Source organism: Castor canadensis, chromosome 5 (assembly GCF_047511655.1).
Source record: "Castor canadensis chromosome 5, mCasCan1.hap1v2, whole genome shotgun sequence".
Taxonomy (NCBI): Eukaryota; Metazoa; Chordata; class Mammalia; order Rodentia; family Castoridae; genus Castor; species Castor canadensis.
The window spans coordinates 14,855,223-14,927,311 of record NC_133390.1 but is presented as its reverse complement, the minus strand read 5'-3'; the positions used below and the strand labels follow the sequence as shown (position 1 = coordinate 14,927,311).

The 72,089-nt window shown below is 37.8% G+C and overlaps 1 protein-coding gene and 1 non-coding gene across 4 annotated transcripts; both read left to right on the top strand.

Annotated features, from left to right (window-relative positions):
* The first annotated feature begins 17,318 nt into the window (after positions 1-17,318).
* Positions 17,319-17,486, top strand: LOC141423499 (U1 spliceosomal RNA). The gene has a single exon (XR_012448365.1). It is a non-coding gene; the product is annotated as a U1 spliceosomal RNA (small nuclear RNA).
* A 4,083-nt stretch (positions 17,487-21,569) lies between these two features.
* On the top strand, positions 21,570-59,557 carry Map3k7cl (MAP3K7 C-terminal like). 3 transcript variants are annotated; one of them, XM_074072351.1, is made up of 5 exons: positions 21,570-21,836; positions 23,803-23,911; positions 37,052-37,113; positions 47,133-47,248; positions 58,414-59,557. In XM_074072351.1, exons 2-5 carry the CDS (start codon positions 23,842-23,844, stop codon positions 58,592-58,594), a joined length of 429 nt encoding a protein of 142 aa, XP_073928452.1. In that variant the 5' UTR covers positions 21,570-21,836; positions 23,803-23,841; the 3' UTR covers positions 58,595-59,557. The 3 variants fall into 3 exon arrangements, with proteins under 3 accessions (XP_073928452.1, XP_073928453.1, XP_073928454.1); XM_074072352.1 differs by having other exon boundaries at positions 21,829-21,962; XM_074072353.1 differs by lacking the exons at positions 21,570-21,836; positions 23,803-23,911; positions 37,052-37,113 and adding an exon at positions 44,204-44,566.
* The last annotated feature ends 12,532 nt before the right edge of the window (positions 59,558-72,089 follow it).

The window sequence follows — 72,089 nt, the reverse complement described above, 5'->3', positions numbered from 1 at the left end:
GGGTTTTCCTTCTGTCATCTTGAAGGGTCATTTTACCCTCTCTGTGTTGGAGCTGTCTCCTGTGTTCTAGGCTTCCTCTTTCTTGGTTTATTCCAGTGGCTTTCCAAAAAAAAAAAAAAGGGGCACAAAGTATAAATTTTTTATTACCTTACTACTAAGATTGATTCATAGTTTGGTCAGGTTTGTAGTTTTAGGTTGGAAATAATCTTTTTCTATTAGAGTATTGAAGTTTGGTTCCATTTCCCTCTACTTTCCAAGTGTTGTTACTGAGAACTCCAAAAAATATTTCTGACTACTGATTCTCTTCATGAGATCTTATTTTTTTCTCTCTGGAAGCTTGATCTTTTGTTCTTAGTTTGGAGAATTTTTAATTATATGCCTCAATGTGTAGCTTAGCCACTTTGCTGAGCACTCAGGAAGCCCTTTCAATCTGGAAAATTTACGATCCTCAGTTCTGGAAAAATGTTTTTGAATCCTTTCTTTGCTCTCTATTTCAGTAGTCTCTCTTCTTTCTTCTGGAACTCCTGTTATTTGGGTGTTGAACTACTTGGACTGGTCTTTAATTTTCCTATTATTTTATTTCCTATTTCCAATTCCTGGGTGATTTTCTTAGTTCTACATCCCACTTTTGCTTTTGAGGTTTCTATTTCTGATTCATGGCTTTGATGTTTTGACCTTTTGCTTCTGTAAGATGTATTTTCATTACTATTTTGTGCCTTTTCAATCTGGGCCATTGTCTATTGGCAATTTGTTCTATGAATGTTCTCTGCTTTATATGGGCAACATTTGTGACAGCATTAGTGCTAGTTTGGTGATTATTTTCTTCTAATTAAGCTTCTGTTTCTTCCAAGTTATTTTTTGGTGATTACTCTCTATTTCTTATGGTAGAGACTTTCTTCACATGATGGGGTATCCTTGGTTATTTGCTCATGTATGGGATAAGGGGGGAGAAAGAAGAAGGGAAGGGGAGACAGAGAGAGGGAGTGAGAGAGAGTCCAAAAACTAGCAGTGTGATGAATGGGCTTGCCAATCATGAGTTCCACTCTGATATAGACTGGCTTGCCAATAGTTGTTGAATCACATTTTCAGTGTTCTTAGGGCTTTCCTCTTCTTTTAGGTTAGTCAGGCTCCCCAGAAAAGTCTCTTCTAATCTCCTGCCTGGAGTTTGGAGGTTTGGCTGTCAACAGTTTGGAAGCCAAGTGAGGAGTAGGGGCTGAGTGAAAGGAGGCTCTCAGGCTGAATAGAGTAGAGTAAGAGCTCTGAGAATCTGACCAGTCTTTTCCCCCATCTCTGCTATCTTATTAGGAACATTTTCAAACATATGTCAAGTTGAAAGTTTTATAGCAAATACCAGAATACTCACTACCTAAATTCTATCATTAACATTTAATTATCCTTGCAATATCACACAGTTATCTATCTGTTCATCACTTTATCCATCCATCCAAGTTTTTGATATGCTTTAAAATGCAGACGTCAGGAAGTTTCTCCCTAAATACTAATATATGTATATCACTAATTGGAATTCGGTATGTAAGTTTTTTGATATAAAATTTATATACAATGACATGTGCAGATCTGAGTCTTGACAAACACATAGCTCTGCATTCCCCCAAACCTTCATCATGAGACAGAACATTAACTTGACATGAGAAAATGCCCTAATGTTATTTTCCAGTCAGTCCTACCCTACTACTCCAAAGGCATCCATCTCTGATTTTCTTCCCATCATTCATTAGTTTTGCTTGTTTTAGAATTTCATGCAAATGAAATGATACAGTGTATGGTCTTTTTGAATTTTCCCAAAAGCAAACTGCTTTTGACATCCATCCATATTTTACATGTACCAGGAGTTTGTTCCTTCTTACTGTTGGACAGCATTCTGCTACATGAACATACCACACTTTTCTTACCTAATTTCCTTTTGATGAACACCTGTGGTGTTTCCTGTTTGGTACTGTTATGAATAAGCCTGCCATGGACATTTTGTGCATATCTTTTTTGTTTATTTGTTTGGAATTGCCAGGTCATTAAATTGGTACATGTTTAGTTTTACAACAAACTTGTTAGCGTGAACAAAAAGAAGTCACCTTGGGATTGGACCTCCCCCACCCTTGCAGATAGCTTACTGATATCCACCACCCTCTGGAAGGACTATATCTAGTCTTAAGGAAATGATAAGCCACCACCTCACCAGGAGGATTGGAGCTGAGCAACTTATTTACCTAGTTACCACTTATCTCCTCTAGGTTCCCTTAGCTATTGTTGACTCCACTCCTGAAGAATTTTCCCACCCAGTGGGGTTTCCCTTCCAGACTGCTCCCCTATATCTACTCCAAGTCTATAAGTGACTGGGGTCTCCAGCTATCTTGCTGGGGTCCCCCTCCTCAAGGCTCCTTCCCAAACAATAAATCCTGTGCTGGCGTTTTAGCCTCTCTCTGCCTCTTCCATACTTCTTTTATTCTAAAAGATGGTGCTGAAACCCAGACAGGTGTGTAGGTTGGACTCCCAGCTCTCCACTGTCACAACCTGGAAAGCAGGGGATAGCAACAGGTCTTCCTGGGTTCACTCTCATATCCTGAGAGGAGGCTGGAGTCTTCCTCCCTCATCCCTGCTGTCTATCCCCTTTTTTTGCTGCTCTCCTACCCTTTCCTTTCTCAGGGACCATCTTTCATTGCTGGACTTCCACCTAACACTGGCTTTCAAATTTGGTGGGTTTTCCCCGTCATCTGGGTTTCTCTCTATGTCCTACTGTCAAATAGGGACAAGGACACCAAAGCTTTTCAGGAAGCAATATTTATTAGCGTGCTGGCAGTGGCTCAGCAGATTCATATCCAAAGGCTGAGCCCCAAGACCAAAGGGGTCTCACCTTATATACCCTTGCAAGCAGATTGCAGGAGCAAAAAGCAAGGTTTCACCCATATATGGTTGTATGTAACTCTATGGCTACTTCACCCCCAGTGTTACATGTCCTTCTTCATGTTTGGATTCTTTAGGTTTCACCTCTCTGCTATGCCATCCTGCCTTCTCATATGCCTGTAGCAGGCAGGGCCATTGTAGGGATTGCTCACCACTTCTCAATCTCAGTCTAGGTTACACAGGAATTGTCTCAGTTTTGAACCTTAAGTCTCACTGAAATTGTCTGAATTTTGGACATTCAGTCCCACTGAAACTTTCTCGATTTCAAACTCTTGATCTCAGTCTAGGTTCCATGGGAATCATCTCAGCTTTGGACCTTAAGTCCCACTGAAATTGTCTCAGTTTCAGCCCCTCAGTCCTACTGGAACTGTCTCAATTTCTGACCCTCAATTTCCAATCCACAAAAATGGGTCAAAAGTGGTCCAAGCTGCTGAAGGACAGTCCACTGGCATGTCTCCTCCAAAACCTTCAGACTCTGGGGGTCACAAAGACCATTATTCCCAAATGGCTAATTTTCTATTGTAACACAATTTGGCCCCAATATAAACTGGACAATGATAACCACTGGCCTAAACAGGGCACTTTTGATTTCCAAATTCAGCGTGATTTTGGAAAATTTCTCCAACAGTACAGCAGATGGTCGGAGATCCTATACATATAGGCTTTTGCTTATTTCCACTAAAAACCTTCTCTCTGTCAATCTTGTAATTCCTTCCAGATCCTCCTTCTAAATGAAAAATCCTCCCAAAACTGTGTCTTCCTTACCTTTTGAAGCTGTGTCATCTTAAAAATCTCCTCTTCTGATTTCAACTCTGCTCTATGTCATTCTTTCCTCTTCCCTCATCTCACAAGGTATGAATAGTGTTTAACTTTGAAACTCTTTTCTTTAAATCTATCTAGGTCATGATGGAGGTTGCTTTCATCCCCACTCCTCCACAGCTGGCTCCTGTCTCCTCTCTTGGACTGGTAATCCAGGTGAGGACAACAGAGACAGAAATGGACAAGGAGAAAGGCAAAAAAAAAAAAAAAGTCCTGCTGTAGTCAAATTGTCAGTTCTCTCAGCATCCTGAGTGAGTCACATGATCCCAGGAATACAAACATAAAATCAACAGGAAATCTAAATGACATGCAACTAATAATTGGAGATACTGCTCTTTCCCAACCTCCTGATCTCCCACCTAAAACTAAGCCTCTAAGTCTGCCTAAACAGTCTACTAACATTTTCTCCTTTAAGTCTTGCTTTTGAGATGGACAGTTTTCCCACGGCAGACATGTCAAGACCAGGAAGGGGATCAGGTCATGTCCAGGTCTCTACAGGTGGTGACCTTGGGTTGGCCCATTCACTCTCCTACCAAGGCACCATGTGGTCAGGATTATGGACCCACACCCTCAGCCTCATGTGCACACAGCCTGGTGGGACCAAAGACAAAATTTCAATTCTCTGTCTAAGCTTTTCTTTATTTCCTACAAATGCCCCATGCACTTTAAATTAAAATCTCAGTTTTCTAGGTTATGGCATTAGCTAAAAAGCAAAAGGACAGCCTTCCTGAGTTCAGCTATGGATTCAATAAGGCATTTGGATTTTTTTCATTAGGTCCTTACCTAAAATTAACTCTTGAAGCACTAATTCGTTCTACCTTTTCTATGCTTACTATGACCAGTTTCAATGTAGATGTTATCCTTTTTACCACAGCAGTCTGTCCTTTTCCCAGCAGGTCATAAAATTCTAATTTAAAAACAAATTTTAAGGTTATTGTAAATGGAATTGTTTCCATATATTCTTTCTCAATTTGTTTGTTGTTGGTGTATAGAAAAGCTAATGATTTTTGTAAGTTAATTTGTATCCTGCCATCTTGCTGAAGCAGTTTATGTTGTCTAGGAGTTTTTGGGTGGAGTTGTTTGGGTCATTAAGATGTAGGAACATGGCATCTGCAAATACCTAGGAGTATATGTAACAAAGGATGTGAATGATGTTTACAAGGAGAACTACAAACCCCTGAAGAAAGATATCGAGGAAGACTACAGAAGGTGGAAAGATCTCCTGTGCTTATGTATTGGTAGAATCAATGTACTAAAAACGGCTATACTACCAAAAGCAATTTACATGTTCAGTGCAATTCCCATCAAAATCCCAATGGCATTCATCACAGAGATTGAAAAATCTACCCTAAAGTTCATTTGGAAACACAACAGACCACGAATAGCCAAGGCAATACTCAGCAATACCCAACTTCAAACTATATTACAAAGCAATAGCAATAAAAACAGCATGGTACTGGCACAAAACCAGATATGAAGACCAGTGGAGCAGAATAGAGGACCTAGATATGAATCCACACAGCTATGCCCACCTTATTTTTGGCAAAGGTGCCAAAAACATATGATGGAGAAAAGACAGCCTCTTCAACAAATGTTGCTGGGAAAAGTGGTTATCCATCTGCAAGAAACGGAAACTAGATCCATGTCTATCACCCTGTACTAGTATCAACTCAAAATGGATCAAGGACCTAAATATCAGACCCAAAACTCTGAAGTTAGTACAGGAAAGATCAGGGAATACTCTGGAAACAATAGGTATAGGCAAGGACTTCCTCAACAGAACCCCAGCAGCTCAGCAACAAAGAGAAAGGATGGACAAATGGGACTACATAAAATTAAATAGCTTCTGCACAACAAAAGAAATGGTCTTTAAACTGAAGAGATCACCCAGAGTGGGAAAAAATATTTGCTAGTTACACATCAGATAAAGGACTGATAACCAGAATATGCAGGGAGCTCAAAAAACTAAACTTTCCTAAAATCAACGAACCAATAAGTAAATGGGCGACTGAACTAAACTGAACTTTCTCAAAAGAAGAAATTCAAATGGCCAAAACACACATGAAAAAATGCTCACCATCTCTGGCCATAAAGGAAATGCAAATCAAAAGCACACTAAGATTCCACCTTACCCCTACTAGAATAGCTATCATCAAAAACACCACCAACAACAGGTGCTGGTGAGGATGTGGGGAAAAAGGAACCCTGGTACACTTGTGGTGGGAATGCAAGCTAGTGCAACCACTCTGGAAAAAAATATGGAGGCTTCTTAAAAAACTAAACATAGATCTGCCATATGATCCAGCAATCCCACTCTTAGGGATATACCCAAAGGAATGTGACACAGGTTACTCCAGAGGCACCTGCACACCCATGTTTATTGCAGCACTGTTCACAAAAGCCAAGTTATGGAAACAGCCAAGATGCCCCTCTATTGATGAATGGATTAAGAAAATGTGGGATTTATATACAATGGAATTTTATGCAGCCATGAAGAAGAATGAAATCTCATCATTCACAAGTAAGTGGATGGAACTGGAGAACATCATCTTGAGCAAGGTTAGCCAGGCTTAATAGCCCTCATATGCAGACTTTAGACCTAGGGAAAATGCAGTAATCTTGTTGGACTTGGGTCACATGAAAAGGAAGAGCACATATGGGAGGGATGGGGATAGGTGGGAAACCCAAAACTTAAAAGTGTTTGATGTCCCCTCTGCAGAGGAGCTAATACAGTAACCTTAAAACAATAGAAGTCAATATGGGAAGGTCACTGGGAAGTAGTGAAGAGGTTTGGTAGAGATGAATCAATTTGGGTTGTAATACATTTGTGAATGGAAGCAATGCTAGGAATCTCTCTGTATAGCTATCTTTATGTCAAACTAATAAAAATGCCATATCTTTCTTATTATTGCTCATGTCTACTCTTCAACAAAATTGGAGAAGAGGACAGAACAGGTTCTGCCTGGAAGCGAGGAGAGTGGGGGGAGAGGGTGGGGGTAGTGGGAAGGGGGGGAGAAATGGCCCAAACAATGTATGCACATATGAATAAATGAATAAAGAAAAAAAATAAAAACAAATTTTAGTATTGAATAAGAGGGTGGATTCGTGAACAGATTCCCTTGTGTATCCTGTATCCTTTGTCTGGATGAAGCTGTGAGATGCCAACACTACATCCAAGAGTAGGCTCCCTAACTTTACTTTAAAGATTTGGCTAATAACAAGTTACTGTAGCCAAGGTAAACTATCATTAGAGATTATTAAAAATAAGGCCTTCAATATCTAAGAGTGCACTTGGAATTAATGCAGTTGTTTTGTGCATCATTGTGTGAATTTTGTGTATGTCTATTGTGTGATTAACTTATTAGACAAAATATGATGGCTATGGCAACAGTCTTATTGGAGACTGAGACTGGCTCAAAACACTTTCCTAGAATTGACTCTTGCTTTAGTTATCAAGTTGCCCTAAATGAGTCCTAAAAGAACAGAATGGGACACATCTCAATCTACTCCTAAAAATTAAAAAAATGACCTATCAGTGTATTTGTGGCCACCTAGTTAATTTTTACATGTCTTGAGCTCTCGAGCATGCCTAATTGACGTTTATGGCATGCCTAATTTAAAACTTTTACATATGCATGTATTTGAACATAGTAGGATGATTCTTATTATAGAGTTAGTGTAAAGAAATAAAAGGCTTCTATTCTCTTCTCTCTCCCCACCTCTTCTGCTGCTACTTTTAAGACAAATCAGTTTTCAAAGTTTTATGTCAATCAGGTCTTACTAAAATGCAGGCATTATTTTATGGACAGTAACCTTAATCTGTTTCATTTGTTGTAAATGTAATTTATATTCAATTCTTTTATAATTAGATCTATTAACAAATGTGCTTTTAGTGTACAGAAAGAGAGTTTAAGATTGCCTTTCTTCATGGGTCTATAAAGGATACAAAAAGGTAATAGGTATACTTTTGGGAAAAAGTTAAAGGGAAAAAGAAAGTGCTAGTAAGTAAAAAAAAGATTTTGTAAAGAAAGGTTTGTCCTAAAGGAAGAGGGATAATGACAAATCATCAAAAAGTTCAGGACTTCATATAAAGGTCCTGAGTAGATCTTGAAAGTATATAATAGATGAAGCTTATAAAACCTAGGATGTTTGATTAAGTTGGCTGTAATCTAAGAGTTGCTTGAAAGATTTTCTAGGATCATGTTAAACTAGAACCTTATTCTCTAGGTCCATAAAATAACAAGGCTATTTTAATATTGTTCTGCTCTGAGTTAGATCTGTAAAAAAACTGTCATAAGAAAAGATTTTATCAAAATAATTGCTTGTGTTTTCTGTTGATCTTGTCAAGCTTTTAAATACTTAGAAAACTAAGCCTTAACTAAATCAGAGTTCATTTAAGTATCTGTTCATGTAAAAGTCTCTTAAATGACCACCTTATATCTGTGTAATAGAACAACTGTTGTTTTGGGTAATCTTAGCACAATTGGGGCACTATAGATTTGTGACTAAATCTATAGATTTATAGATTTGTGTCCATAGATTTGTGGCTATGTGTCTGGACTTTAAATATTGTACAAACATGTGAACAGTTAAAAGTGTGTCAGCTTAATATATGTAAAATGACCAGCTAAAGCTCTTTTATTCAAAAGTGTTATATTTAACCAACCAGCTAAAGCTCTCCAAAACCATTACATCTAAACCTTTGACATATAAAATGGTTAATAAAATTTTTGGCAGTTCTGTGGTTTGTAATTAGTAACATCCAGAAAAACCCTGCCATTTAGGCAATCTTGCTATTTAAAACCTGGCCTATATTTGTCTTAGCCAAATAAGTGGTAACATATGTATGAAATGTACTTGTGCATTAGGAAATAAGACAGGCACTGATCCCCTAACTTGTAAGAGGTCTAAAGTTTTGACTTTTGTCAGTGCTATACATCTTACTAGCCAAAAATTCTAAATTTTACTACAAAGAAGAAAAAAAAAGCTAAATTAATATGTATACCTAGCATCTTTGTAGCTGTAATGCTAATTGTTGTCAGCTCCTTTGTAATGTATTTATATTCCCCAAATATATAAGCCTTCTAAAATGCAAAGCTTAGGGGAAAAAAAAAAACTTTACCAAGTAGGTGTATTGTGTCCCTGTGTTCCTAATTGTAACAAAGAGCACTTAATGTTGCTGGCATAATTATAACTAGATATTCTGATAATTCCTAAACTATTTTTCAGTATTCTAACCATGGCTATTCTAAGTCTTGTCATTCACATTCTGGGTCCTTCTCTGGAGCATTTGTAATCAAACCCCCCAAAATGACTCTGACAAATACCTCTTTTTAAATTGAGTCAGTCTTTTAGATGCTTGCTTTTGTCAAAACTTTTAACGGTTGTCTGTTGACATTCTGCAGCATTTTTAAGTTATTGGGATATCATCTATAGTCCAGACAGAATTAAAAATGGATGCCAGATAAGCCCACTTCTTCTTAACCTCTTTTGTTGTTTATAATTTAGCCAAATGGGTCTTAAGTGGCACTGATTCCCAACCAACCTGTCCAACACTTCCTCTCCAATGTTGAAAGCGTCTGGGAAAAGCTATTCCTGGTGATAAGGGACTTTCATTAACCACATGGTTAATTGACAAAATCTTCAGAGGAGACTGTTCAGAGACAGTTTGTACATGAGAGGGGAAAAGCTGTCACAATCCAGATGGAGTCACCTGGGCCAGACTCCACAAAATTTATGAAAACCAAGAGGTTTCAAAGAAGTGATATTACTCAGGGTTACTAGACATCCAAGCCCTTGCAGACACCTCTGACAGAAGGCAAACTCATATTTTTGCTATTCAAGTAAAGACATACTCTTTTTGCTAGCTCCAAACTTATCTTTTTAGTAGTCCATGCTCATGGATTTATTTTCCCCTATTAACTGGGAGCATTCTGACTTTTACTCTGTATTCTGCTTGATAAAAGTGTTTCTAGTTTTAGACTTTAATAGCAAGTACTTTTGATTTAGCTGTCAGTTATCTGTCTCCTCCTGTATTTATCACTGACCCAAAACCCTAATTCCCTAATTCCCCAAGTATCTAAACTGCTTTTTATTTATTTATTTATTCATATGTGCATACATTGTTTGGGCCCTATCTCCCACCCTCTCCCCCCGCACGCTCCTCTTTCCCCCTCCCCCCTTGCTTCCAGGCAGAACCTGTTCTGCCCTCTTCTCCAATTTTGTTGAGAAGACATAAGCAATAATAAGAAAGACATAGCATTTTTACTAGTTTAACATAAGGATAGCTATACAGAGAGATTCCTAGCATTGCTTCCATGCACAAGTGTATTACAACCCGAATTGATTCATCTCTACCAGACCTTTTCACTATTTCCGGTCACCTTCCCATAATGACCTCTGTCAGTTTAAGGTTACTATATTAGCTTATCTACAGTGGGCACATCAAACACTTTCAAGTTTTGGGTTTCCTACCTTTCCCTATTCCTCCTGTGTGTATTCTCTCCTTACTGTGTGACCCATGTCCAATAGTATTACTGCATTTGTTTTAGGTCTAAAGTCCGCATATGAGGGAGAACATACGATTTTTGGCCTTCTGAGCCTGGCTAACTTGAGGTATTGGATCATGCCATCTGTAAATAGGGATATTTTGACAGTTTCTTTACCTATTTGTATTTCTTTGATTTCTTCTTCTTGCCTAATTGCTCTGGCTAGGAATTCCAGGACTATGTTGAATAGGAGTGGAGATAGTGGGCATCCTTGTCTGGTTCCTGATTTTAGAGGGAATTGTTTCAGTTTTTCTCCATTAAGTATAATGCTGGCTGTAGGTTTGTCATATATAGCTTTTATAATGTTGAGGTACTTTCCTTCTATTCCTAGTTTTCTTAGAGCTTTTATCATGAAGTGGTGTTGGATCTTGTTGAGGGCTTTTTCTGCACCTTTTGAGATGATCAAGTAGTTTTTGTCTTTGCTTCTGTTAATGTGCTGTATTACAGCTATAGATTTGTGTATTTTGAACCACCCCTGCATCCCTGGGATGAAGACAACTTGGTCATGGTGAATGATCTTTCTGATGTGTTGTTGGATTCTCTTTGCCATTATTTTATAGAGGATTTTTGCATCAATGTTCATTAAGGAGATTAGCCTATAGTTCTCCTTTTTGGAGGTGTCTTTGTCTGGTTTTGGATGAGTGTAATACTGGCTTCATAGAAGGAGTTAGGTGGTATTCCTTCCCTTTCTATTTCATGGAAAAGTTTAAGGAGGGTTGGTATCAGTTCTTCTTTAAAGGTCTGATAGAATTTAGCAGAGAATCCATCAGGTCCTGGACTTTTCTTTTTTGGGAGACTCTTTATTGCTGATTCAATTTCATTTCATGTTATAGACCTATTTAGGTGGTTAATATCCTCTTGATTCAATTTGAATTGTCATAAATATCTAGAATTTGTCTATTTTTCAAGATTTTCAAATTCATCAGAATATAGGTTCTCAAAGTAGTCTCTGATGATTTCCTGCATTTCCATGGTGTTTTTTGTTATCTCCCCTTTTGCATTTCTGATTTTATTTATTGGGGTTTTTTTCTCTCCTCATTTTAGTCAGATTTGCCTGGGGTCTATAAATCTTGTTTATTTTTTCAAAGAACAAGCTTTTTGTTTCGTTCATTCTTTGTATGGTTTTTTTGGTCTCTATTTCATTAATTTTGGCCCTTATTTTTATTATTTCTCTCCTTCTGTGTGTTTTGGGATTCACTTGTTTTTGTTTTTCTAGGAGTTTGAGATGTAGCATTAAGTCATTTATTTGAGATCTTTCTGTCCTTTTAATATATGCACTCATGGCTATAAACTTTCCTCTTAGGACTGCATTTGCTGTATCCCATAGGTTCTGGTTGGTCATGTTTTTATTTTCATTAACTTCTAGGAACCTTTTAATTTCTCTTTTATTTCATCAATGACCCACCGATCATTGAGAAATGTGTTGTTCAGCTTCCAATTATTTGCATATTTTCTGCTGCTGTTTTTGTTGTTGAGTTCTAGTTTTAATGCATTGTGATCAGATAGAAAACACAGGATTATTTCTATTTTCTTATATTTGCTGAGGCTTGCTTTGTGTCCTAATATATGATCAATTTTAGAGAAAGTTCCATGGGCTGCTGAGAAGAATGTATATTGTGCAGAAGTTGGATGAAATATTCTGTAGACATCAGCTAGGTCCATTTGATCTATGGTGTGATTTACTTCTAGAATTTCTCTATTGATTTTTTGTTTGGATAACCTATCTGTTGGTGATAGGGAGGTATTAAAGTCTCCCACTACCACTGATTCAGAGTCTATATGTGCTTTTAAGTCCTTTAAAGTATGTTTGATGAAATTGCATGCACTGAGATTGGGTGCATATAGGTTTCTCCTTTTATTAGTATTCAGTGTCCTTCTTTATCTTGTTTGATCAATGTAAGTTTGAAGTCTACTTTGTCTCAGATAAGTGTTGCTACTCCTGCCTGTTTTTGGAGGCCATTTGCTTGGAAAATCTTCCAGCCTTTCACCCTAAGCCAGCATTTGTTTCTGTCAATGAGGTGGGACTCCTGTAAATAACAGATTGTTGGATCTTCCTTTTTAATCCAGTTTGCTAGACAGTGTCTTTTGATGGGGGAATTGAGTCTGTTGACATTCAGGATTAATATTGATGGGTATGTGGTGATTCCTGCCATTTACATGTTTTTTTTGTTTAAGGGTTTGATTGTGTGCAGCTGAATCAATATTACTGTCTGATTATTTGTCTTTTCTTCTCCTGTGGTTTGATATTGCTTGTCCTCTTGAGGTTTTGTTTGCTTTCATTTTCTGTGTGTAGAACCCCTTGGAGAATCTTTTGTAGTGGTGGCTTGGTGGTCATATATTGTTTCTAATTTCTGCTAATCATGGAAGACTTTTATTGCTCCATATATTTTGATAGAGGATAGTTTTGCTGGGTAGAGTATCCTAGGGTTGAAGTTATTTTCATTCAGTCCCTGGAATACCTCACTCCATGCTCTTCTTGCTTTAAAGGTTTCTGTTGAGAAATTTGCTGTGATTTTGATGGGTTTACCTTTATATGTTATTGTTTTTTCTCTCTTACTGCCCTCAATATTCTTTCTCTGTTCTCTGTGCTTGTTGTTTTAATGATAATATGTCATGGGGTAGTTCTATTTTGGTCAAGTCTGTTTGGTGTACTGGAGGCTTCCTGTGCCTGAATGGGCATAACTTTTTCTAGATTTGGGAAATTTTCTGTTATTATTTTATTGAATATATTATGAATTCCTTTTGCTTGGAGCCATTCTCCTTCTTCAATGCCATGATTGGTCTTTTGATGGCGTTGGTGAGTTCTTGCATATTCCTTTCATAGGTCTTGAGTTGTTTGACTAACAGTTTTTCAGTTTTTCCTTTAATTTCTATTTTATCTTCAAGTTCTGAGATTGTGTCTTCCACTTTTTCTAGTCTGCTGGAGTGGCCATGCACTGTGTTTTGTTTTGCTGTTTCATTGTTTTTTTCTGAGGTTTTCCATATTATGGGTCACTTACTCTTTAATATTATCTATTTTCATCTTTAATTCATTTGTCTCTGTATTTATGGTGTTCTCTGTTTCACTTTGGTGTTTATTTAGGGCTCCTATAAGTTCATTTATTTATTTTTGTGTCTTCTCATAGTCTTTACTTTTGGTGTCTTGAAGTTTCTTGAGTACATCTTATACGTTTTGATTAACCATGTCTAGTGTCATCTCCATGAAATTCTCAGTGATTACTTGCAGGATTTCTTCTTTGAGGGTGTTTTGTGGATATCATTGGGTTCGTTGGTGTCATTTATCTTTGTTTTGTTGGAGTCCAGAGCTATGTATCCATTTTCTTCATTTGCCTCTGAATCCTGTATTAAATTATTTTTGGGGGGAGAATGGTTTCTATCCCTTTTTCTTCTTCCCATCACTCCACTTGGTACTGTGCAACTATGTTCTTGATAGGCTAGTTGGTGTTTTCAGTCACCCGTTTTCTTTCCCTTGATTTAGTTTTTGTTTTGTGGCTGTCTGGGGTTTTAGCTAAGCTGGTGTGCTATTTCTGACCCTGGTCTGGGTGTAATTTAATGATAACTAATTTACAGGTTTTATATCTGACCAGTAGTTTAAATTTTAAACAGGAGACCCCTTGGTGGTAATATCTATCTATAGTGGGAGTTGGGGAGTTAACATTTGTAAGGCTAACTATAGAAATTTGGGGAGTTGGGTAGGATGGCCCTAAAGGGAGAGGTGGGAAGTGGGGTGGGTGAGTGGGGGAAGCAGTGTGGGGGCTGCTGGTTTTTGTGGCCCTTGTGTGTGTTTGGGTATATTTCTGTTGTTGTAGTAGAGGGTGCTTGTGTTAGGGATTGCAGGGGTTTGGGGGTTGTGTAAAGTTGGTATAGTAGGTTGTTCAGTGGGTGATGAGGGTATAGGAAGGAGGGGTAGTCTGGTGACAAGTTGGTGGAGAATGGCAGAGGAAGATGAATGCTGGGGGAAGAGAGTGGGTGAGAAGGGGCAGAACAAGTTGTTGGGGAGGAGAGCAATGGATTTTAGCACAGGAGAAGGAGGGAGAGTGAAGGGGATGAGAGTAGGGATGAGAAGATGATGATGGTAAAGTTGATAGTATAGAAAGAGAAAGAAAAAAGATAATAGGAATAAAAATAAAAATAGAAAACCTACAACAGCAAAACAAACAAACAAACAAACAAACAAACCAAAAAGCCAAAGAAATCAACAGGAAGGTTTCCATGGGCTAAGGATTCAGGGTGTCAAAGGTCTGATTCTGGTTGGTGCTTTACTTCTGCCAAGTGTGGCTCCAGCATCTCAGTGAGGTTTTGGAGTCGGGGCTCAGGCTATCTGCTCCCATACCATAGTTGCCTTCTTGGATCTTCCCCTAAACTGATTTTTTTGAAAAGCACTGACCCCCTACTTGGGCCCACAGATTAACTATAAACAGGAAAAACATGGCATCTGTCCATTTTGTCTATTGTCTTTTTCTTTGAGCCACTCTCTCCTGCCGCCTTGGTATCAAGAAAGGATAGGAATAATCAATTACGTCTTTATGACACGGGACTGAAACTACCCCCAACAATAGACTCTGGTAAGGATGGAGCACCCTCCAGATAGCAACTCCAGAACCTCTCCAAAAACCAGAACTGATATAATGACCAACCCAGTCTCACCTGTGGTTGGGAGAGTTTATTATACATACCTTTGTCCCTGCTCCTAGTTCTTTTATCTACCTAAACCTATAGACAATGTCTATACCCCAAGATCCCTTGGTTTTCCTTTTCGTGAGGAAAACCAATTGGCCCATGTGTATTTAACTACATGTAACACTTTATCTCCCAAAGTCTACATTCCTTTGTATAGGTTGTCACTCAAAACCATGTTGTTTCTATAGGAAATGCTGCTATTATGTCAACTAGTCCAGAATTTTCTGTGATGCCTAAGAGACTTTGGAAATGTGTTGCCAATCTCCAACAACAAACAGCTCTTAACAATGGCCTTTGTGGGCTAAGTTGATGCCATTGGTCCTCCCTCTGCTGGAACCCTTTATTTTTCCCCTCCTTGTGACCTTGTCTTTTTCAAACACTTTCTGGTTTGTTTCCCGGAGATTCCAGGCTTTTGTCCAGTAAACAGATCAACTAAGTTCTATTCCATCAACGGGCCTGCTACAGTTGCCTAAAGCAAGAATACCCTGCCAAGACACCTCAATGCTCACCTTCAGCAGGAAGTAGATAGAGGAACATCGGCACCCCATTCATGTATATATCTCAAAAAGCAGGAATATTAGGATAGACAAAAAGAAGCCACCTTAGGATTAGACCCCCTACACTTGCAGACAGCTTTCTGACCCCACCACCCACTGGAAGGACTACATCTAGTCTCAAGGAAATGACAAGCCACCATCTCAGTAGGGGCTCTAGAACTGAGCAACTTATCTACCTAGTTACCACTTATCTCCTCTAGCTTCCCTTAGCTAAAGTTGACTCCACTCCTGAAGAATTTTCCCACCCAGTGGGGTTTCCCCTCTAGACTGCTCCCCTATATCTATTCCAAGTCTGTAAGTGTCTGGGGTCTCCATCTTTCTTACTGGGATCCCCCTCCACAGGGCTCCTTCCCAAATAATAAAGCCTGCGTTGGCATTTGAGCTGTCTCTCTGCCTCTTCCATGCCTCTTTTATTCTAACAAAACTATCAGATCTTTCTCCAAAGTGGTTGTAACTGTTTTACATCCTTCTCAATAATGTATGAGAGTTCCAGATGGTTAAAATTCTTGACAAACTATTGTTGATGCCAGTTGTTTTCATTGTAGTCATTCCGATGTGAGTGTGTGGTAGTATCCTGCTGTGAGTTCGATCCTCATTTGCATTTGTTTGCTCCTTAAACAAACTTTCAACCAATCTTTGTAATTTTACTTCCACTATCTTCACTTTTAGAGGCTCTTGAAACTGCTTATTCCTGAGCTTTGGGGGGTTAGTAGTGTAATCTGTTTTGATTAATTCTTAGCTTTCACTTGCTTTAAATTTGATTCGGCTCTCTTTGGTCTACTAAATCACTTCTTACCACTCTTCCACCTAATTTCCTGTAAAATTGTAAAATTTTGTTCCTATTGTCTCTTTTCCCTTTTTCTTTATTCTTGTGGGTTTATGCCTAAAAGTAAATAGCAGCCAATAAAACAAATAAACAAAACAAAAGCAACAACAACAACAACAACAAAAAACCATTTTATTTTAGTAGGATTTTGGAAGTAGAAAATGTTTAAGCTTCCATTTTTGCCTGAAGGTCCCTTTGGAATAGGGTGTGGATCTCAGCTTGTAGAGTCTGAAGCTGATAAAATATTATTTGAGATAAATTTTACAAAGTTATGAATGCCCTCTAGGACACATTAATACCATGAGGTGACTGATGACCCCACACCTTTATGTGTCATGCTAATGAATTGGGTCGATGGGGATAACTGGAAGACATTTCTACTCTGCATGACCAAAAATAACCTACTTTTTACTGTACTTTGAGGTAGAGACCTACATAAATGTATGGATAGTAAATGTATCTCCAAGTCAACTTCCCTTTAGTCAAATTCTACAAGTTCCCGCAGGTACTCCATTTCCACTAATGGAAGGGGAAGTGAATCAGAAGAGGATCAAGGTAGGGAATTGGATGATGAAAAGAGTCATTACTTGGGTGTTGTGAAGCCTTTCTGAGGAAGAATTCATGAGATTTGGTTGCTAATTCTGTCTTGAGAGGTAAAGGAGAGGAAATCTTATGTGAGAAAGATCAATGAGATTAGGAACTTTTCCCAATTGTCCCTTCAAAATTTAAAGGCTATACCTCCTTACCTTCTCAGAGTTCTATTCTACCTTCAAAAGTTGTATTCAGTTGGAATATCTACATATCTATGTAAATTAAGGTTAATGAAGATGGTGATACTGTTGGAAGTCTCTTTCAAAGTGTGGACATCTAGTGATAATTCTCTTTCTTTTTTGTTCTCCAGGCTGAAAACACAACTCTTTTCTTAGACCTCAGTTTTCACAAGAAGGAGTCAGATTAAGATCCTATTTTATACTTACCTGGCAGGGGAGATACCATGATCACGAAGGTGGTTTTCCCAGGGCAAGTTTTATCCATTGCACTCCGGATGTGCTGACTCCTGTGATTTCCCTAAATGTGGGAAACCTGACTGCATAATTTGTGGTAGTGAGGGACATTTATTTATTTTCATGGCCCATGTTTCTCTGATTGTTACTTATAGGTATTGTACAGTAAGTCCTTGCATGAGGAATAACTCATTCTGAGGGAGTGGCTCAAGTGGTAGAGTGCCTAGCTAGGAATAAATCATGGCTTTATTCACTGGATGAGGCAATTAGATTTGCATCTTCTAGTATTAGATTTTTTTAAAATTTTTTGGTGGCACTTAAGTTTGAACTCGGGGTTTCATGCTTGCTAGTAGTTAGATTTTTGAAATAAGCAAGCCACTTTGTATTTCTTGAGATTTTGAATATCTCTTTCACAAAGAAATGTCGTTTTTTTTTTGGTTTTTTTTTTTTGCATTTACAGGAGTTTGAACTCACACTTACTAGTCAGTCAGGCACTCAACCACAGGAGCCATGCCTGCCTCCAGCCCAAGAAATTTCTTCTTGAGACTCCAACCCTAGTGATAGGAAAAGGCATCTCCTTCAAAGGCAATTTTAGCTTTGGCCAGGATTTTGGTGTGTTCTTGAAGAGATTTATTTTTGGCAACAAATTGAATCTAATTTATGAGCTCTGGGACTTTGGGCAAACCACTGAAACTTTCTCTTTCTCTGTTCCTCTCTTAAATAGGAATGACAGTTGCTATGTTAGAAGGGTGTTTTCTACATTAAATACCAAGGGTATTGAAAAAGTTTAGCCAAATATCTGGCAGGTAGTATTTGCCTCATATATATTATTTCTCACCATCACCTTGAAACCAGAATGTTTCACAGGACTCTGACATACTCTACTCATGAAGGTCTGAACCTACAGCTTTTGAGTCTCTCTTTTCTGCCCCACCCAGTCCTCATACACTTCCTCTCCTTTCTTTCTTTCTACCCAACATCAACTTGCCAATCAGAGGAATGATTCTCTCCCTACTCAAATTTATGGCTGGACCTAGGCCTCACCTGATGTAGTGCCCTACCCATTATCCACAGTGAAGGAAATGGTCTTTAGGCTTGGCCAGTGATTATCTTACCCAGAATTACTGAGGAAAATGTCTTCCTTTCCATTGGGATTGGAAAGCTAGTAAGATTTGAGTAGGCAGTTAGTAGCCACCTCAAGGGGAAACTATCTGAGAATGGGGCAGAGAAAGTCAGCTTCACGATTAAATAAGTTTTGTTTTTTGATAAATACATTTATGAAACTACAATGTCCCTGGATTTCCTAGTTTTATGAGTCAAAAAATGCCCTTTGATATTCAAGCTAATATTAAATTGGTCAAGAAACATTTGAAACTAAAAGAATGGCTCCTTCTATACTTCTTTTCTCTTTCCCTTCGTTCACATGGTAGGTTTGGACTGTGTTTGGTCCTTTCTGGCAATAAGAGATTTTCAAAGTAAAGACATACACTTAAAAGGCAGTGGGCTGTTATATTTAATGAGCCATGCAGTTCAATGTTTGGGATTTCTAGAAAATAGTTCAATGAGTTTCCTTAGTAGTTTTAGTATAGATATGACCTTAAAACTAAAATCATTGGAGAAATGTCTGAAAGGCACTCAGAATGCAGCTGTTTAAGCCACAATTTTAAGAGATTTATGTTCATGGGTAAATATAGCTGAGGTTAGAAATATAGTTGTTTAAGCCACAATTTTAAGAGATTTATGTTCATGGGTGAATATAGCCTTGGGTTACTTGATCCCAAGGCTGTTGTGTTGTCACGATCGATGTTCCACCAGGGCTTGAGACCAAGCCTCCAACACATAGGCATGTAGGAAACATTTAAAATCAAGCCAAAGCAGGTATCTACTTCTCCATCTACTATACACATGATGCACAACTTTGATTCCCTTGGGGTTGAACTTAGGTGTCATGATTAAGGTGGCTAATGTCAGATCGATGCTGGACCATTAAAGAAAGTCATACCTTTGTCTCACTCAGCCAAATGCTGAGACTCAGGCTTCTTCTTAACTAAAAATTTCAAATGAACCTTTAACACTCAGTGCATTCTGATGAGTGGAAATCACATGATCTAAAAATTAGAAAACCTGGATACTATCTGAGTCATTTATTCTATCATGATCATTTGTCCTTTGGCTCTTAATGAAATTTTTCTGAGCCTCAATTTGCTCATCTGTCCAATAGGGCTGGCCATACTCACCAGGACAACACTATAGGATTGTCTGGAAGATGGAAATGACATAGTGGATAAGAAATGCATTTGATAAATTATGGTATCTTATATGAGGTTATACTAACCACAAAACAACACTGAAATAGTCATCATTATTCCTGAAAAGAATAGATTATATGTGAATGTCATACTTATCCAAATCTATACAACTTCATTGCTGTGCATTTCACAATAAATTAACCTTCCATTAATTCAGTCAAAGAAACTTGCTAAGTCTTTTTACTTTTTAAATACTTTTCAATATTTTTAGGGTTATAGAAAAAAATGAATGAAAATTACAGAATTCCCATACATTTATTCATCTTTCCATTCCTAATTTCCCCTGTTATTAACTTAATCTTGCACGAGTGTGGTACATTTGTTACAGTTGATGAGTCAATATTGATACATAGTTGATAAATGCCATAGTTTATATTAGGGGTCACTCTTTGTGTTGTACATTCTATGGGTTTTGGCAAATGTGTGATGACATTTTATCTTATCACTATAGCATCCACCCTTACGGATTAGCTTTTGTCACTTAGTAATATGCACTGAGGTGTCTTCATGTCTTTTTGTGGCTTGATAGCTCATTTTTTATCCCTTAATTTCCATTATCTGAATACACTACAGTTTGTGTATCTATTCACCTGCTGAATTACATATTGGTTGCTTCCAAGATTGGGCAATTCTGAATAAGGTAGCTATACACATTTGTATGCAGGTTTTTATATGGACATGTTTTCAGCTCATTTGGGCAAATACTTAGGAGTGTGATTGGTGGATCATAGGGTAAGAATATGTTTAGTTTTGTAATAAACTATAGTGACTGTACCATTTTGTATTCCCACTAGCAATAAATTAGAGTTCCTGTTTTTCCACATCCTTATCAATATTGATGTTGTCGGTGTTTTAGATGTTGGTCATTTGGATAGGGTGTGTAATGGTATGTCATTGTTTTTTTTTTAATTTTTTTGCAGTACTGGGGCTTGAACTCAGGGCCTATACCTTAAGCAACTCCACCAGTGAAGGGTTTTTTTTGAGACAGGGTCTCATAAACTATTTGCCTGGGCTGGCTTCAAACTGAAATACTGATCTCTGCCTCCTGAGTAGCTAGGATTACAGGCATGAGCCACTGGTACCCAGCATCATTGTTTTAATTTGCAATTCCCTAATGACATCTGAAGTTGATCATCTTTTCCTAGGTCTACCTGTCATCTGTCTATCTTCTTTGATGAAGTGCCTGTTCAGATCTTTTGCTCATTTGTTGAATGGGTTGTTTATTCTCCTACTGTTGAGTTTTAAGATTTCTTTGTATATTTTAGATACCAGTCCTTTATTTGATGTGTGTTTTGCAAAGCTTTTCTTCCAGTTTGTGGCTTGTCTTTGCATTCTCTTAATATTGCTTATTTTTAATTATTTAACCTTAACATCATGGTCCAACTATTTTTATATACTCATGACATTCAATTTTGCTTAAAATTTTTAAGTACATTTTTTTAAATCCAATTTTTCCTTAAAAAGGTTGAAAAAAATCCCAATGCTCCATTCCTATTTACCATCAAGTCCTTTTGTGGTCAGTTGCATTTGTAGAATGGATCAAGTCATCAAGCCCCAACAAGGTTCAACCTCAAAACTCATGTTCTTAACCGGGATCATCACTGCAATCATCTGAGAGGTGGTTTGTGGCCTGTCCAAGTTGGCTGTGTCTGGCTGAGCTGATCAGAGTGGCGGACATTTTTGCTGACTAGAGTCATGCTATCTTTGCCAGTTTGCGGGAATAGACACAGACACTGATTGGGTCATGCTGAAGACATTCCTGTCTTATGAAGCAAGACTGTTTGTATTTTAGGTTTGCCAGGACTAATGAATTAAAACGTTTGGACTCTCCACAACTTGCAGTTTATCAATGCCTCTGACAGGAGGAGGGTTTTCTTTTGCTTTTGCTTTTTCTAGAAACATGACAACATCCTGGCTGTTGCAGAGGCAAGGAAAGGAGAGAGGGGTTGTGGAGGGAAGCGGAAAAGGGAAGTCCCATGGGACACAGGGGTCTAGGGCAGAGCAGGTAGCAGTGTGCAGCCCTGACAGCTGTCTCTTCTCCTCAGCTTGTCAGTGGCTGCTATGCAGCAGGTGCAGCCTGGTCTCTCGCTGAGTCTTTACTACACAAAGGCAACGACTGGCCAAGGCAGAGGCTGGCCCTGGATTACACAAGTGCAGACACTCAACTAAGTGAGGTAAGGCAACAGGTGTGAAAACCCAACTAAGCGCTCGGAGCACCGGCAAGTTAACCAAAGCTCTGTTACAGCTTCAGCCGAGACAAGCAATCGGTGGCCTGTTTCCTCAGGCGGTGTGATGAAAAGGCAAGTTGGTTTAGGGGATCCATTCCATGGTCGATGCTGTGTGGATTTCACAATCCACCCAACCTTGACACCATCCTTTCTGAGGCAGGCAGATGTTTTCCATTGTGCTGAGGGGAGGGGTCGTAATTAACTGTGTCTATCAGATTCATTTCCCATAGTTGGAAACTGTGATAGAGATCTGTTTACAAATTCCTGGAGGCAGATTTCTACCTTTTGTGTTTTATTTATTGGTTTTGGAAAGTGTCGGGAGATTTACCTAAAGAGAAGTAAGCTTTCCAACCTTGATGTTATAATAAGGTGGTTTGGGGATTGTACAAAGCATCCAATAAGACTTTTCCTTTTAGCTATAACTTTTGGGGAACTTGATTGGTCATTTTGTTAGATTTGAGACAGTCTGATATTTCTCCAGGAACAGGTGGCTAATGATAACACTTAATTCTGAGCAGAAGAAGCTACACTAAAATGTGTCAGAGTTAAGAAAAAAAATTCTATGACAAGTAATAGCAAGTTTTCTTAAATGCGTCAGGTCAGCATTTGTTTTGTAACTTAGAATTACATGACATTGAGAGTAGAGTTCTTAAATGGTTTGTTGCTATTTGGAGTGTTAAATGAATGGCTCAACATGATCCAAACTGGGTGGTAAACAGTTGCTGTTTTTTCTCCAAAGCTACACTGGATGTTTAATATAAGCCTCTTCTCTTTTTACATGAAAGATGATTCCAAATATATGTATATCTAAATATACATGCATATATATGCATTGACTTTGGCTGTGTAAGTAATTATGAAAACAAAATTCAGTGTTCTGGATACTATTTTTAGTAAGTTATGGGAAAGGGTCAAAAACCTTGCTATGAGAAAATGTCCTGTTACAGCAGTTCCCAGAATCTTGCTAAGGACAGCTAAAGAGAGATTATTTATATTTTGCCATTTTTAGAGACATTTTCCTTAAAACATCAGCCGTGTTTTTTTTTTTTTTGTCTACATGAGATGGAGAATAGATGGTTTAAGGGAAGCGGGACCAAAAATAGAAAAGTTAAATAACAAAGATGTCATATATTTATTATAAAATCTTTTCCTGGTCCCATTGAACATCAAATTATCAAATATCTTGGTGAAAGTGTGTTTGGACTAAATCTTCTTATGACACAAAAACATTTGTGCATTTTTGTCTCCCTATCTTATGTAGATGGTTTCCCACTCATTCTAAGTTTATGAATTGAATGATAATTTAGTAAGTGGGATAGAACACCCATAGAATGTTTTACAGTTTTGTATTTTGCTTGTATCATATACTATTAAGAGCTGAAACTTTAGGTAGAAGTGTTGCAGGTAGTTATCAGATATTAAAGCTCATGATAGTCATAATACAAATGTAGGATACTCTTGTCTTCTGAATTCTCTAAACAACTACATTACATTCATTCTTACTACTTCTGAATCAAGCATTCAGATTTAGTTTAGGCTTTTGAGCATGAAAAAGTGGCCTAATCTGAAGCTGTCTTATACCCTATTAAGATTATATCTCTTCTTTATCACCCTCAATTAAAAATGAAACACTGTGTGTGACCTTGAAAACTAGGATTGATCTCCTCAGTGTGAATGGATACTGAAAACTTGAGGTAGATAGAGACTGTTGTCACATTTCATTCATTCTAGATGTAGACTGCCAAAGTAATTTTTGTAAAAGCCAGAAAAGAAATTAAACAATTAAAAATACTTTTGATGTACAAAAAGAAAACTTGCTAACTTTCCTTTCTAATTTCTGAGGGCCCCTGAGTGTTCTGAGAATGATATTGCATAAAATTGGGTAAAAAAGGTCTTTCTGTTGTCCTTGCAGCTGGAAGACCCAGGAGAAGACCGGGCCTCAGGTGCCCACATGATCAGCACAGCCAGTGTACCTGCGGATAAGCCAGTACGCATTGCCTTTAGCCTCAATGATGCCTCAGGTACACTCTGATTTGGGGAAAGGCATACTTTCCTCACTGCCTTGCCTTGCCTTCACTGTCTTTTCTGATTTCACAGAAAATGTTTAAGCTTGCATGTTTTTGTGAGCTGATGACAAAGTGTGTGATATTTCATCATGCATTATTAGATTGTGGCTTCCAGAAATGCTTCTTTTCCCACCTTGATTTGGCTGTTTTAGTTCATTGCTTTTTTTTTTTTCTTTTCTCATTTTAGACTTCTTTTAGGATAAGATTCATAGAGGTATAACAATTTCTAAGGATAGCAAAGTGTGTCATTGTTAAAACTGCATGAGGAAACATTTATTAAGAGCTGGCAGTTGGTTAGATGATATAAAAATATCCCTGTCCCAGTTCCAGCCACATTTGTTGAAACCTCAGTTAGGGTTGCTGGTTTTCTCACTGGTGCTCCCACACTTCCGGCTAAATAAACATTTGGCTGGAGTGATGAATGGGGCAGGTGAAGCTGGGCTTCTTGAAATAGTAAGGTCCGAGGTGAGGCTGCCATACTTAGAGCCCTTCGTCACAGCTCCCCTCAATGACCTCTTAACACACATATTGAATTGCCACCTTTGAACAAGGGACCTCATGTGGTGGGAGGTCACAGTGGCCAGGAAAGCAGGGCTTGGATTTCTTCCACTGGCCATTGCTCTTAGTTTAATATCATCTGTTAAAATCACATGCTCAAACAGCATTACCACTTAAACCTCAGATCTTTTTTGAGGTCTCTCTCTCTCTCTCCTCTCTCCCCGCAATGCCCAAGTAGGAGTGAGGCTTTAAAATTGATGATTAGGAAGAGAAAAGATCATTTCAAAATAATGTGAAGTAAGGATATGGGCTCTGTGACTTGTGACATGACACAGCCAATGCAGGTTTGGAGTTACTATACCTGTTGATAATGTAGTTGACATAGATACCCTGAAGTTTCCCAGACTGTGTGGCCACCAACGAAGGGTATGTTCCAGAGCAGAAAAAGGTGAAGCCTTGGTTCTTCATGTACTATTTTTCCAACAATCTTCCCAAGATCTGTTGTACTGTCTTCCCACTTGTAGGTTACTCTGTAAGACAATGGTAAGGAGATATCCTCCCAACAGGCAAATCAGTCTACCCCAACCTAAAAATGATAGCCACCATATCTGCCCTTCTTTTTTGCATTAGGAATTAACCTATATTATTTCTGATCATTAAAATAACCATGCCATTACCTATTCATAGAGAAAAATTGAGGCAGAGAGATCACACTGTTAGTAAGTGGTAGCGTTATTCTCTGAACTCAGGTCCTTAGACGTGGCAGTCCAAACTTTCTCAGTTATTCTGTTACTTCTCTAAAAGGAAAAAGAACACCCCTTCCAGCTTTTAATGCATTTCATAAATCCAAGATTTCAAGGAATAATCAGTACACAAGTGACTAGCTCTCAAGATACACATATAAACACACAATCCAGGGAGAAAGGAGATTTGTAATTTCCTTTCTTTTGTGTTCCATATAAGTAGAATGAATCTGTTATAATTGACAGCTTTACAGAGAAAAATGTCAATATGTAAAGCTTGCTTATCCCAAGCAAGCTTATGTATCCCCGTTATTACATAACGGCATGAATATACTATATTCAGGAAAGAGCCATAGAGAGGCTTGATATTTGGGCTGCATGAATAAAGTTCTCCTTGAAGTACAATATCTATGATTTATAATTCATTTGCCACCATTTTTGGAATCTCTTGGTTCCTGACTGGGGACTCTTCTATGGTTTTCATCAATGAATTTTGGTTGATTTCAGTCTCTCTTCCTTTTCAAATGTCTTAAGAATGCCCGCTTTTGAAATTCATGTTTCTTTATAGGTACCTTCAAAAAAGGGGTCCTAATTTATTTTAAAGGATTCTTACTCTCTGACCCCACAAAAAGGCTCTTATGAAGGTTTACAAAAAACATACCAAGATTAAATATTTTAATCTTATGATCAAAGGGTTTCCACTTCTCTGGAAAGGGCACCTTCCTAAAGAGTCTAAGGCAGAAGCTAGGTTTCAGTGTTTCTGAACCTTATCTGATTAAAACAATCACTTGAGAAAACTCATCAAAAACATGTGTTTTGGATTAGCAGAGTGACTCAAGTGGTACAGTGCCTGCCTAGCAAGCTCAAGGCCCTGTGTTCAAACCCCAGTACTGCCAAAAAATTTAAAAAAACAAATAAATGTGCTCTGAGATCTCATTTCTATTCCTCTAATTTAGGAGGTCCATTACTTCTTGCTGAGGAAAAAGAAAAGTCCATCCATGTTTATGCATCTCAGAAATATGATGTTTCAAGGACTAGTTAGGCCCAGGGCTCTGAACTTTTTCATGTGCATGAAGTAGTTAGTGTACAAAATGATGCTTTGCAGATATCTGGGGACACTGCCTCTGAATTCTTGAATAAGGAGCAAGTGGAGAGTCACACAGAGTAACACTTGCCATCCTGCAGGCTGTGCATGCCTTTTGAATTCCAGTGCATGTGGCCTGCAGATCACACATTTAGGCGGAAAACATCCGGCTTTCATAGTAGATGAGGGAAATTAAGGTGCACTTTTAGGGAGTCATTCCACAGTGCTGGACTTGTTGTTGTTGATGAATTTAGAGTCCAAGAGACATCTTTGCTTGTGAATATTGACTCATTGCTTTCTTATGAGCTCAGTCTAGTGCTTAGTCTCAGTAATTTTAGGAGTTTTCTTTTGCATTTATTTTGGAGATGATTTAGTGTAGATTTTAAGGATGTAAGGCTTTGGAGTTGGGGAAATATGATTTCTGGACTCCATCATTATTGTATGATTTTTGATAAGTCATTCAACCTTGCTGGAATTCAGTTTTCCACAAGATGTGCATAGTAGTAAATCACAGAGTGGTTATAAGAATGAAGTGCTGCCATAAAGATGAAGCATTTAGCAAAGTGCTTGACACAAATGAAGCACTCAACCTACCCTTATACTTAGGATATTTGTTTGTGTAGTGTTAAGGCAAATGTAAACTACTAAGCAGTTGTGCGCACTACCTACATTTCACACTTCTACTTGATACAGGTAGATTTCACAATGTAATTGGCTTACCTTTTAGGGATTAGCTAGGCAATTGGTGGATTGTGAATGTCTTGGGTGTCCTCTTCCTTGACTCATTAGCTGAATTTTATTTAGCTTCTGTTTTTCCATCACTTTGCCGGAGTGGTGCAAAAGAGGGGATGGCATGGTCCTCCCTTAAGCTCTCCAAGGCAGAGAGATTTGACTAAAAGTCTGTGTCACCCAGAGCAATTGCCAATAACTTCTTAGAAGAGATGATGACCAAATGGGTTTAAAGGTTATAATGGGTTTATAACCTATAAAGGCAGATTATAGAAAGGTGTCATTTCTAGGTACCAGCTACAAAAGAAAGGGGCTGTACATCTTTTAACTTTTCCTTCCTATTCCCTCCAAACAGAAAGTATGAACAAAACCTGGGTCAGGAAGAGTATGGTGCATGCAGAAAATACTAAACTGCAGTCAATTGGAGCAGAAGTCTAAACCATGAAACAGTATCATGCTTTGAGCCCAGCATTGTGCAGGAATTTTGTGTCGGGATAGCAACAGACTAGTGTTACAGAGCCAATCTTAAAAGTTTAGCAAAAGAGTTTATGTTTGATAAGAAGCAACAAAGTTTCAAAAATTCTTAAGCAATGATAAAAACATTAGAAATTTGGTGGAATAGTTTGGAATATGGAGCGATGACAGAGTGGAAGAGACATTTATCTTGCTTTTTTGAGACGGGTCTTCATTATATTGGGCAGGCTGGCCTTAAACTTGCCATCCTCCTGCCTCAGCCTCCTGAGTTCTGGGATTAAAGATGTATATCACTACACTTGGCCAAGGAGGCTTTTTATAAGGATACATAAACAAAGTGATGAGAATCTGAGTTTGGGAATAGAATGGGCTGGGTGTGGTGGCACACACCTGTAAGCACTCAGGAGATGGAAGCGGGAAGATCTTGAGTTGGAAGCCAGCCTGGGCTACATAGTGAGACCATGTCTCAAAAAACAACAACAAAAAGAATGGAGTGATTCCCTAGTTTCCACTTCCTGGGTGCTGAGATTATAGGCATGTACCACTATGTCTGGCTTCTAGACTACATTCTGAAGGAAGGGTTGAAAGAACTTGGTGACAGACTGGCCTTGTCGGATGGAATGTTGGTCACTCACTTGTTCTTTGACAGTGAATGAGTCCCAAGACTTCAAATGGACCATAAATTCCAGGGGCTTAACTAAAGGAAGCAAGATTTTGGGGGAAAATACATGTAGTTTTTAAAGATACAATCTTTTTTTTCTGGCTTGTCATTAGAGTCTTTCCTATACTTACCTCATGGTATTTGTTGGAAGCAGCTATTTCTGTCTTCAACATGATTATTGTTGAAGTATTGTTGATAGTACTTCAACAGTATTATTTCCAAACTAGAAATTTCAGAGTTAGCTTCCTAAGCTAGGACCTTCACTAAGTTATCTTTTCCAATAAAAAGTACATAGAAGAGAAAGAAAAAGTCCACCCTTTGGTGGGCTTCTCTAAAAGCAGAATTTATAGTTGGGTGGACATTAGGATGTCCCATTAACTACTTGAGGATTAGCATTATCTCCAGTTAAAATCTGGCACTCTCATGTAAATTTAAAGCTTCCTTTGTCTCTCCCTCCCTTCTTTACTTTCTTCCTTCCTTCCTTTTGTTTTTCTTTCAAATGTTTAGTTTTTATTAGAAAAAGTCAAGGATACTTGTGTCATACTTGTGTGATATTTGTGTCAGCCCAAGCTGTAGTTGTTAGCATTTTGTTTTTAAAAAATTATTTCAAGTTATTAGAATTTTTCATATCTGTACAAATTAGTCATATGACATTTAGTTTAAAAATTCAGGACCAATATCATTAGTGTCTATTTTAAGTAATACAGTCTGCTTTACAAATATCAGGGTGTGTTGTGTGGCAGTGGGAAAGTACCTGAAACAGCCTCCCTTGAATCTCATTATCAAGCTGGGTATGATGAGCATGCCTGATTGTGTGCATGTGCAAAACTGGCGCTCAGTGAAATTGTGTAACAGATGAAATGACTCTTGTCATTGTCCCTTTCCTTCAACATTTCCTACCTTTGGTTATTACTTACCCTTTCCTCCTCATATCCCAAATGTTTCTAATACTTTCTTCTTTTCAGAATCTTAATTTTTGTTCTTCGGAGACTCTGGAAAACTTCATCCATGCCTAAACTATAAATGATTATTGTGTTACCTTTTTATCTGCATTTGTTTTGTTGTTAGTTTGTTTTGCATATCCATGCAGTAGAAAGTAAAAAAATAAAGTTCCTGCTAGAGTTCTTGATATCAGGCAACTCAATAGTAAGGAATCAGGGTCTAAGGAAGCCTGTTTGAACATTCTCAAGTCACCTGTGCTACATATTATGAAATCAACAATAAGATAATTTTAGTCATTTGGAGTTCATTATTATCTATGAAGATTATTTAAGATGCTGTGATATTTTGTGGTTGGAATCTATTCTTAAGGCTGTAAAGAAGGGCCACAGAGAAGGTGAACATTTATTGAGTGTGTAGGACCTCTCACTTGTATTATTTCCTCATAACTTGAGCAGCAACACCACAGGAAGGTGGTGGTGTATCTACTTTAACAAAGGTGCAAATGTTGGCTAAGAATGGTTAAGGAACCTGCCTCAAATCAATCTGTAAACAAATAGGAGGAGGATTTCAAAGCCAGGCCCTGGGGCTGTTTTTACTTCATTACCCATTCAGAGGTAGGGCCCATGTTATAAGAGAAAAGCGTGAATGTTCCTGACAACAAATAGCTTCTCAGTGGTCATGGGAGATGATGAAAGAAGTTTACTTCTGGTATGGTTGGAAGAAAGAGGAAAAGGAAAGTGAAAATTTACTTGGAAGTTTGCTGAGAAATAAATATAGAGTCATCCTTAAGTTTCTGAGGGCATTAGTTCTAGGACCTCCTTAGATACCAAAATCTGCAGATACTCAGACCTCTTACGTAAAATAACTTGTGCACAGTCTCCTGTGTACTTTCGATCATTTCTAGGGAACTCATAATACTTAATAAAATGTTAATGCTATGTAAATAGTTGTTTTCCTGTGTTTTTAAAGGAATAATGACAGGAAAAAAACAGTCTGTATAGTTCAGTACAGGCGTGAGTTTTCTCCAATATTTTAGGTTCACAATTGGTTGAATATATAGATGTGGAACCTGTGACTATGGAGTGACAACTCTGTGTCCAACAGGCTCTGCTCAAGACAGAGATTTTTGGATGATTGGGTGTGCTATAAGCTGAGTAAGTAAAAATATTCTGAAGGAAGGAAATTGATGGGATTCACAAAATGATAGCTACAATAATAGTGAATAGGTAAGTGCTTCTAAGAAGTATAAAATCAAATCAAGCCTTAAACTGAATCAAGTCTTTCTTTGGAGAGAAACATCATCTAACATATAAATGTGTAATCTTGTTTGCCTGATAATTTAAGACCCTTTTTAAGGTAACATGGTGTTTACTAATTGTAAAGAATTAAAAATGTGCAAATCTCTACCTTTATATCTGTATTCATACCCACATTTATTTCTTTAGCGATATTTTAATGACTTTGAAAATCCAATGCATATTAAAGAATTAACTTCTCTAATGCATAATAAGCAGGAAGCAAAGTTTAAAAAAGTTTTTGATGTGGCTCAAAACTATGTGAAATTCTTTACAAAAATGTTTTGATGTCTTAGAAATGTGTTGATAGCCTTCTATCACTTAGTTTATTTCTAAAATTAAGATATTAATCTCAGTTTAGATTTAAAATGAAACTACACAAATACCTTTTATGTATAAATTAATTTGTTACAATATTTCAAAAAGTGTTTGCTTCGATAGGGAAATAAAGGAGAAATTCTTAAATTTATATTTGAATAAAGAAAGTAAATCTATAAAACCTGAGGTATGGCTGTACCAGGGAAGTCTCCCTTCTGTCAAGACTTGACTTACGTGTTCTCTTTGTATCATTCAGATGATGAAGAATAATTGCCTCAACTCCTTCCAGTACACGTACCTACTCATCCAATCCCTCCCTTCACAGAGCTGCCTCATTTCTACCTTACCTTTGGTTGGGTTTATGATGAAGAGGAATGGAGAGTAAACTCAACTATATTAAGCATTCATTATTACTACTGATTATTTACTTGGTGTTAGGTTTCAGGCTAAGTGATTGATGTGTATTCCTTTTATCAATAAGTTTCTGAGACAAGCTAAATACTCCACCCATTTTGCAGAGGAGAAAATTGAGTGTCAAAGAGATTCTACTGATTGTTCACATTTACCAATTAAAAAGTGGTCAACCTAAACTTCATATGCAGCTCTGTCTACTGCACACTGTTCCTATTGGCTGTATCTTTAGTGGTTAGGACCCTTCATAGGCAAAAGTTACCAGGAAAGTTTTCACAGGACCCTCAGCACTGAAGCCAACACACACACACTTACTTGTCTCTGAAGCGTCAGCCTATCTTTGGTGCCTGCAAATCAGCCTTCAGGACAGGCACCCAGAGGTTGTACTGTAGGCAGGACCAGCTACATGCTTTCTGGGGCACAGCACAAGATGATAATGCAAGGCTTCTTATGCAACCATTATGAACATTTAAGACATTATAGCAGAGCATTAAAGCAAGTGCAGGCTCCACATAGGCAAAGGACTCTGTGACTGTGCAGGTCACATATGCATGCAGCAGGTTCTGACTGTAGGAAATAGAGGCGAATTCAGAGGATCCATGGCAAAGCTGCCTGTGGAACTCTGATTGGGGAGTGAGGTGGGCTTAAGAAATCTTCTGAGTGTGGCTTCTTGCTCTCCTGAGATGATCTTTGTGGAAATCTAAACTTTCTAGCAAGGATTTAGAATTTGCCAGCCTTCACCCCAATTACGTGTATTATGGGAGGGGAGGTTACAATCCCAAATCCAATCAAGATAGTATTTAGATCAGTGGTTCTACAGACCCTGACTGGCTTTGAAGTGTTTACCCGTCTCCTATGAAACCAAGGAAATTAGAATATGCCAATGAGGTTTTTTTGGGAGTGTGTGTTTGCTTTAGTTTATGAAGCTAAATTTATCCAATGTAATAGACAGTCCTTTATTTTTATTTGAGACGGGGTCTCACTATATAGCCCGGCTGGCCTCAAACTCCCTATTGTAGCCCAGGCTAGACTCAAACTTAAAATTCTCCTGCCTCGGTTTCCTGACTGCTGGCATTACAGGCAGGTACCACCATACCTGGGCAACACTCATTAGTCTAACTTTCATATGATTTTGGTGTTAAAATATTTTCTGTGTCATAAAGAGATACTAAAGATACAGAATTATTGTGAGTTATCTTCACAAGCTCTGAGGCATGCTTCCCAATATTTTTGGGAAAGTTACACTAGTTTATTAAATACAAGTTTGGAACCCAAGCGCCAGACAGTGAAGAATCGCAGAGTGATATTATGGAAAGAGTCCTAGGACGGGGAATACCTCTTAGTCTAATGTAGATATTCATCATGAAGTCTTGAGTGGCTCCTTTCCTTTCTTGTGGACTGTCCTTACTCTACTTTGAGGGAATGGGACCAGATGACTTCTTAGCTCCTGGTAACTTCAGCTAATGACTTAACTTTTCTAATAATTCAGATGCAGAGCTCACTGGTAGATTATAGTGAGACTGTGGGTTACAGATTCAATGTATCCCATTTGTCCATGTCATGAAAAAACACAGAGAAGGTACTTTAAGGGAATCTGAAAATGGAATAGTCATAACAGCAAACCAACAAGATGCTCAACAGAGATGAGTCCATAATAAAAATGGTCTACGGTATGTCATAATGGTTGGGATACCAATAAGAAAGTTCTATATTGAGGACCACTGGCTTAGTCACATTGTGTTTGCCAAAGAGGAAATGAACATCTACTTACTCAAACTAAATTCCTCTTTAATTCTTTCCTTTATATTTCATCCTTTAAGAAATTCCTTAGGATATGTTTTGTTTGGTCCATTAAGCCCACAATGCCACTTTGAGAAGGAAACCTTCAAATAACTTCCTTAATGCATTAAAAATATGATAAAGTGGCTAGATGTGGGGGCTCCTGCCTGTAATCCCAGAGAGATTGGGAAGATTGTGGCTCAATGCCAATCTAGGCAAAAAAGTTATTACCCCTTTCTCAACAAAACAAGTTGGGTGTGGTGGTGCACACCCTGCAAGGTTGGGAGAATGACTGTCCCATCATTACCCAGGACAGCATGGGTAAAAGCAAGACCCTATCTGAAAAATACCTGAAAAGTAAAAAGGGCTGCAACATGGTTCAAGTGGTAGGCACAAGGGCCTGAGTTCAAATGCTAATACTACCAAAAAGATGATAACGCGACTTGCTGATTTAGCATAGAGTCTAAGTCCCTGCTCTGTGCGCAGTAAACCACGTCTTTACTCAATAAGTATGTGGTGGACATATTTTTAATAAAATTGTACTTGCACTGGGATTTTGCCTCATTATTAATATATCTAGAAACTGTTCTTTTTTTTTAAAGATAAAGACAAAGCTAAATACTCCAGGAGATCTCTTAGTATAGCTATTGTACAGCTTTTGTGCTTCCGGAATTGTCATAACAAGCTTAACTGCTCTCGGGGACTCTGATCCAGTATCACCATCAAAATGTTTTACAATTTGGCCAAATGTTTGTGGAACAGCTGTGCTACTAGTCTGCCTGAGTCATTTTACTTCTTTCCTTTTGGCTCAATCCTGTGATTCATCATTCTGCTTTTAGAATATTTGCCTATTTTTAAAACCAGTCAAAGAAGGCAGCCACTGTTTAAAAGTAAACACCCACACATCAACTTGGGGCAGCTTTGTAAGCAGCTTTGCAAGCCATGAATTTCTGGCAGGCAAGGATGCCAGCTAAACCAGATGGCAACAAGTAAGGAATTGCAGGGCTGGCTTTTCAGTCTTTGTCGTCTCCTTACATCTGTCTTTGGTTTTCTTGTTTCTGATGCCATTTCCTGCTTGGGTTAATCAAACTTAATCCATTCTTTAATAAGAATCTTACTTTCATTTTTCTTGTCTCTAAAATATCCTTTATATGTTTATTCTCATGTCAATCAATTAAACTTTTATTTCAACTCAGGAAATCCAATCTTCAGCCTTCATTTATCTGCAAAATTTTCATTATGGTCACATATGTATGCCTCAACATGGTGTGACTATAAATAATGATTTCCACATTGAGCCTCATTAATTCTGGGTCAAACTAGGTATTTTCTACTTACATAACTATAGTAAAGCAAATGGATAATTCCCCCCATCCGCCTTTTTAACATAATTAATCAGGAAGTAGTGTGACTTCACAGAGGGCCAGGTGGATTAAGCGTCAGGAAGCACTGAGTTCCATTCCTGTGTATCTTCTAGAATTCCACAATACCCTGTCTGTGCTTGTACTTTACGGAAGTCGCTTCTCCTTCCAACAAGTGCCTACTTGTCTATGATTACTAGTGTTGGAATGCCAAAGTATAATATGTTCCCATTTACCTGTGCCAAATTGTTCTGGCCATGGACCCAATGAGCTAAAAAAATTCATGATGTCTAGGTTTTTGAAATTGTACTGGAATAAATTAAGTGTATGTAAGAACAAAATCAATTTTACAACATATAAATTTTAAATGAAGGTGATTGCTATAAATGTCCAGGTAGTGACAAGTGGATGTTTCTGCCTTTTGTCCAATTCTTTGCAAATGATAGAGTGGAGTAGAGTGGATTTAAAAAGCCAGAGTAATTGGCTAAACTTTTTTTGCTTCTAGTCTTAGTAGGAAGAGAGCATTCAAAGGGTCTGGGGATTGAACCTTCTACGAAGTTCAACTTAAGCAATGTCACCAAACCTGCGGGTATCCATTGAGCAGCACAGGTGCAGGTACAAAATGGATTTAAATTTGGTGACCTATTGCCATTATTTTAAGCCACTTTAAAATGGGAGTATTATTATACAGTCTTAACTAAAATACACCAACTGCTATTAAGTGACAAGCCCCTTGAGGTATTTGGCAGACGATTTGCTGAAATGATCTCCCTGGTGATTATCATCCAATATCAAAGAGAAGCTAAGGGAGCCTGTGTACTGCACTTTTCTTTGGACTGTGCTATCAGCCCTTTGAGAGAGGGTATAGTTGGCCCTGTGTATTTGTGAGTTCTGCATAGTGGATTTAACTACCTGAGAGTCAACACATTTAAAAAAATTGTGTCCATCTAAAATTGTACAGAATTTTCTTGTCATTATTCCCTATACTGTACAGTATAATTACTCATACTGACAATTCCATTGTATTAGGTATAGAAGGAATCTAGACATGATTTGAAGTATATGGAGGATATGCTTAAGTTCTGTGTAAAAACTTCATCTTATATGAGGACTTAAGCATGCTCAGCTGGAACCAAACTCCCACAGAGACAAAAGATGACTATGCTTGTTTCTTCATTGTGATGGCATATGTCACTACCCTTAATTCAATAGAACATCCATTAGTTTTTGTCAATAAATTTGATTATGCTAGTGAGAATATAAAAACCATTATCTTTCCTTGCTTTATTATAATTTAAAATAGCTTTAGATTTTAAGATATTCTGAGTGTGGGTTTTGTTGTATTCTCACAGTTGTGTACTAGGGTTGGTGTTGGAAATGAATGAACAATGGACCTTCAGAGCCAGAGTTGCTCTGAGAGATAGAGGTTCTGCTTACCCTGGAGCTGCTCTTTGGCGCCAGGACTGGGTCAACAATCTGTTCTTTTTCTTTTTAAAAAAATTATCATATTATTGTTTACTGGGAGTACACTGTGACATTTACAAAATTTCTTACAACATATCATAGTTGAATGTATCCCCTCCATGTTCTCCTTTATCCTCCCACCCCATTCCTGGAATAGTTTCAACAGGTCTCATTTTTCCATTTTCATACCTGAGCACATAATATTCCTACCACATTTACCCTCCTACACCTTTCTTTTATCCCCCCCCTCCCACTGGTACAAACCCCTTTGAGGACCTGTTTTACCTTCCTGTTCTATGTTTCTGAAAAAGAAAGAAAATTTTGTCTGTTTAAGATAGCTATACAGGGAGTTTCCTTGTAACATTTCCATGTATATATGCATTATAATCTGAACTGGCTCATCCCTTCTATTTTAGTCTCTTTCTTAGAGTGATTTCAAAAGGTTTAAAAAGTCTATGTTCATTTTTGTATAAAAAGTACATCAACCATATTCACCTTCTTAACTTCCTTATTTAACCCTCCCTCTCCCAGAAATCTGCTTGTGAAGAGATTTTGGGGGTGACTTGGATATTTAGGCCAAATTTCTGTTAGGTTCCTTAGATGCCTTGGAAGGCACCTTTTCCTGCAGCCAGAGCTGTCTGTTGCCCATCACTGAAGCGCTCGTTGGGGAGGAATCTCAGGCCATTGAGGGCAGAGATGCCACAGCTGTTGGTGACTAGACTCAGCTGAAACCCGTAGATTCTGCCTCAGGTTGGGAGTGCTGCCTGGCATGCGGGGAGAAATGCCCTGTTGACCCGCTACTGCCCATTGCCCACTGTAGTCCAGAACGAGTTCCTGGTGAACTGCCTGTTAGGCTTGTGGTAAGAGCAGAGGGGAGAACATTTAGGCTTCAATGCTAGCAGTCATTTAAACCAGAACTAATGCTGTCAGTTCTGCCCTGTTGAGGTTATTCTGGCCACCTTATTAGCACCTTGTAAAGCACTTTCCTACGGATCATATTTGTTTGGTTTTGGCTAATATGGGGAGTATTGGTACATTTTCTTAGTTGGAGAGCTACTAGATTGGACATCTGAGGAATCCAATATACATAAGTATATATTTATACTTATATATTAATAGTATATATTTATAAATGCAAAATTTTGGTCAGGGCAACTATATACAGAAACTGAGCAAATTGTCTTCTACATTCTTCTGTCCCCAACTGAAGTCATGAAAATCACTGGAGCAGTACCTACTGATGGCTTACATATGTGGGTGCAAGGCTGGTCCCTGGGGGTGACTCTCAGGAGACTTAGAGCTCTTGGTGAAAAGTTATTTTCTGTTCATGTTTTAGATGATACACCTCCTGAAGACTCCATTCCTCTGGTCTTTCCAGAATTAGACCAGCATCTACAGGTAAGGATTTCTCTCAGGTCTTTCTCACAGTGTCACAAAATACAGTGAGCTGGGGAGTAGCCTAACTGGGAAAGACTGACTTGAACAGGGAGTGGGGTTTCTACATCATCAACATTTATATTTCTAGAGCTCTGACCTGGTTATCTGGCTGGGTCACCAGGACTTCAAATGCTTGTAAGTGTAACCTAACTACTTTCTGAAGGAGCCTAGAGCCCATGAAAAGGACTGGTCCCTGTCCTTTGCTATGAGTGTCTCTGGGTCATTGGAATTTTGGTTCTGCTTGGGTTAATGATTTAACAATAAATTCTGCAGAGAATATTTATTGTGTCTGCCAAGACTTTGGAATCATCTTCTTTTCTCTATTGCCTGCCCCTTCTTCTCTGACAACTTTTAGTGAAATGTGATTATTGTGAGTTAAACCTTCAGAAAACTGTTGGTTTGACCTGTGAAAGAAAAATATTTTGTATGCATCGATTCTGGATGATCTGTTAAAAGATATCCCAGCTGAATTTACCAGGATTGATTTTTTTTTTTGAAAGGAGGTAATTTGTGGCATTTTAATTTGCTTTGGATGATATATGGTGATTCCAGGCAAAGGTGATTATAGAAAAAGTCTCTGCTTATAGTACCTGGATATTGGCCTTGGCTCAGCCATTCACTTGAGTACTTAACTTTGCAATCGCCATTAGATGAGTCTAACAAAGATCTTGAATCCTGTACAAGACAGGCATTTTGCTTGGTCACCATCTTTTGTCTCCAAATGCTGATTTTGAAAGTCTTTAGGAGGGGTCTGTAATCTCCAATTCCCAACAGACCCTAACATTCTGTATTGTTGAAAATCTTTTACCCAAAATGCTTAGACCTAAAAATGCTTTTTTTTTCCTTTTTGATTTGGGACTACATAATGAGGTGTCTTAGGGACAGCACCCATTTTTAACATGAAATTCATTTATGTTTAGTACATACCTTGTGCACACAGCTGAAGGTAACTTTTCTAGTGTACCTGCATTTTGACTGTGACTCATCACAGAGTCAGGTATGGAAGTTTTCACTTGTGGTATCAGATCAGCACTCAAAAAGTTTGGATTTGGAGCATTTTGGATATTGGATTTTCAGTGTAGGGATGTTCACACTTTTGCCTGGTGTCCTAAACTCATTTGAGTTCTACATCGTCTGTTCCTGGACAGACATGGGAAGAACCAAGAATGAGCCTTTGTACAGCCTAAGATGGTGCTCCTTTCTGGTTGCTTCTGCTCTAATCTTAGTGCCAGGTACACTGAGTTAAAAGCCTGGAAGTAACCCTAGCTATTTGGGAAGTGGAAATCTGGAGGATCACAGTTTGAGGTCAGCCTAGGCAAAAGGTTAGCATGACACCATCTCAACAAACAAACTTGCAATACTGGTATGTATTATAATCCTAGCTAAATCTGAGGTGTAAGTAGGAAAATCAAGGTGCAAGGCCAGTCCCCAAGCAAAAATGAGACCCTGCCTGAAAAATAAAATAAAAAGGCCTGGGGGTGTGGCTCAAGTGGTATAGTGCCTGTTTAGCAAGCATGAGACTCTGAATTCAAACTCCAGTACTGCCAAGAAGTAAGTAAGTAAGTAAATAAATAAAAAGCCTGGAAATAAGGAAGTCAGGTTGGAAAAGCTGGTGTCCAACTGCTGGAATGGCCCCTAAAAACCAACCCAGAGCAACTCAGGTGTGACTCGAACTCTTGGAAGAGCCTCATTCTCACCTCCTTAAGCAATTCTGGACTTAATTCACAAGCTTCTAGCAGCCAGCCAGCTCAACAGAGCACCGTCAGATTCATGGTTGTGACTGAAGATTGCCTAGGAGGTGGAGGGTTATGTATCACGTAGCTGTCAAAGGACGGCTTTGTAATCCTCTAACATTTTCTCTCAGGCCATCAACCATTTTGTCTCCCTCTAGTCCTGTTTCCATGCAGGGTTGTCAACCCGTCTCTCCTGGTTCCTGACACTGAAACATACTCTCCTTCCTCCCACACTAACACTTTGCCTTTTCAGCCGGGAGAACTCATCAGCCCTCCTTCTAGTTTGCTCACACCGCACACCACATTTCTGGTATGGGTTCTGTCTTCACAGAGGGGCTGTCTATGTGCTGGTGGTGGTGTACTTAGAATTGTAAAATAATAACTATTTTCCCTCCAGTAGCCATTTGTCCCTTTATTATATTGTCACCTCAAAACAATTTTATCATCATAATTGGATTAAAGCAAGGAGTAATCATGACTGGAAAATAAAACAGAAGTATATTCAGGTCCTTGTTCCCCATCGAATGATGGAATGACAAATTCTATTTTTTTGTATTGAAAAAACATTTTTTTCCATTGAGAATATTAATGGTCTTCCTTGGCTTGTGGACAAGTTTGCACAGGATCCATAGCACCCCTGCCAATTATTCAGATAATTTTTCTGTTAAAGCATCACTAGGTCCATTTCAGTTTTATAGCTTTAATTCTATTGGACATGTATTAGAAATTAAATCTATTTAATTATTTTACACCAGTGAGATTAGTTCATCTTCACTGATCTTTAATGAGGTAGACATTTGAAAGAGTGGCTTCTGCATCAGAGGTTTGACTTTTCTCCCCTTCAAATATGCTGTTACTTTGCCTCCTTCTGAACAGAGAGAATGTTATAAGCATTACAACAAAACACATTTAAGTAAGTGCTTGTTTATTGGGTGAAGGATATGACTGAGTTTGTTACAAACATTTACCAGTTGTCAAGACATTTGGCAAGGACTGCTCTGCCTAGAGCTGATGTCTGAAGTTTTATTCTACACTCCAGGGCATGAGTGACTGAGAAAGCAAAGCAGTCAGGACTGAAAAGGGAAAGCTAACATAGAAAAACAACATCTAAGAGCAGATTCTTGTTTCCATTATGAGCATAAGAACAGATACTTAGGGCATTTGGCAACAGGAAGTCTCTGTATTGAAGGCAATGAAAATGTTTTATGTACTACGGAATGATCAGCTTCTTTATAGTCTGACTCGTGCGCTTTTATCACATAGTACTGGCTCTTGGAATTTTTTTACTGACTCGCTTACTCCACTATGGAAGAATAAAAGTGGATTACTAAGGTATATGAAGTGCCTAGTGGGTGTTACTATTTGTCTGTGGATGAACTGACTTTTGATTACCTTTATGGGAGCCTTAAAAACTTGCTCACTGAAAAATAAATGATGCCAGGTGGTTATTGCCAGATCTGCTCAGATTTAAGTCCCGCACCACCTACTATTCAGGAGATGTTTTCCTATATACAATCTTATTTGTTCCTTGCAATCATTATATAAATTAACTATTATGTCTCCAGTTTACAGATGTGAAACTTGGCTTCAAATTTTGGACTCAGTAAGTTTGCTATTCTCCTTTAATACTCTTTGTGGAAAGTATGGGCTGCTTAAATTACTTTGATAGTGGGAGATCTTTTTGGTTCTGGTGTGCAAGGTTGCCATGGTGTAGTTCTGAACAATCTTGGCAAACTTGTTCTGACTTTCTGATATCCATTGCACATTCTTAGGTAATTTATAAAGTGCAGCTATAAAATATCTATTTGTTAGATACTCTATCACCATTTTGACCCCCCAGATTTTTTTGTTGCTTTGCCAAGAATGTGAACATGTTTGAGCATGTAATTTGTGGTGCTTCTATTTTCACAGAAGCCAAAAAAAGCCTTGGGCAAGAATAGCAGTGACAAACATTTCTCTTGATGTCTCTATTAGGGTGATATGTTGGGCAAGAGACCTCAGGGTAAGGTAGGTGTCAAAATGAACCTCTCTTCATAATGTTCATTTCTGGACCTTGGACCTCTGCCGAAGGTCAAGTGGAAGGTTAATTCTATTTTGTGCAGATACCTTTCATGGGACCAGGTTTCTAAATTCTCCAGTTCCATCAGGGGCAGTATTTGGGTAGAATTTGCTTAGATGATATAGTGAGAGGAAAGGAAGCACAATTTGGAAGCATGGATGAAAAATTATTACTTTTCTTTAGATTTCAGTTTCTTGCTTTTTGGAAAAGCAGTAATGACCGTCCTTCCACTTTCTCTATTCTGAAGGGCAGTGGAATGCTTTCAGAGTCCTAGGATTTTGGTCAAGATCAAGACTGTCATACAGCTTGTCCATATTTTTGTTTTGGGACCTGTGGCTTGACCTATATAATAGCCAAAGCTATAGTGTAGTCTTTTTTTTTTTGCAGTACTGGGGCTTGAACTCAGGGTCTATACCTTGAGCCACTCCACCAGCCCTTTTTTTGTGATAGGTTTTTTCAAGATAGGGTGTCTCAGGTCTCAGGAACTATTTGCCGGGACTGTCTTCGACCCACGATTCTCCTGATCTCTGCCTCCTGAGTAGCTAGGATTATAGGCATGAGCTTCTGGTGCCTGGCTTAGTGTATAGTCTTAATTATATTGTAATGAGGAGTATGGTTTTAAGATTAAGCAGAGAATGTGGTAAAAAGTACTTGTAAAACACCTCCCATTAAAATTTCCATCATAATGGGAATTATAATGATTAAAGCATGGACATTTGCAGAGATTGGCCTGGATTTGGATCTCAGCTCTGCAATAGTTTTGTGACTTGGTATATATTATTTATCCTCTCTAAATCTCACTTTTTCCAACTGCAAAGTTCAGATAATGTATGTCTTAGATTGTTGTGGGAACTAAACATGGTAATGCATAAATATGGCACAGTGCTTGATAAAAGAATTGCTTAAATATTGTAAATTTCCTTCCCTGGTGAAACTGTTGATGGAGCAAAATATTTAAACACAAGTAGTTAATCTCAAAATGTGTAAAGTGAAGTAAAAGAAGCATCCCGTGGGAGTTTTGAGTTAGGGATAGAGTTTTCTGATGCCTTCTTCATTTCATCAGGAGAATGTACATGGAAGACATAGGATTTTCTTTTAAAACTAAGTTGAGCAATAGCTTTCACCTCTCCTAAAGTCCTCCCATCTGGTCAGAGATGACAGTGACAGGTGTCTCTGGTACACACTGAACTTGCCTTTTCTCAGACAGACGGAGATAAGTCCAGAAACTGATGTCACCTCCACAAATAAACAATTTCAGAACTTCACTGGAGTACCATAATATCTTGTTATCCAAGCAGCTTCTCCAGAATCTTCTTTTTAGGACCTGTATCAATATATTGCTTAACATTTGGGAAATGAAAATGGTAGATGAGGCAGTCATGGCATTCCAAGATTCTGCTACAATTATCTTTAATATCCAGCTGGAAATGTGATTAGAAAAGGCTTGTAGGAAGCCTGTATATGGTGATCATTTTTTTTCTCATACACGCGTTGAAAAGTATCGAACAGTTCTCCTATCTTAGAGTTGTTCCCTTGGCCACCTAGAAAACATGTACAGATACATTGGGGCTTTGAATAGTACTTTAATTTTTTTTGAGAAGCCCAATTAGTGGTCATTAGGGTATAACTTGTTGGAAAACATGAGACATTTTTGAGTTATCTTGCCCTTTTATATTGCTTACATCAAAAGGAATGACTTAAATATACTCTGCTCCAAGATAGTATGTATAAGTTATGAAGTGTAAGTAGTAGTGCTTACTAGGATTAAGTAGAGATACTATAGAAATGTCAGTTCCTAACATATATTTTAAATACTTAAACTTATAAAGTAATCCAATTTTTAATGATGAGAATTAGCCTGGACTATGTCTTTCCTCTTAGATTTAATAATTTTAACAGTGCTTGTTCATCTTGAGACATTAAAATGCAATATAACCCCTCCTCTCCCCTCAAAATAAATAACCCTGAGAAAATAGGTAACACTGGAAATCAAGGAATAAATAATACAAAGTCTGCTCAACCCTTGTAGAATGTTTAGCTACCTAAATATATCGCCTGTGTGGGAAGCTGGAATAGGAAAATAAAATTCTTACATTTTTAACGTGGATGGGGCCAGTAGTATTTGAAGAAGCCAAGGAGAAAGCCGAAACGCCTAAGCTGGCTTTGCCCCTTGCTGCGCTGTTTCCCATGGGGCCCTTTCCAAAGGCTGGAATCCACTCGTGCTGTGAATCCATGGCTGAGGTGGTGTGGTGGGGCTCAGTGGCATTTCTTGGACTAGGACCCTGCGGTTTCTCTCTTACTTCATCTAGTTAAATCCGTCTCGATGATTGGGCTGAATACCAGAGATAGTAGCAGCTACCTTGCACTGCCATGTAATTTAAAACCTCTGGAGCTCCATCCTCAGACAGCTGTAGGAGGGGGTGGAGATGGAGGAAATGGGGTGAAGAGGAAGTGCCTTACCCCTGGGATCAGACCCCATCCAAGCTTCAGTCTGTATCCTGAAAAATAGCTTACAAAGTTGGATTGAGTTGTTGTTAGGAGAATGCTTTAACTTCCTTAAAACTCTGTGCTGTATAATCAGTTGCCTTCACATTAAGTGTGTCCAAAAAGTTGTTTCTGCGATCATAGGGAATTTAGGTTCCAGAACCTTAAGAATATCTTTACCTTTTAATTGTTCAAATCTGACTATGTGGGGATTCATTTTCTTTGGAATTCTGTATTTCGTTCTTTAAGAAAGTGTGTTGAATGACTAACTGCATTCCAAAGTATGGGAAATGTAATTAGATTATGGAATGAATGACAAGGAAAATTTCTCCTCCTGATTTTAAAAGAAATTATCAATATAAAGAGTTTATTTATTGCTCACCCACACCCAGCATGGAATTTTAACTCTGAAAATCTAGCAGAAATAATCAAAACCAAGCAATGGTAATTGAAAGCATTACTTTTATTCTAGAAAGTGTAACAGAAGAGAAAATGGAATCAAAGTACATTCTATGCACGTGTTGAGATGTCATGATGAAACATGCTATGTACAGTTTGACATATGCCAATAGGAAGGTCATTGAAAAGTTGATGTTTTCTATTTGGTTGCTGCAGGCATTCTCTTAAGGATTTTTTGTTTGTTTTAATTTGGGCTTGTTTCACATGGGATCTTAAACTGATACTTAGCTGATTAATTGTCCACTGACAGTGTTTTAGACATTCTACTGTTCCATAAACACAAATTTTTATTCAATGAATGCTGTTGGTCATTGCCTCTTATTTTCAGAGGGCATAAAAAGGTAAAAAAGGTAAAAAAAGAACAACTATCAGCAAGGACCTAATGTTGTGACACGCATGCAATGAGAGTATTTGGATATATAGAACCACACATCTCACTATTTCTACTTTTTAATAATAGGTATAAAATAAAATATCCTGATGTTTTTATTCACTAGAATTCCTGTTGGACTGAGAAAACCCTGTGCATTGAAGCAAATTCTCTGATGAGTTTCCTTGGCTGGGGTAAATGTCCACTGAGTAAGCTGTCTTCCAAGGGCAGTAGATCCTGCTGACCAGAGGACCTTTGATTTACCCAGCAACATTTGTGGTTAGCAGTGAAAGGCTTGGACTTATAAAGGTGTGAGAATTTGTAGTTCCTCAGAGAGCAGTTTGGAAAAGAAAAATGTTGGGTAGAAAGGGAGCGAGCCTCAGATTGGGAGGCTGGTAGCAATGCATCAAAGATGGACTAGGGGCCATGGAAAGGTCTGATGAAAGAATTATGATGATGATGATGATGGTATAGGGGTTTGAGCTTACTTGAACTATGCCCCCAATCATCTTATTTATTTAGTTTTTCAATTTTGTTTTTGAGCTAGGGTCTCACTAATTTACTTGGGTTGGCCTCAGTCTCGATCCTCCTGTCTGTTTCCCTAGCAGGTAGGATTATAGGCATGCACTGCCATGCCCACTGCACTAACTTTGTTTTATGTGATAACAATGCATAGGATAAAGTTTACCATCAGAGACATTTCTAAGTGTAAGTACATTCACAGTGTTGTGCAACCCTTGCCCACACCTTTATCACAGTCTTGCAAAATTCAAACTTTATACTCACAAAACAACAACTTCCCATTCCCCACCCTGCAGTCTCTGGAAACCAATGAGATAACTTACAATATTATGGTGGGTTGTGAAATATAGCCTCTTTCCTTGCTTAAAAAAAAAAAAGAGAGATCTATATTGCTCTTTCATGTTTTCATGCAAATTGGGAGGCCCTGATGTGGTGCTGAGTTGTGTGTCAGGTTTGGGTGAAGACAGAGTTTCAGGAGCTAGCAACTGAAGTGACACCTGGCATCTTGTTACTATTGGAAACACTGGGCATTGTATATTTTTGACTGATTCTTTTTAAATTTCCACTTCTTTATTGTGGGAAATCTTGAAAATATTATTTTATATAGGTTGCATGATCATCCTGATATGAGCGTATGAAAATTCTGAACATATCCTGAAATGCTACCTGTTTTCATGCATCCTTAACAGTGTCATCACACTACTTATCTATAATAGCTAAATTTCATACAATTAAGAAGTGCAGAAAAATGAACAAATGAGAAAAAGTTCCCACTTAATAAAAAGGATTGCAGTGTGATGAGCCAAGGGGAAAGGGAAAGTCTCTCTTTTCTTAAGAAAGTTGTGTTTTCAGTGTTCCTGTTAAATTTTAGCAGCAAAGGACACTGCTGCCTTGACGTGGTGCTCTCATCTATATTCTCTTAAGCATGGAAATCTGTTCCACACACTTCTATTTTCTTTTGTCTATGACCTAGGTAACTATGCTGTATTTGTGGCTTACCATAGTGGCAAGTGAAGGACTGAACTCTTGTTTGAGCTGAGCAAGGCCCATGTGGTGTTCATACTTACAGGAGAGGATGTGTAGTTTGATGGCTGCCAGTAGGCAAATCCTTTAACAGGGCACAGATGACTTAACAGCTTGGCTAGGGAGCCCAGGGTACATTGCTTACATTCCTCTGACTGTTATACATGATAATTTGCCAGTGTAACAGGTGAAAATTGGTGAGTGGGTGGTGATTTCTGGGACACAGACTGGAGGAGCCAGGAGATCTGAATTCCTTTGGCCACAGCTTCATCTCATGGGGTGAATTACATTGTGGTTCCATTGTATGCCACTTTTCAATTTATTTCTATATAAAAAGGGAGAATGGTTCTGATATGCCAAGTTTATGCTGTGAAAATGTTCATGGGGCAGCAGGGAATGATACTACATTGTGTGATTATTATTAGATTTTACATGTAAATTTAATCCTAATCTATTTAGAATTTTAAAAATATATCTCCTAAAATTTTTATTTTTGATGAACATGTGTTATGCATACTGATGGGGGTTTACTGTGGCCTTTTGACACTTGTGTGTAGCTATTTAGGATTTTATTTCCTTTAGAACGTCTGTACTCAGAGATCCCACGATAAATAGGGAGGGTCATCATATCCATCAATTAGGTAGTAAACTTTATGGAATTTCTGTTACACCCTGGGTATTCTTAAAATAGGATTTTTGCCAGGTTGTGTTCCAAAATTGCCACACTGGCCTGTTTCCCTCATGATGGAGAAAACACGAATCTACTCTCTCCTCAGCCTTATGTGTTACAGGTAGGTTTTATTTGGGGTCTGATCTTTCATCCAGATTTGTTAATTCTTGTCAGCATCATTTCTTCGGGTTGGATGCATTTCTCAGAAGAGAGTGTTTTCCCTGGGCCTACTCTGTTCTTCAGGATGAGATTATGCCTCTGGGCCAGTAGAACAGAAAGAAGGGGTAATTGAAACAGACAACTGAAATATTTCCCCACCACTGCCTTCCTCTAAAGGAGCTTAAGATTTCTGGGGAGAGTTGCAGAATCATTAGGAAACTTACTTTTATTCCAATAAATGACAGGCAGCTGACATGTAATGGGTTTCAGGGCTCTGGCTTAGGTCTGAGATACCCATGAATGTCCAGAAGATGGATGTAGGAAGTAATCATTCCACTTCTCTATTTTAGTCAAATAGAATCAGCCAAACTGTATAATGTTGAGTGATGATGGTGTGTTTATGCAAAAAATCTCCCCCTAAAGAAAAATGTTAGAGCAAAATGGTTGGTAATGAATTGTAATGCAAAGAGATGGACTGATTGCCTCTTCTTGTTTTTGAAGCCTCTGCCACCTTGTCATGACTCCGTGGAATCCATGCAGGTATTCAAACAGCACTGCCAAATAGCAGAAGAGTACCATGAGGTCAAAAAAGAAATTGCCCTCCTTGAGGAAAGGAAGTAAGTACTTTTCTCCCCGAGCCCCTTCTTCTGGACAAAGACTGGGTTGGGTGTGAAGGGAGAGTATCATAGGAATGATCCAAATGGCCCTGCTGGAGATTAAGTGCTTTACTTTATGGAGTATTAACTTAATTTTTTAAATCAGAAATTTTAGTTCTGGAAATTAAAATTCCCAAAATAACCACTAGAGCCATGCTATGTACTCTATGAATTTACCCATAGGCCCCAGGGCACTTTGGTTGGGGTGGATTTTAATTAACGCTTAAATGGTGGGGTTCCCACATTAGGTAAAGAGCCACTTAGAAATATGTAAATGTATTAGTTGACTAACTATATTTTATAGCCCAAGCTATAAAATATAGCTTTTATTACTATTATAGTTCTTGCTGCAGGGAATTATATAGTTCCATTAATTACAGCACTCTAATTTTATTCATTCGTATTGTTTCAGAATTCCTCTTTTTAAATTGTACTCAATTTACCCCAGTGACTCTGTATTTTTTTATTCTTTCAAAGCTTCAGATTAGATACCTTGCTTTCATAGCACTGGTCAGTTTATACTTCTACATTGATTAGGGAAATCTATTGATTAATATTTGCATCTCCTGCTAAGTAGCAAGTGTCATAAAAACACCATTGAATTCCTTACATCCTTTTCTTCTTCTTCCTCTTTTTTGTTTTCTTGGTGGGACTGGGGTTTGAACTCAGGGCTTCTTGCTTGCAAAGGAGGACCTCTGTTGCTTCAGCTATACCTCCAGTCTGTTTTGGCTTGGGTATTTTGGAAATGGAGGACTCTCCAGATATTTGCCCATGCTGACCTTAAACCTTGATTCGCCTGATCTCAGTCTCCGAAGTAGCTAGGATTATAGGTCATAGGCACCCAGTTTGCATTGTGATTCTTTAATTTTATGTTTCTCCTCTCCTTCACCTTACACGAGTGACACATAATATGTAACTATTAGTTAATTTTTAAATGGAAGAAAGTGAAGTTATTTTATTTTGAGAAGTTAAGAAATTCTTAGAACTTCTTCCTGACTCCCCATAATAGTGGGTGGGTAATATAACAGTGTGGATTTTGGGAGCAGACTAACTACTACGTTTACTGTGAGACCTCAGTTAGCCCTTTCTTACTTCCTTGCTTTGCCACACGTCAAGCATAACATTTTACCTGGACTTTTGATTATGAGGGATTAAAATATGTTATTAAGAAATCAGAGATACAACTTTTTCCATCATAATCTGAGGCTTCCATTTTGGTGCAAGAATCTTAATAAGTTGCCCAAAATATGCAGACTGTACATTTACATGCGGTCTGACTTCCAAAAAAAGTTTCATAAGAGAATTAAGGAAGGTTATTAATAATGTGACCAGTATCACCATCAAAGAGTATTTATCAAACTATTAAATCCATGTATGGAAATGTCATAATGAAACTCACTATTTTGTATAATTAATATATGCTAATAAAAGGAGAACTTACATGACCAGTAGCCTATAAATTGTGTATATGTGTGTGTGTGTGTGTGTGTGTGTATGTAAATGTGGTGTTATGACAGAAAAAAATCCAGGTATTAATTTCTATTTTGTAAACTCTTCAGACTGAATCTACTGGAAGACTTCATTACTTACATGAAACTTATGTGTGGCATTTTTTGGCAACACAAGAATCACCCACTAAATGATGTGTTCTGCAACTTTATCTATTTGTATGTTGCATTTAAAACTGATAGGATAATGACATAAGAATGACTCATATCTGATCTTTGAAACTTGTCCTTGCTGCTTATTTTCAGAAAAATGATAACTTGTGGGTACCACCACAATATTAAAATAAGAAAAGGCAAAGTTAACTTTAGAAAAGAGGTGGCTAGCAGACTAGCAAAGGTAATTTATACAACCTCCAGAACCACAAAGAAGTGGGCCAATTCCCCACTTAGGGACTCATATACTGTGTGTGTTTCTGTAGAACTCAGCTTGTTTCTTCCCCAAATCCATCTCTCTAAATAATTGGCTAGATCTGGGGCAAAAGCAAAATTATGTTTTTTTGTTCTGTTTTGAGACAGTGTCTCACTTTGTAGCCCAGGCTGGCTTGAAACTCAATTATATGGTGCATTCTGGCCTTGAACTCCCAGTCCTCCTGACTCTGCTACCCTAATGGTGGGATTACAGAAATGCACTACTATGTCTGGTGGCCAAATTATTTTGATATTGTCTTTTCTTTCTTTTATATAAACTTTCTCACATTCCTTTTTCTCCACTCCCAATTCTTCCATATGGGTTAGGACTTACTACTCCAAATTTTTGTTGATGCAAAATTCTTCTTCCTCTTCCTCCTTTGTATTAAACCCAGGACCTCACACATGCTAGGCAGATGCTCCAGAACTGAGCCATATGTCCCTTCCTATGGTTTCTTATGACAAGAAATTGATAGCAGGTTCTTGGGCTTGATTTTAAGACTTACTGTGCTGTGTCTAGGTAGTTTTGAAGAATTTCCTATCTTTCCCTGTCTTCAACTGCATTGGCCTATTTACCTTTCTCAGGGCAGGCGGTAGATCCTCCTACATCTGAGTCCTTGTCCACACCATCCTCAGCTGAAAGTATACCCTTCTCAGTTGTGCTTTCCCAGATGCAGCCCTTACTTGAGAAAGATGCAGCCCATACCCTCACCCAAAGTGAACAGTGCTTTTCTTGAGCAACAGAAGACTCGTTGGAATGATTCTTTTGGTGTGTTTTTGTAGGCTAGTGATATCAATAGTTATCAGTTTGTTTCCTGTCTATGTGGTTCTATAGCTCCTGCAGATATGGATACCCTGTGACATTTCTTTGCATCCTAATAATTCATCATGGAACTGTGCCTAGGGTCATATATAAGTGAGGTTGATTTAGGGTAGCGTATTAGAGGCTATAGTAATATCCTTTGTGTTCACATATTTTATTTATAAATTTTCTGATTTATATTTAAGATAGAGTGTCAATATCAGCAATACAGGGCTGTTAACATGAATTGCTAAATTGTGAAGCACGGTTATATTTATAAACAAATGAGCTTGACCCTCCAAGGGTTATTAGCAGTCATTATTTTCACTAACACTTTACTGAAGTAGAAATTTGTTTTGCAGCAAATCTCTTCCTGAACAGTCTTTGTTTTCAAGCAAGATGAATTGGGCCAGATGGATTTGACCCAAGTAATTAGCTCTCCATTTTTTTTTGATGATTTCTGATGAGAATTTCTTTCCCATCATTTTACAAAGTGTGGTTTATGCTGCCGCTGGTGGTTGGCTAACATAAGGTAGCTATAAAGAAAGATGCTAACTAAAATATTTTAAAAGTGAGTTTTTATTAGAGTTGTTCAGGCATAGCTTGAAATTTGAACTCTAGGCTGAAGTTCTCTCTTATTTCCAGAGGAGGTCTCCCTGGATCAAGTTTAGAAGAGTTTGTGAAGGTACCACGAGAAGAGTTGATACAACTGTTGTTTTTAGTCACATCTACTGAATAAAGACATAGACAAACATTTTCTAGGATTACAAATTCATTTAAAGATTCATTTCTAGTCTGTGACCAATGGTACAGGAAAAGCTTGTTCATACTTTTATTGAATTCTTCTTCTTACTATAAAAAAGTACATTATTGTAACCTTTTAAACATTGCCAAAAATTTTAACATCTTTAAAGAACTTCTGTTGTCTATTTTTTCTCACTCTTTCTAGGCTTTTTTGCATGTGAATATTTTTACAAAATCGCATGCTTTTTTTTTCAATGAATATTAATCAACATTTTCGCACAGTTCACATAGCCTTTTGTGTATATAATGGAAACCCATGGAAATGAGATATAGATATGGTGTGGCTTTTGCAATTGCTTGACAGAAAATATTTTAAGTGTATGACTAAATTACAATCAGCTATGAAGGTTGCATTGTTCCAGATAGAGGATTTTATCTTAACCAATGGGGAAACCCACTTGTCCAATTTATGTATGAAACACTGTGTTACTAACTGTTTTGGTGTTCAGAAGATTGACTTAGATTATCAGAAAAAGAGATAGACTCTTAAAGCATCAGACTGAAGAATGATGTATACTTTTGTCCGGAGGATAATAATCCAGTGGGTTTTCAGTATTTCATAGAGTTGTGTGACTATCATCATAACTTTGGGGCATTTTTACCACCCCAGAAGAAACTTTGCACCCTTGAGAAGTTCCTCCCTATCGTTCCCTTCTCCTTGCTATTGACAAACACTAATTTACTTTCTGTCTGTATGAATTTGTTTCTGGACATTTTTATATAATGTGTATTCTTTTGTGATCAGCTTCTTTCACTTAGCCTAGTGTTTCCAAGGTTCACCCATGGTTTATCAGGCACCAGCAATTCATTCCTTTTTATTATTGAGCAATATCCCATTGCATATATATATATATATATATATATATTCTTCAGCTAACGGGAATTTGGGTTGTTTGCACTTTTTGGCTATTTTGAATAATGTTGCTATAAATATTTGTGTAAAAGTTTTTGTGTGGACATATTTTCAGTTCCCTTGAATATGTCCCTAAAAGGAAAAATATTGGGCTATATGATAACTCAATGTGTAATCTTTTGAGAAACATTGATGCTGTTTCCAAAGGTTGCACTACTTTACATTCTTACCAACAGTGGACTAGGGTTCCAATTTTTCCACGTATTTGTTAATGCTTATTGTGTCTTTTTGATTCTACTTTCTAATTGATGTGAAATGATGTGTCATTGTGGTTTTGATTTATACCTTTCTGATAGCTACTGATATTGCCTAACTTGTCATGTGCTTTTTGGCTATTAGTATGTTTTCTCTGAGAAATGTCCATTCATATCTTTTGCCCATTTTAAGTGGTTGTCTTTATGATTGAATTAAAATGTTATATAATCTTAGTAGTGAGTTCAAGCAGTATGTTAGAAGGGGATTTTCACAATGATTTTCCCCATCATTGTGAGACTTATATTCTCCTGTCTTTTAAAAATATATAAAATGATGATGGGGGGAACAACAGCTTATCTAGGGGGAAATATCAGGATAGGGAAAATAATTAATATGTAATTTGTAAAAGTATGGTCTAAAATTAACCCTCCTTTTAGTCACAGTATTTAATTTATTCTGCAATTGCCTAACAGAGTTTTTAATGTCAAAATTGAAATATTTGTTTCTTTGGGATGTTTCCAGAGGCAGAGATTTTTAAACTGAGTCCTGGGGAAGTTTCTCAGAGATTGGGGATGGAGAGGGTGTTAGGATGGACACTGTTCTAGGGTCAGTCAAGGAGGTCTAATTTTGTTTGTTGTATTTTTTCCAATTGAGCTGATCATGTTTTGAAAAAGGATTGAACAGTAAAAACCCTGAGAACCAAACCTCACTTTTTAGTTCAAGCATCTCTCTTAAATATTTACTCAGCCCATGAAATTATGTTTTTACTGTCACAAAGAAAGAGTAAGTGGAGAGATTTCTACAAGTGTTTGCAGAATGTATAGGAATGCGGAGTGAAAGTCTGTGCTCTCTTTTCTATGATGTCTGATGTGGACAAGTTGTCTGCTGGGTAAAATATATGGGATTTGAGTTCATTTTCCAACAGTAAAGATGGGCTTCCAAAGGCAAAATTGCTAGAATGCATAGAGACACTGCCTGATTTGCAATAGGATTTCAGTAAAATACTTCAGTGAATTTATTGAAGGGCCAAATAACTCTCTTGGCTTTTCACTTTGCTTAAGGAGGCAAAGGAATAGCCAAAGGGATTCTTTCATTTTAGGAGTTACTTTTGTATGAAGTCCAGTATCCAAGAATTTGTCAGGCTGTGAGATTAATACTTTTCCTTAATTCCCCACTCATGATTTGAATCTTTTGTACCATCTCATCATATGCTATCCAGGGTTTTAGCTGGAATCTGAGTTCTAGGTATCTCTTCATTCAATTGTCTGCCTGAAGCTGTATTAGAAGAGACAGAATATTCACATCTTCTCAGTGAGAGTAATTTAGTTGGTTTCCTTTGTTTCAATCCTATCTATGGGGAGCAGAGCAAGGAAGCATCTTGCCCTTCACTTTGCTACTACTCTAGGATTGACTCTTTCCAATAAAATTGAAGGGAGTCTCCATTGCCTTTAGAGCAATCGTTCTCATCCCCTGCCCCTCTCACCCCCATGACACTGGCAATATCCAATATTGAGAGACATTTTTGGTTGTAATGAGTTGTGGGGAGGTGCTCGCTACTGGCATCTAGTGGATGGAAACCAAGGGTGCTGCTAAATCTCCTGCAATGCCATTCTGTAGGCCAACCCAGAAAACAAACAAGTATTAGGCCCAAAATATTACTTGTGCCAATGTTGACAAGCCCTGCTTTTGTATAATTCTCACTTCCTTCTGCAAGGGTACAATGTTGTCCTTTGGTTCATCAAAGATATTGGTACATATGTTTATGTATTATTAATTTGTGGGTCTTCAACATCATAGTGTAGACTGAGCTTTGAAAACCTCAGTTCAACCCCATTTGTTATTCCTCCATCTGCATAAAATGAAGATAAGAATTTCAACCCTTTTTGTCATCTTGAGGAATCTATTCTTTCTCTTATGCATACTTGGACATACATTTCTCAAGAACCAGCAATAGTCATACATCCTAAATCCCTATTTTAAAATAAATTTCACAGTATGAGGAAGACATTATTTTGTTACATTATATATAATATTAATATTATATATCCAAAAATTATCTCATGTGGCAAAACTGTCTAGAATTTTACCTTTTCCTAGTAAAAATCCATAGTTAATTTTGGCATCAAGTATCATTGTATTTGGTTTTTCCAGAGAAAAGAAGTACTTTTAAAATTTTATTAGCATATAATAGTTGTACAGAGGGCACATTGTGATATTTACATATGTGCTTATAATATATCTTAGATTTACCCCCTCCATCATTCTCCTTTTTCCCCTTTCTCTCCTTCTTAGAACAATTTCAACAGGTTTCATTCTTCTATTTTCAAATATGAATACAAAATACATTTAGCATATTCACTCTCATTCACCCTTTCCTTATGCCCACCCCCTCCCACTTTTACCCCTGGAAAAGAGCTATTTTTCCTTCCTGCTCTTCATTTTTAAAAAAAATGTATATTGATAGTCCAAGGTGGCTTTGCCTTGGTACTTCAGGCCTGTATACATCCTGATTTAATCAAATTAACCCCCCTGTTACTTACTCTTTCTCTATCATCAGAATCCCTTAATATTCAACAGCTTATAGTATCACGCATTATATTCTTATATAGATGAGTTGTTTCAATTTTTTTTATTCTCTAACATTTTCTTTCCCTCTGCCACCTTCCATAGTCCCCTCAGACAGACTCAGTAATATAATTTTTATTCTGTCACTATATGCATGTATGTATATGAATGTATCTATGATCATCTATCTATCTATCTATCTATCTATCTATCTATCTATCTATCCATTTAACTTATAGGTCTAGCTTTCACATATGAAGAAAAACATGCTACCTTTGACTTTTTGGCCTACTTTGTTTAACATAATGTTCTCTAATTCAATCCATTTACCTGCAAACAACATAGTTTTCTTTTTTTGTATGGCTGAATAAAACCACATTTTATATATATATATATATATATACACCACATTTTCTTAAAACCATTCATCAGTCATGGGGCATCTGGGCTGTTTCCAAAGCTTAGCTATTGTGCATAGTGCTGCAATAAACATGTGCAAGTGCAGAGCAAAGAAATATTTATCCTAATAGTGACTCCATGTTTCAGCATCCTGAAACATAAAAAAACTCCTAAATTTTAAAATTAGCTTCTATGAAATCTTAAACTTTTCTTTATCAACACATTTAGACTTTACCTTCTCCCATTTGTCTTAGCGATTTAAAACTTTTCCAGGCATGTGCTATAGGATGGGCAGCCGGTGGTCTATGGGAGGCTCCAAGGTTATGGCCTTTGGAACATTGAGCTACATCATGTAGAAGATTATGTTACAGGCTCTCAAGTTCAAAATAAGTTTCCAGTATGTTTGGTCCTTTATCCCTACATCACATTACATTGAAGGGAGTGATAGAAATTATAACCAAGAAATCAAAGGTAGAACCACATTTAACTCAGAAGTATTGCTGTGTTCTTCAGATCATCTATTTATAAGCTTGTTTCTGTAGCTTGATGTGTCAGGGTTTAATTATGAATTGCTAATGGATGAGCATAAATATGTCTATATAAATAGGTCCTGAATAGGATCTAGCAGACATTTTGACAGTTTTTACTGGATATCTGTATAATTGCTTATCAAGTACTTGGGACTAATTTAGAAACCTATCCATTGAGTCTACTTGATTCTAGAAAAGAAATTATAATTGACTTTCTTCAATGCAGGAAGAAAAGACTAAACAATCTTGACCATTCCTTGTAGTTGTAAAATTGGTAACTTTGTGATTTATTATCTCTACCAGTCAAAACTAATAAGACAAGGCTTTATGAGTTTAAATGAAGTTAGAGAAGGAATTAGAAAAATATCCATTGTTATACCCAGTACTCCCAACTCCCCGACCATAATTCGAAAGCAAAATTCTATTTCTACCTAAATTTTTTATATGACACAGGTAATCTGAAAGGGAAACACGTATCTATAGGCAGAGGATTTATAGCGTCTCTCCCTTGTCACCTATATAGGTTTTACTGATTAATTTCATTAAGATAGTTACTGGAGGACTTTCATTAATCAACATTTAATTATTGACATTTTCTGCCTTAAGCTATGCTCAGGGCACAGAGCTCTAGCCATATAATCAGATGAACAGGTTTGAAATTTGCCTTTTTCTTATTAATTTTAAAAGAAATTAAAATTAAATGGAGCACTTTGAGTTTTGTTTCCTCCCCCATTTAAACATAAAGTATTTTTCTCAGAAATACCTTTTTCTTTAATTCTTCATTTAGGAAGTGTTTATTGGGAGTCTATTGTACTCTAAACATTATGGAAGATCCCACAGGTAGCCAGAGCCCAAAGAACTTTGTGTAAGAATACAGATGTTCCAGGTCACATTCTAATGCCTGGTTTTGTTCAGTGGACATCAAACTGGCAACACAAGGTAGTCTATTGGGTATAGGAAGAAAACACTAGAATTTTTATTCCGATATTATTTTAGTCCTTTTTCTGACATACTTTATTTTGATGGTTTCAAACATACAGAAAAGTTCTAAAAGTAGCATTGAAAACTCCCAGATGTCTTTCACTGGATTTGTTAATTACTAAAAATTTCCCTAGTTGGGTTTTTATTCTTCCTCAACACTACTATTTTTCTCCAACATATATATATATATATATATATATATATATATATATAAAATGCATACATAAGTATATATATTCAGATAAAATATGTAGTTTATGTATATATGAAAATATGTATATTGTACATACACACACCATCATTCCACATTACCCTAAACATTTTAGTGTTTCCTAAGAAAAAGGATATTCTTTCTGTTATGGTGAAATAGTTAAAATCAAGAAAGGTACCACTGATATAGCACTACCATCTAATTCTACTTCATATTCATATTACATCAGTTTCCCACTAACATTCTGCAAAGCTATTTTCCCAGTCCAGAATTGCATATTTCATTTAGTTGTCATTTTCCTTTAGTTCATTTAGATATAGAACATTTCATAACATTTGTCAAGATACAGGCTGTGGAATTTCCCTCAATTTGGATTGGCAGGTGTTCCTCATGATTTTGATTTGGGTTATACATTTTGGCAGGAATAGCATAGAAAGGATCTGTTTCCACTGCACACACAATGTCTATTTACCTCCTCAGGAGTGATGTCAACCTCTCTCACTTGGTTGAAATGGTCTGCCTGGTTTCTCCACACTTGTAACTTTTCCAATTCACAAGTAATTTGTGGGAATACACTTGTTCCTCATCAGACTTTCATCCACTGGTTTGAGCATCCAATCTTACCCTCTTACATATGATATTTGATGTGCTTTATAGTGGATATAATAATTATCACATATATAATTTATGAATGAATGAATATACGTATGTTGAAATAGTCTGGGTTTGTGTTCAAGTTTTTTTCATTAATAAATGTTTTTTACACTCATAATATTTGGAGAATTAAATGAATGTGCTAATCAGGTTATTTTCTATCTCTGCATTGTTGAAACATTTTAAGTTGGGTTTGTATTCAGGAAACCTTCCATGTTTCTATTAGTCCTGGGCTTATTTCTAATATAAAGTTGAATATTATTGTTTGCGAGGAATATATCCTTTCCTTTCTTCTTTTCTTTATTATATGTAGTTATCAGATCAGTATCTGATTAGTGCAAGAGGGAAGAAGAAAAGCTTTAGAAATGTGGTCAATGGTAGTGATGAATGAGTGTAATGAAGATAGTAGTTCCACGCCTTACACATTAAGGCCAGGTTGATGCTACTTTATCAACAGAACTTTACCACTGTTCCCTGAGACACACTCAAGGCCTCTCAGGGACTTTGGAGGGTGGGGAATGGGGGAGTCTGAGAATAACTGAAGCTTGGACTGAGACTGGTATCAATGTGTCCCAAACTTTGGTCATTTGGGTACAACTTCCCTAAAATATGCCATATTTGCACTATTATTTATTTACTCAATACTTTTCTCTAATTCAGCTTTACATAGATATTTTCTTTAAAAATTAACACCCTTGGCTAATCTAACCAATGTATAACATAAGGCTACTGGGAATTGTCACAGTGAATCCCCCTGGATAACAAATATCTCCCTATAATAAGTTCTTCTCCCTATAATAAGTGGCACCTTAATATTCTAAACCTTTTTTTTCTAAATGATATATAATCTTGAGTGTTTGTTGTAGTCTTAAAAAAGATCAGTTTTGGACCATCGAAGAACCTATACAGCTTTTGTATGTGTTGAATCTTTTGGGTCCTTTTATTTTATTCTAGCAGAGGTGCTAGAATAAAATAAAAGGACCTATACCTTGTGAAGTTGGAAAAAATGAAAGGATATCATGGGAGACAGGTAGAGATGGGTAAAATTCCTAGAAGCAGAATGAAGCACTCTGTTTCCATTGTGCTATTATGGAATCATGTGATTTGTTTGCACTGAATTCTGTGCTTCCTCCTGCCCTGTATCCTGCATCTTTAGAAAGGAGCTTATTGCCAAGCTGGACCAGGCAGAAAAGGAGAAGGTGGATGCTGCACAGCTGGTTCGAGAATTTGAGGCTCTGACAGAGGAGAATCGGACCCTGAAGTTGGCCCAGTCACAATGCGTGGAACAACTGGAAAAACTTAGAATACAGTATCAGAAGAGGCAGGGCTCATCCTAACTTGAAAGATTCAGTGTGAGGATGAGAGGTTGGTGACTGCTATGTGCTGGCCAAATGATTTCTATTTTAAAGGGATGGCAAGTAAAAGCTATTGCTTCTCTTTATTATCCACATGGCAAATGTCTAGAATGAGTTTACTGCTTGCCAGCTGCTAGCTTGAGAAGAAGGGATATTTTATTTTAAGTGAATCGTTAATGCAAAGCTATTACCACTATATATTTTCAGAGATCATAATTCTTTTCCAAATATATAAGACATATATCTTATTGAGGAAGACATGCCCATACTGTACATTAGGGTAGAAAATGATAAAAATAGAATATTGGTGGACCCTGTTAAGAATCATGAGTCATGAAACAAAACAGTAAGATGCTCACTGTAGTTCTATATCTGTGCATTTTAAAATTTCTTGCCTTTAATATTTCAAGTCTGCTCAAATATAAGCCATAGACATTTCTTTGCATATATTTATGTTCACTAGAGTCAGATGTAATCCTTTGATGATTGATTGTCCTAAGAATAAATGATCATGCATCATAAAAGCTTTCTCATGAAAATATTTGCAGAAATCATATCTGTGCCAAAAGCTCACTCACCAGTGCTGACTTGCTGTTGTAATAAAGAAACAGAAAAGACTACAATTTTCTTCACTCTGTGTTAACACATAGTGAACATCTCTGCTTTTGTTATGTGTGTTTTAGGGGGAAGAGGGAAATGGAAAGGTATTGTTTGGACATCATTTTGGTGAGTTCTCATGAAAACAGCAGTGAAATTATAACTATTCCTTTGTTTTAGATTTAAGAAGATATTTTAGATTGGTTACAACTGATAGGACTATGTGAGTAAATTCAGAATTACAATGACTTTCCCCTAGTTGTCACCATATTTTCCCAAATCGATATCTTTGTTATATGTCCATTTCTATTCCTGTAACTTCTTTTTCATTAAACATGGATCAAGAAAAAAAAAAACCTGGAAGTTTGTATTTTGCTTCTGTCTTAGCCCCCCCCCTTTTTTTTTGCTAGAAGTTGAGACTGCTTTACCCTGGTTAGAATTTATTATTAGCTGTATGTGCATAAAAAGAAGTGTGTCCCTTTTCTTGGAAAGATGTTGGTTTCTCATATAAATAACTTGGAGCAATAGTACTGATTATGATGCATTTGTGCCTTGAGATTTTTGTTCACAAAGCATAAAGAACAGGTCATTAAAATAATAAGATGGCCTTAGATAGATCAGTGGTTCTCAGCTGGATGTGAGTTTTGCTCCCAAGGGCATTGGCAAATGTCTGGAGACATTTTCTTTTGTTGTCATCAGGACTAGGGTGAGTGGTGCTCCTAGCATTTAGAGGGATGGACTAAGGGGCTGCTCACCATCCTACCATGCACAGAGCAGTCTTCCCTACAAAGAATTGTCCCAGTCAACAATTGTCCCAGTAGCACTGGGACTGGGTAGTCCTTTCACTGGGCCATTTGGGCAATGTCAAGGGGAAGTCATTTCAGGATCATGGGCTTCTTGTCATATGGTAGTCTGTGAAGCCTTTAAGCATTTTGAGCCTCAGTTTCCTTATTTGCAAAAATGAAGCTTTTCTGCAGATCTCAGTTTTAATGTTATGTGTGCCCCCTATTCATCCTCACACTGCTTTCATGTTGGACCAAAGATGAAAGTTCCTATGATCCAGGCAGAACTTTCTCTTTCAGTATCTGTGAGGCTTATAAACACAATTCCAGAGTTAATAGAGTGGCAGGAAGAAGAGTGACTTACTTACCTTCAAATTCAAGGGATTTTGTTTTAGTCACTGCTCATCCAAAGAGGGTTGCAAATATTTATAGAACTCAAGTAGTTACAGCCTTTTGTAGAATTTGGGTGACAGGGAAACACAGCTCCAAAATCTCTTTGCTCTGCCAGAATAAAAATTATTTAACAGGGTGAAAATGTTTGAATACCACTGGTAAGAAGTCACAGAATTGCTGAATAAATAATTTTCATATTTTGCTAGTCTCAAACTGAAATTTTATGATGTGTTTCCAAAATATTTACATTTGTCACTAAAAAGCAAGCATTTCCCTGAGTATGTGTTTTCATCATTTATTTTATAGCAAGTCAGAGAAATCTAAAGGTAGAATTTCTTATACTGTCTCATCTTTTTCATTCAATTGACTAATCTTACCATTTCATTAAGAATTTACTATCTTTAGGACTGAGGTATAGTTCAGTGGCAGAGTATTTGCCTAGTATGCACAAGACCTGGGGTTTGATCCCTAGTATCACACAAAAAATGAATTTTCTATCTTCAAATATATTTACAATTTCCTGATAATAGCAATAATGATAAGAGTATAGAGAATTAAAAATAAGTACAGATGTGAAGTACTGGTGTGAAGGTGCTGGCTTCAGAGCTAGAATTATAGAAAAATATATCTTAAGTTACTTCTGTAATTGCTCTACTAAAGAATCTGCTATTTGTGGTCCAGTTATTTTGTGTAGACATGAAAAGAATGTGATCACATGTAGCTAACAGTCAACTCTCTAACTGTTGATATTGTCAGAGCATGTTTCTCTAAGTGATTCTAAGTCACCCTGGGCTTGGATGTGTTATTATTTCAGTACAAATAAGGACCTGGAAATCAAATTCAATTCACCAAAAATTTATTACACACTAACCAAGTACAGGCAGAGCAACAGCAATAGAAGTTGCAAAACTGAATGACATAAAGATGTAAAGATAACTTATCTGGGTGCAGTGTGTGGGATGGATTGCACTACATAGAGAATGGAGGTCCCAGGAGTTGTAGGAGGCTGAGAGAAAGGAATGTGTCTTGGAGTGAGAGCAATTGAGATGGACTAACAGATGAGGAGTAATGGGAAATACATAGAAGCTGGACCCACATGGAATGGGTTTAAACATGGAAGATGAGGAAAAATAACATTTTAATGAGCCCCATCTGTGCCAGACCATACCAGGTGCCATGTATAGGGTGTATAATTTAATTCTCATAACAACCCATCACATGGCTATAATTATCCTCATTATCCCAAACTAGAAATTAAAGTTATATAATTTGTACAAAGTTCCCTAGATTTGGGATTCAAATACAAAGTTTCATTCATTTAATGCCATGCATTACCAGGCTTCCTAGAAGGAACTAGGGCCATCACAGAGAACAATAGAAATGGGGGTCCTGTTTCCAAAGAAAGGTTAGTTAGACATTTATCTAAATACACACATGGGATAGTTTTAAAATATATCCAGAAATTCCCTCAAAAGGTGGAGATTAACTCTTCTTCCCTTTAGTGTGAATCTGAGGTAAAGATGTGTTTCTAACAAATAAAGTCAAGCAGAATAGGTAGTGTGCTACTTGTGAGACTAGGACGTTGAAGACCTTTGAGTTCCCTTCTCCCCTCAGATCTCTTGCTCTGGAATGAGCCAGCTGCCGTGTTGGGAAGAGATTCCAGCAGGGCAATGGGGAGGCCCTGGGGTAAGGAACTGATGTGGTTGGCCAACAGCCAAGGGCTTCAGATGGCTGCAGACTGGCTGACTTCTGACTCTGAGCCAGGACCATCCCATTAAACTGCTCCCGGCTCCTGATTCTCAGGAACTTTGAAACAATCAACATTTGTTATTTTAAGCCATTAAGTTTTGGGGATGATTGGTTGGGCAGCAATAGATAATGAATATGACAAATAAATGGGGTGAGTGCCAAACAGGAAAAAAGATATAGCTTATGAACATAAACTATAAAAAAAAAGAATCTGAGTGAGAGGAGGAGCCTTAGATGACTTGATAGTGACTAATAAGATAAAATCTCAAGGATGAGTAAGAGCTACAGAGGCCAAGAAGGCAGAGGAGAAAGATACAGAGCTGAGAGACATGCAAAGGCCCTGTAGCACATTCAAAGACTTCAAGGTAGGCTAGTACAGCTGAGAATGAAGAGGCAGGACAAATATGATACATCATGATGCTGTAGAATAAGGAAGGAACTTGAGGATTGCATAAAGAATTTTGGCCTTAGTCCTAAAAGCAAAGAGAAGCTATTAAAGGATTTTAAGTATGCTACAGGGGTGACCATATTCTCTGTTAGAATAGCTTGTTTTAAGAGGTTTCCCCCTATAAGATGGCTCATTTTAACTTGCTCAGAGTGCCACATAGAGTTTTAAAACTATACATATTTAGATAGATAGACAGATGATAGACAATGAGAGGACATTGTAAGTCATTTTAATGGCTATATTTGATATATTTCTCCTTAGAGAATAAGTAAACCCTCAGCAATATCAAGTGGCCTGGCAGAATAAAAGTCAGATTGACTCTGTCTCTATTGTTATTATTACCATATTTTATTTACTAGTACCAAATTATCAATCCTACTTTTAAAGAAAATTTCTATAATCTACCTGTTTTCTAGTGATTACCTCATATTTCAAAGTAGACAGGCTCATGGCAGAGAAGTCTTCAATAATTAGAGCTCTAAAATAACCCTTTTTGTTAATGGCGCTGGAACAGTCTATGATCAGAAGATCCTGGTTTTTGTATTCCAAATGGAAAAATCCAGAGTACATGGATGAGATGAGGTAGGATAGCTTTATTGAGAAAAGGGGAGTCACCTGTTCTGGCAGGTGAGGAAAGGGAAGAAGAAGAGGGCACAGTAGGTGCAGGTGGAGTCTGCTGGCAGAGAGAGGGAGTGCTTTTCTTTTTCAGGTGCCTTTAAAACCTGCACTACCCCATGGGAGGGCAGGCCAAGGAGATCCCACCCAATAATGAACTGAGTGGGGAGGGGCACGGGTGGTTCCCAGCCAGGTGGGGGTGGTCTGGCCATCCCCAGGCAACCTACATAAGCCCCAAACTTTTCCTTCTTCTAGCCTGCTTCACTTTTACCTGTCTTTGTTTTTTTTTGGCTGTTCTGGTGTTTGAACTCAGGGCCCTGAGCTTTCTAGGCAGGCCCTCTACCACTTGAGCCACACCTCCAGCCTATCTTTACTATTTTAATGATACTATATTTACTATTTTAATGATAGTAATCAGCAGGGACTGCAGCTCTGATTGAGCACTGAAAGAGAAACACACAAAGATAGAAATTCAATAACTCACAGCCCTGAGAGCATTTTCTCTTCGATTCTCTGAATATCCTTCCAGTTCTAACATTCTGTTTTCAATAACTGGAATATATTGTTTCATTTCTTACAGTTACAAACAGATTCTCTCTGGAAGAAAAAATTTGTTATACTTAAGAGAGTTTTTAGGTATAGCATTAAAACCATCCCCATCCATTTTGCTGTCTGTGTTCAGTTCTTGCAGGCGTGCACTTCTGGGGCACAGATACATAAAAGGTGACTTTTATGAGGGTAGATTTCTGAGGCTGTGATAATGACCATGAGGTGATGTTCTGAGTCACACAAGCTGGAAAACAGTTTTTCCCTACGGAGTTGAACTTTTAAAAGCTCTTTACTGACGGCTTATGCACTCAGCAGTTTTGGAGCAGCATTCTAAGCATAAAAGACAGTCAATATAAAAGAGGAACCAAGTTTTTCTGCAGCCCAAAGAGGAGGAATTTGCAGTTGCAAACAATTACAGTCTGTTTTATCTGTCACCAGACATGTTTGGGCGGTGGCCGTTGTCTCAGGTCAGAGTCCTGAGAAGGGAAAGATAAAGAGATTGAAGGATGAGGTAAAATTATTTGTGAGTCCCCCCCACCCCCGCTAGCTTCTTAATTGCCTGCTCACTTCTCATAAATGGAGTAAATGCTGAGCAAGCTGAGTCCCCCCCCCAGCATTCCTGTAAATAAGGATATGACTCAAACCCTGCAATCTCCAAATGCCGTAGATACTATGGAGCTTTGCTTATTTAAAAATAGCTGGGGAAAAAAGCAAGAAATTGGCCATGGGTAAATTGAGGTGATTTCTTTCTTTTTGTTGTTTCTTGTTTAAATTGTATTGTGTTTAAGTATTTTGAGAACATCTAGCTTGTCAACCAAAGCTGAGGGAGTTTTTGTTTCTGGAAACTGACAACATGAACTTGCTGGTCAGATCTCAGCCATCAGGGGGTGAGGATCGGGGAACAAGGCCCAGGAGCAAGTCAGTATGGTCTGTAGCAAATCTCCATTTGCATGTGGTCCTTGTTCTCCTTTTCCATAGACAGAGATGTGCGATGACAGTGCTTACATACACTGGTCCCTACCTCCAAACTGTGACACAATAATTTCAATATTAAATGCAGATATTTAGGGTACAAATAATAACAGCAGTGGGAGTAATAACACTAGTTTACATTGAAGCTATTAAATGGCATTCCTTGATGTCAAGGTAGCTGATCCAGAAATGGGAAATGAAGGACCTCTTTATTGTTAGCCAGGTGTGGAAACCCCCAATGTAGGGGACTTAGGATTAAGGTTTGGAGAAGAAAAGTCTATCTTATGTATGTCTCACTCTTGTCCTGTGTAAGTCATGGTCAAGGCAGGGACAAGTTTCCCTCCAACAAAGTGTGATGAAAGAGAACCTCAGAAAGGGACCATTTATAAAGTTGGGGGCAGAATTCAGGGAAATCGTAAGGGCTGTGTAGGCTTTCTGGTTGGGCACCTCAGGAGAGCCTCCCATAGGTTTTCAACGTCAAACAAAGGAGGGGGCAACACGAGGGCTTGGGATGAACTGTGTCTATGGAACTTGTCCTTTGGTGGAGTAGTCAGACCACAACCTCCCCAGGGCTTGGCAAGAATAAATACCTCAGTCTCTCTTTCTGTCCTTTCATCTGCTTCTGGTGGCTCCCATTGCCCAAGACAGAGAACAAGAAGAAGCCTGGTTGCTTTGGACCATGTCGCCAGTCTCCTAAGTCTCCTAGGATACTGGGCAGGGTGGAAAAGGTGGAGACTGGATTTATAGGAGCACATGGAGAATCTCCAGTGCAAATCAGCAAGCTGAAGAGATGGACATGCTTCATTAGAAGTAAAATAAACAAATGGAAAAACAAAACAAAACAAAACCAGGCTAGCCGGGTACTGGTAGCTCTCGCCTATAATCTGAGCTCCTTGGAAAACAGAGATCAGCTGGATTATGGCTCAAAGCCAGCCTAAAAAATAGTTTGATAAAGTACTCAACACAAAAAAGGGCTGGCAGAATGGCTCAAGCAGTAGAGCACCTACTTAGCGAGTGTAAGGCCCCAAATTCGAGCTGCAGTACTGCCAAAAAACAAAACAAAAAATAGATTAGTAATTTTAATCCTGTGACCCACCTAGAAGGAAATCCCCAACTGCTCTTCCCTAAGAATGATGAGAGGTAGGGTTCCCAGAGAAAATATAAGGCATCCAGTGAAAACTAAACTTCAGAAATCAGATAAACAATGAATAATTTTTTGGTATTAGTATGTCCCAAATATTGCATGGGATAAATTTACACTTCCAAATATTGTTGTCATACCTATAATCTCAGCATTCTGAAGGTTGAGGCAGGAGTATCATGAGTTCCAGGCCAGCCAGGGCTACATAATGAGACCCTGCCTCAAAAAAATATTATGTTGTTTATCTAGAACTCAATTTTAATTGGACACCCAAATGTGTATATATATATATATATATATATATATATATATATATATACACATTTATATATATTTATAAATTTATATATATATATACACATTTATATATATTTATAAATTCATATATATTTATATTTATATTATTTATATATTATTTATATTTATATTTATATTTATATTTATATTTATATTATTTATATATTATTTATATATATATTTATATATATACTTATATATATATATACACATATATATATGAATATTACATACATCCTATATGTGTATATATATATATATGTCCTATATATACAGCCAGGCAACCCTAACTAGAGGGCTATCGTACAGAAGTTTCCTCAAGTTTATCCATATAATTGTGCCCCATTCCCACCCAGTCTTCCATTATCCTATGCTCAGTGGGAAGAAAGTGACCCGGAAGTAGAACATGGTAATGTTGCAGGTCTAGTCTCAGGTGTGCTGTAGTAGGTGTTGGGAACTTTATCTTGACTCATCGAAGAATGAGTCATGGACAACAGGGTGATCAAAAGAGCAGAGTTTTATTTAAGTAGAGAGGAAAGGAGTAGAAAACTCCCATGTATATGGGAGGGGTCTCAGAGAGGCTGAGCCCCGAGGCTCTGTGTCTAGGGGTTTTTATAAGGATTTTATTTCCTGGTTGAAGGGAAGCTAGTTGTGTTTCTGAGTTATTGGTTTATATGCCATTACCACCCATGAACATCATGCGGCACTGTGCATGACCCTCTTTTCCTTCCCAGTAGCCATGAAATCTGGTACACTGGCTGGGTATCCTATCAGGGCATAGCTCAACATACCATTCATAAGCCTTAGTAGTTTCAAGGCCTAGGCAAGCAGTTTCAAGACTCCCCAGACTCCCTACACCTGTTTATGTGTCTCTGTGAGTTTGCCCCTGTCTCTGTACGGCCTGACCATTTTCTATCTCCTGACTTTCAGTCTCAGTAAGGCATTTCTCTGACCATAATTTTTTTCAGCATTATTGTTTAAAATGTTGCTGGGGGCTCAAGTGTGGTAGAGTGCTTGCTTAGCAAGCACAAGGCCTTGAGTTTAATCCCCAGAACTGCACCCCCCCGAAAAAATAAAATTTTAATAAGTATTACTTAAGAAGAGACAGAAAGGAAGGAAGGAAGAAGAAAAGAAAGAAAGAATAAAACACTTTTATGGTCAAATAAAATCATGGGCTAAAAATAAAGTATACTGGCAGCTTGTAGATTTTTCCTGGTTTCTAATGCTAACATGCATCATGACATGAATTACAGTGTTTCCTTGCTTTATGTAAAAATAGGGGCTGGGGGTATAGCACAGTGGTGGAGTGCTTGTCCCTCATGTGCAAAGCCCCAGGTTTGATTCCCAGCAACCACACATGTTTCAAAAATCATCCCAACAAACAAATAAAAGACCCAATATATGTTTGTTCTACTGTGACCATATGTCTCCATTGAAATGGAGTTTAAATTTATTTATTTATTTGGTGGTATTGGGGTTTGAACTCAGGCCTTTTTGCTTATTAAGCAGGCCCTCTACTGCTTGAACTATGCCTCCAGACTCAAAATGCAGTTTAAATTTAACCAATTCATTTTGATGTTGAAGAGGAATTTTATCATTATCTCAAAATCTTGCCTTAAGGTTTCATTTACACTCATAAAGATGTTTTAAAGCTTCCCATAAATATTTCCAAAGTTAAGCATTCTATTTAATAAGTATTAGATAGTCCAGCTGATACTGAATGGTTTTGCATAGCTTAATGTGGAGAATCAATTAAAACCAAATTACAATCTGAAGAGGGACAGAGTTGTTGGGCTGCACAAGGCTTACTTTTGCTGTTTAGTCGTAGGTATTTTTTTCTAATTTGTTGTCCAATCTATAATTGTATTCTGTGGGCAATAGGCATTAACAATTAGGTATACAAATTAACAGCAGATTTAAAAGATGGAATTTTCTTTATTCTCTCATATAAAAATGGGGGATGTGTAGTCCTGGGCTGATATGGAGAAAATGCTTCATGTAGTCTTCAAGACCTCAAATTTCTCTGTCATCATTGAATTATGGTTCTCATTCTTATAATCCAAGATGGCAGCATCCATGTTCTAGACAGCAAGAGGAAAGAAGAAGAAGGGGCCAAAGAGTAGACTGGCTGTCTTGGAAGCTGCCACAAGACAGCCAGTTGATTAATCTTATATATTAAGTTGACTGGGCCACAAGGTATGCAGGTATTTGGTCAAACAGTATTCTACATGTGTCAGTGAGGGTACACTAAGTAAAGCAGATTGCCTGCCCTAACGCAGTTAGTTAGTTCTCATCCAATCAATTGAATAGAATTAACGACTTACCCTCTTTTGAATAAGAGGGATTTCTTCTGCTTGACCAGCTTGAGCTGTGACCTGATTTCTTTCCTGCTTCAGACTCAAATTGAAACATTGGGTCTTCTTGTTTCTTGAACCTGTTGGAACTTCACTTCACTGTCTGCCCTCCTGGGTCTCTTGCTTGTTGACTACATTTCTTGGGACTGTTTGACCTCCACAGTGGCATGAGCCAGGTCTTTATAATAAATCAATATCTATGTATCTGTCTGTCTATCTATCTATCCCTGCACCCATCTATCATCTATCCATTCATCTATCCATTCATCTATCCATCCATCCGTCCATCCACCCACCTACCCACCTATCTCCTGTTGGTTTTATTTTGTTTGAAGTATCTTGACTAATACAATCTCATTTCCTGGAACTTAGTATGGAAGAAGGAGAGACAGTATATGGGGCAAAATGTGTGTGGTTGTAACTAGGAGACTCTGTTGCAGGAACCGAGCGTAAGACCTTAGGCTGACTGTGAGTTAGCTATGGTGTTGGCACAGTCTTTCATTGGAGAAGATGGTCAAGAGATCCCCCTTCAGCAATGTAGGCTCTCTGTTTACCAGATGGGGTAGTGTCTTCCTTACTCCTGCCAGATCGAAGTTCATAAAAGATCTCAATCAGATCCAGACTCCTTCATTTTTATCATCTATCTAGAATATTTTAAACATGAATAGCTTTACAGAGATTAAACTGTCACTTTGTATACTGATTTGCCCTTGGTTTGCTTGACTATGTTGGGTATGTGTGTATACCATGGAAATTGGTTATTTAATCTGCTTTCATGATTGAAATGGAAGTAAGGGTGGTTGTCTTCACTTGCATAGTGAGTTATAAACTCAAATAGTGGGCATTTCATTTTAAAAAAAATTTTAACCACAGAATGAAATTTGTCAAAGATGAAGGATAACAAAGAAAGATTTTGACACTAGTGCAAATCACCTTAGTTCCTACATTGGGGGTTCTGAAGTCATTTTCACTGGCTAGAGGAAGATGTCACCACACTATAAGAGATGGAATCTTTGATTTTAGAAGCAGCTATTCTCAAGCTGCTCATGGGCCAACTGAGCCCTGCTGTTACTGCTCAGATATTTCTTGCTGACTCTTCCTTCCAGGGTAGTAAGAGACCTCAGCTTGATTTGCTCTAAGTAGGCCATCAGGGTCAATATTAGGTAGGAAGTTGACTAAACATTTATTTTTGACTTACAATTGGTTACTGAACTTAAAAGAAAGCATTACTTACATTAGAATCAGCTCCTCAATTTTCAGGGTCTGGTGCAACATGAAGATTTTGCGTCCCTTGTTTAAAAAATTATTAACAGAGATAGAAAAATCAATCCTAAAGTTCATATGGAAACACAAAATAGCAAAAACAATTCTGAGAAAAGTCCAACACAGGAGGTATCACAATACCAGACTTCAAACTATACTACAGAGCTGCAACAATAAAAAACAGCATGGTATTGGCACAAAACAGACCCTAAAATCAGGATTAGAATAGAAGACCCAGACATAAATTCACACAGCTATAGCCAACTGATTTTGACAAAGAAGTCCAAAACACATGGTGGAGAAAAGACAACAAATATTGCTGTGAAAACTGGATAGCTGCATGTAGAGGACTGAACTAGATCCCTGTCTGTCACCCCGTACCAGTATCAACTCAAAATGGATCAAAAACCTTAATATAAGGCCTGAAACTTTGAAACAATGACAGGAAATACTAGGAAATACACTGGAATATATTGCATAGGCAATAACTTCCTAAACAGAACTCTAATGCCTTACTAATTAAGAGAAAGGATGGACAAATGGGATTGCATCAAACTAAAAAGCTTCTTCACTGCAAAGGAAACAGTCAGTAAACGTAAGAGGCTTCCCACAGAATAGGAGAAAACCTTTGCCAACTATTCATCTGATAAGGGACTAATATCCAGAATCTATAGGGAACTTATAAAACTAAACTCTGAAAGAATCAAAAGAAAGCGAGAGCACACAAGGGAGGGGTGAGGATAGGTAAGACACCTAAAAAATTAGCTAGCGTTTGTTGCCCTTAATGCAGAGAAACTAAAGCAGATACCTTAAAAGCAACTGAGGCCAATAGGAAAAGGGGACCAGGAACTAGGGAAAAGGTGAGATCAAAAAGAATTAACCTAGAAGGTAACACACATGCACAGGAAATCAATGTGAGTCAACTCCCTGTATAGCTATCCTTATCTCAACCAGCAAAAGCACTTGTTCCTTCCTATTATTGCTTATACTCTCTCTTCAACAAAATTAGAGATAAGGGCAAAATAGTTTCTGCTGGGTATTGAGGGGGTGGGAGGGAGAGGGAGGGGGTGGAGTGGGTGGCAAGGGAGGGGGTGGGGGCAGGGGGGAGAAATGACCCAAGCCTGTATGCACATATGAATAATAAAACAATAAAAAAAAAGGGATTTAGCTGGGGTTGGGAGCAGTTACAAACACACACACACACACACACACACACACACACAAAAGAAATGGGCACGTGAATTGAATAGGCAATTTTCAAAGTATGAGGTACAAATGCCCAAGAAATACATGTAGAAGTTCTCAATTTTCCTGGCCATAAAGGAAATACAAATCAAAACTGCACTAAGATTTCATCTTATCCCAGTTGGAATGGCTACCTTCAAGGACACAAATAATAATAAATGTTGGCAAGGATGCTGTGAAACAGGAACACTTTCACACTGTTGGTGGGAAATTAGTACAACCATTATGGGAAGCAGTAGGAAGATTCCTTAAAAAGCTAAACAAAGAACTGCCATATGATCCAGCGACACTACTCCTGGGCATCTACCCAAAGGAATGTAAGGCAGGATACAATACAGACACTTTGCACACCAATGTTTATTACAGCACTGTTCGAAATAGCCAAGCTACGGAAACAGCCCAGATGCCACACTACTGATGAATGGGTTTAAAAAATGGAGTTTTATTCAGCCATAAGGTAAAATGAAATGATGTCATTTGCAGGTAAATGAATGTAATTGGAGGACATCATAGTAAGAGAAATAAACCAGGTTCAGAAAGATAAAGGCCGCGTGTTTTCTCTCACATGTGGAAGATAGATCCAAAAGATAAATGTGTACATAAAAACAAACATGATCAGATTCACATTGAAATATAGAACATGATTATAATTGTGGAACTATTCTATAGAACTTGGGGGAGGAAGGAAAGGAAAAGAGAATGACAGAGAGTAAACAATACGGAAATACAGCATCTGTGAAGATAGATAATATAATGATGTGTTGAAAACTGTTTAATAATAGCTTAATAATAATAGAAGGGAGAGTAACAGAGAGGGGTTGAACTGCCAAAGCACAATATAATCACAGCTGGGATACACTGAGAAACCCCCACTGAACACTGACTTTGTAATTAAAAATGAAGGACAGGACTATAAAATAGGTACCATGGTGGGGGGCACTTGTGAGAGGGTGGATAGAGGAGACAAAAGGGAAAGAATATGGTTGGTGGGCTTTCATATAAGAAATAGAACACTGAAACATTTTGCAATTGTTTTAAGTGGGGTGGGAAGGAGGTTGAGGGGGCCATAGTG

Coding starts and splice junctions, on each gene's coding strand:
- Map3k7cl (XM_074072351.1), top strand. CDS start 23,842: ATGATCAGCACAGCCAGTGTACCTGCGGATAAGCCAGTACGCATTGCC. Junction 23,912..37,051: donor TAGCCTCAATGATGCCTCAG/GTACACTCTGAT, acceptor TTCATGTTTTAG/ATGATACACCTCCTGAAGAC. Junction 37,114..47,132: donor AATTAGACCAGCATCTACAG/GTAAGGATTTCT, acceptor TTGTTTTTGAAG/CCTCTGCCACCTTGTCATGA.